Genomic DNA, 72,089 nt, shown 5'->3' with positions numbered 1-72,089 from the left:
AGACACTAAAGTCAAAATTAAACTGTCAAGATTCAGAGCATGTAGTTTTAGGAGGCTTTCCATTTTACTTTAGTTATCAAATTGTGCACAGTCTGTTTTTATGCACACTTTATGAGGCTCCAGCTAGTATCTACGAATTTGAGTCTGTGATTGGCTGGTGATATGATTCGGGGTAGCAAAATGAAATACATTTTGAAATAAGTCCGAAAAAAACATTTACTGTTTAAAATTAGTTTCCTTGAACTCACGGTAATTTACGCTACCCATATTTTCTATGGGCGGCATTAAGTGTCAAAATTAGCTCATATTACAAGTTGCAATCGATCGAATGCAATCTTTTTTTATGCTCAAACTTTTTGCATGAACTCAAAGCTTACATACAGCTAGATTACAAGTCTGTGTGGGGTTTTTTTAACGCTGAAAATATGGTATTTTCAGCATTAAAACAGTAACGCAGCCATTACAAGTCTTGTTAGTATAGGTGTACCGCAAGCCTTTTTAGCCTGTAACGCAATGTCAGTACCGCACTCAAAAAAATGACGTTTTTGCTTGGGATTTCCATAGCGCTGGTATTATGAGTTTTTCTGGGAGGCTAAAAAGCGAGCATTACACCCTATAACGACAAGATCCGTGACGCCATCTAAAGTCAGTAGTTATGAGTTTTACGCTACAAAGCTGTAACATAAAACTCATAACTAAAATGTTACAAAGTACACTAAACCCCATAAACTACCTATTAACCCCTAAACCGAGGCCCTCCCGCATCACAAACACTATAATAAATGTATTAAACCCTAATCTGCCGCTCCCCGACATCATCACCACTATAATAAACTTATTAACCCCTAAACCGCCGCCCTCCCGCATCGCAAACCTTATTTAAATACTATTAACCCCTAATCTGCCATCTGCCCACACCGCCTCCGCTATACTAAAATTATTAAGCCCTACACCGCCGCCACTATAATAAACCTATTAACCCTTAAACCGCAAGCACCCCACAACGAAATATACTAATTTAAACTATTAACCCCTAAACCGAAAGCCCCCCACATCGCAATAAACTAAATTAAACTAGTATCCCCTAAACCTAACGCCCCCCTAACTTTTATATTAAAATTACAATTTCCCAATTTTAAATTAAATTAAATCTTACCTGTCAAATTAAAAGAACTAAGTTTAAACTAATATAATTATTAAACTAATATTAAACTAACTACACATTAAAAAAAATCCTAATACTACTCTAAAAATTACGAAGTATCTAATTACAAAAAAAAAGAGACTAAGTTACAAAAAATAACTAACACTAAATTACGGAAAATAACAAACGAAATTATCAAAAAGAAAAAAGAATTACACCTAATCTAATAGCCCTATCAAAATAAAAAAGCTCACCCAAAATAAAAAAAAACCCTAGCCTACAATAAACTTCCAATGGCCCTTAAAAGGGCCTTTTGTGGGGCATTGCCCCAAAAATATTAGCTCTTTTACCTGTAAAAAAACAGTAAAACCCACCACCCAACCATCCCCCCAAAATAAAAAACCTAAATCTAAAAAAAAACTAAGCTATCCATTGCCCTGAAAAGGGCATTTGTATGGGCATTGCCCTTAAAAGGGCATTTAGCTCTTTTGTTGCCCAAACCCTAATCTAAAAAAAAAACACCCAAAAAACTCTGAAAAAACCTAACACTAACCCCCGATGATCCATTTACAGTTTTTGAAGTCCCGCTTGAACGATCTTCATACCAGCAGAGAAGTCCTCATCCAGTCGGCGAGAAGTCTTCATCCAGACGGCATCTTTAATCTTCATCCCGGTGGTGAAGTTCTCATCCAAGCGGCGAGAAGTCTTTAACCAGACAGCCTCTACAATCTTCATCCAGGCGGCATCTTCTATCTTAATCCCGGCGGCGCGGAGCATGTCCATCCTGAAAACATCCGGCACGGAGCATCCTCTTCATGTGGTCGCTGCCGTACACTGAATCTTCAATGCAAGGTACGCGATTCAAGATGGTGTCCCTTGCATTCCTATTGGCTGAAAAATTTAAATCAGCCAATAGGAATTAGAGCTACTAAAATCCTATTGGCTGTTCAAATCAGCCAATAGGATTTAGGCAGCTCTCATTCCATTGACTGATTCACTATTTTATAAAAATCATAGTAATAACCCCTAAACCACCACATAGCCCACCTCAAATTACCCCGCTACAATACTAACCCTTAAACCATCACATAACTCACCACAAATTACCCTGCTACACTATTAACCCCTAAACCACCAATACCCCATCACAAACTACCCTGCCATACTAATAACCTCCTAACTGCCAATACCCCAATTGCAAAATACCTCCTAACTATATATTAACCCCCTAGCTGCCACAATGTCCCATTGCAAAATACCTCCTATGTAACCACTAACCCCCCTACACCCCTAAACTAAAACCCCCTAAGTTAGAAAAAATATATCATTACATTAAAAGGGCATTTGTCGGGCATTTATGAAGTGATTAGCTCTTTTGCAGAAAAAAATTCCATATACCAAAGTAACCTCCCAACCCCACAAAAAAAATATCTTTAAAAAACATATCCTAAAAAAAAGATACAATTAACTAGTTGGGCCAAAAAACAAAACTATCCTAAAAAAAATATGCCCTGAAAAGGCCATGAGGGATATAGCTCTTTTTGGGGAAAAACAAAAAACAAAAAAAAAACCCTATCATAAAAAAGATGCCCTGAAAAGAGAATAAGCGATATACCTTTTTTGGTCAAAAACAAAATAAAACCCTAATAACCTATTAATGTTGTTCTGATGTTCTATTCCATCCTAACCGTGCCAAGCTTTAACACCATTAGAACGGAATAGAACGACCTAGCCCTGAAGTCAACGGTGCTTCCAGGATGCGACCGCAGTCTGGAGGGCTTGCCTAGCATCATAGGGATACCCCCCTGACCCGATCCCATCATTGAAATCCCATGATCACGTTTATTTGTTGACAAATTAAACCTGTCATGAAAGGGTTAAGCTCTTTTGCAATCCCTATTGTAAACCCCTCAAAAAATCCCTAAAACTAAGCCCCAAAAGTTAGTACTCACCAACTTGAATCCAGCTCCTTAAGTGGGCAGCTCCAGCGACGCTCCTCTTATTTCTTCATCCAAGGCGTCGTTCCTCTGGGGCTGTTCTCTTCTTTTATTTAATCCAATCCTCTACCATTTGATTCTTCGTCATGCAATTACCGGCACACACTGAAGCTTGAATGCAAGGTTCCTCTTTATATTGAGATGCCCTTGCATGTGGCTGACTTTTTAAATTATAAGTTCAATCAGAACTTATAATTTAATAGATTATTAAAAAAATAAGCCAATAGAAATGCAAGGGCACCCTATATAACCTTTAATTCAAGCTTCAGTGTGTGGCAGTGACTGCATGAAGAAGTATCAGATGGAATAAAAGAAGAGGAGCGCCACCAGAGCGGCAACTAAGGGAGGATTTAATGGTGGGGATTTTTTTGTAATTTAGGGGGTGTTAGGTTGGGGGGTTAGCTGTTAGGAGTTTAGAGGGTATTTTGCAATGGGGGGTTGTGGTTGATACGGGGTTAATAGGTTAGGGGTATTTTGCGATATGGAGTTGTAGCCATTAGGTGGATAATATGTTAAGGAGTACTTTGCAAAGGGGTTGTTGGTGGTTTAGGGGTTAATTGTGTAGTGGGGTGATTTGCGGTAGTGTAGCAACGTTATTTGCAGTGGGGTTGTGGCAGTTTAGGGGTTATTAGAGCAGGGGCTTATTGCGATGCGGGTTAGTGGTTGAGTATGGGTGTTTTTTTTTCAGTTTGCATGCTCCATTGAGGAATACGTTACCATGATCACTACTTTAGTATATCTTTTTGCTTTTCTGGTTTCACTTGTACGCAAACTTTTTACTTTCAACTAGTAATACGATTACAACCTGATGCATGCAAAAAAACTCCTCCTAGCAAGGTTAATGTGCAAAATAGAGCTCCACTCGTAATCTAGTCCTAAATAAGTTATATTGACCATTTGGTGTATGGAAAATCACAAGTGCATAATTATAATGTCTACATCTGTTATATTTGCCAATAGAATGTAACTTTTTTTCCCTTTTCACTTCTATAATCATTGTGACCCCTTGTGCTTTTTTATTTCTAGTAAGAGGGTTATTTTTATGTAAATGCCCTATGTATACACTACTTACTCTTAAATTCTGTAATGGGAATATTTACTTCCACATATGTAAATATGTACTTTACTGCAATGATATACAAAATAAAATAAAAAGAACTAGTTATGGATCATACATATTTTTTTCCTTTTCTTCTTTTTTTTTTCCCTTTCCTTTTTTTTTTTTTTCTTTCTTTTAAACAATATTTTTATTAGATTTTACAATATTGCGCATAACAAAGAAGGTACAGTGTAACATACAAAGGCGAAATTGTGATTGTACTTATATCAGTGCATTCAATTAGTCCACGTGTTTCACTGCCGAAAACAAATGACCTACTCATCACTTCAAGCATTTGTTATTGACATTGTACTGATACCATATGTATAGTTTACAATCACCATACACTTATAGCTTATTAAAACATATTAACTTGTTTACGTGTCCTTCCATTAACAAAAAATGAATAATATAAAAAAAAAAGGAAGAAAGAAAAATTCAAAAAAAAAAAAAAAAAAAAAATTAGGACATTTACATAAACTTATACATAAATTTAAGGAAAAATTTAAAACTCAAATATGTGATCTGTAGCAGGACCCTACAGTTAGAAAGAGAAGGGGAAAACAAAGTGGGACAGGATAGAAAGAAAAGGAAGAAGAAGGAAAGCAGAGACAAGAGGGGTTAAATAGGGTTTTAATAAGCAAGGGTGGGTCTCTCTGGACAAGAGAGAAAGCTGTGTTTCGAGTTTAGGAGTCCGGTTGTGTGCCCAGGTAGGTTTCCCAGTAAAACTTAATATCATAATATCTAGTAAGCAGTTTCTTTCGAAAGTACACATACTCCTCCTGTGATAAGAGCATGGTAGTGTTCTGGATCCATTCTGTTCTAGAGGGAGGTGTAGTGGATTTCCACCTCTTAGCTATCAAATTCCTTGCACTATTTAGTCCTATTTGCAAGAGTTTCCATCTAACTTTGCACATTCCCTCTGGTCTATGGTTCAGCAATGCCGTTGCAGGGGTCAACACAAAAGATATGTCAATGATAGACTGAAATACCGTCTCAATGATTAACCAGAAAGGTTGTATTTTCTTACATTGCCACCAAATATGCGACATAGTGCCTCTCCCCCCGCACCCCCTCCAGCATTTGTCATCTACGGTAGGATAAATATGTCTTAAGCGTTCAGGGGTTAAGTACCAGCGAGTCAGGATCTTGTGATTAAGTTCGAGAATTTTGGGCGCTGCAGAAGATTTGCGAGTGTTAAAAAATATGTTCTCCCAGTCCTGATTTGTTAGGGGTGTCCCCAATTCTACCTGCCAACGTGTGGTGTATGAAGGGAGAGAGTTAATCAGTGTGTCTTCCAATAATCCTCTCGCTATTGATAGGGTTCCTCTAGGTATTATCTCTAATAAGCACAATTTCTCAAATCTTGTGGTGGGTCTTAGTAGGTCCGTTTTATATTTAGAGTTGTGAATCAAATGTTTCAGTTGCGCATACTTTAGCCAGGAGGAGAAACTGCCCCCCTCTACTACCTCCAAATCTTGTCTTTGTTTTAATGTGCCATTAGTGGTCAATTTTATAAAAGGTATTGTGTATCCCAGTTCTCCTCTAGTGTGTCTGTGAAACTCAAGGCCTCCCAAAAATTCTGCGTTGTATGAGATAGGGGCTAACGGGGAGACCCTGGAGGATATGCCTAACTTGGAATCCCTTAACGAGTCCCATTTATCAAAGATATGTGTGTACAGCCCTGAGGCTTCAACTAAGGGTGGTCTAGCTCCTGGGGATATCCAGCACAGTGCCCCTGGGGTCGGGGCTCTCAGGAGATGAGAATCTATAGTCGTCCATGCCTTTTGTTCTATTTTACCGTGCCAATCCAATACTCGTTGGATTATTATCGCGTTATAGTACCTCTCTATGTTAGGGACCCCAATACCCCCACTACCCAAAGGTCTATACATAGTCGTCTTATTTATTCTGGGCTTGATCTTCCCCCATATGAATAAGTTAATGTCTTTTTGGATGTTAAACAAGAAAGCACTAGGAAGGGACACCGGAACTGTCTGAAAGATGTATAGGATTTGTGGCAGTATGGTCATTTTGATAGCCTGTATCCTACCCCACCAGGATAATGGTTTATCTCGCCAAGTTTGTAATTCCGATCTTAATCTATGTAACAGGGGTACGTAATTTTGCTGGTAGAGTTGGGATGTTAAGGGAGTTAGTGCAATACCTAAGTACTTAATTTGGAGAGTTTGTAATTTATATGGGCAAATGTGTTTTAAGAGTAAGAATTTTTCAATGTTCATATTTATGTTAAGGATTTCCGATTTTTGCGGGTTTATTAAAAAATTTGAGATCTCTCCATACTTTTTAAATTCAGATAGTAAGTGTGGGAGTGATGTGTTCGGTGATGTCATAGATATAAGTACGTCGTCCGCGTATAATGTAAGTTTATATTCATTCGGGCCTATTTTAATCCCGTGGATCTTATCATTGTCCCGAATATGTGCCGCTAACCCTTCCATGGACAAAGCGAACAGGAGCGGGGATAGTGGACACCCCTGTCTCGTTCCATTATATATCTGAAAACTATCTGAAAGAGTATCATTGGCTTTCACCCTAGCAGAGGGTTTGTTATAGACACTAAAAATTCTGGCTATCATTTTGGTTCCAAAGCCAAACCTAATCAAACATGCCTCAAGAAATCCCCAATCCAGGCGATCAAACGCCTTTTCGGCATCTGTGGAAATGAAAATTGTTGGTTCTTTAGTTCTATTTACATGTTCTATGAGGTGTACTGTACGTATAGTGTTGTCCCTGGCTTCCCTGCCGGGAACAAAACCCGATTGATCTACATGTATAAGTTGGGGTAAGATTTTGTTTAATCTTCTGGCCAGGATTTTTGTATAAATCTTTATGTCTGAATTTAATAAGGATATGGGCCTATAATTCTCTACTCTAGTGTTATCTTTCCCTGGTTTGGGTATAATCGCTATGTGTGCTTCTAATATCTGTTTAGACCATGTTGTGTCTTCATCTATTGCGGTGAATAGGCTAGTTAAGTGTGGGGCTAATATGTCCTTAAATTGCTTATAGTAAGCATTAGAAAAACCATCCGGGCCAGGACTTTTATGTCCTGGTAGACTATTGATTGCCACCACTACTTCTTGTTGTGTGATGGGGTTTTCCAGTTCCTCCCTGATTTCGGGCGGCAATGTTGGGAGGTCTATCTCATTCAGGTATGTAATTTGGTCTTCCCTCCTGTTTAAAGAGGTCGGTGTTCGTAGATTATACAGGTCTCTATAGTATGTTTTGAAACCTTCAACTATCCCCCTAGAATCTTGTATGTGTTCACCCTCCGGTGCTCTTATCTTGTGTATGTATGAGTTATTTCTCTTTGTGCGTAGCAGCCTAGCCAGGAGAGTTCCTGCCTTATTTGATTCCGCATAATATACTTTTTTGATGTAAAAAGCCTTATCCTGAGCCTCCCTGTATAATATGTGATTAAGATTTCTTCTAGCTAACCGAAGCTGCTGACTTAGGGAAGGGTCCATGGGGTTGGTCTTATGTAAGCTTTCAGTCGATTGCAAGGTGGTCACAGCTTCCATATATGCTGTGCGGTATTGTTTAGTGAGTATGGCCCTCTGTTTAATAAACTCTCCCCTCATTACCGCTTTGTGGGCTTCCCATGTTGTTAGGCAAGAAGTGTGTTGATGTGGGTTGAAGCTAAAGAATTCTTTCATAGAGGTTGTGATTTTGTCCACTATTATGGGCCTATGTAAGAGTGTTTCGTCTAACCTCCAGATATAAGGTGTAAGAGGCTTCTCCGACCATCTAAGGTCTATGCTAACCGCCGCATGATCAGACCAGCTGATAGTCTCTATATTGGAGTCTGAAACTAAGCTGTATGTTGTTTGGTCTGTAAACACGTAATCGATACGGGAGTAACTCTTATGAGGGTGGGAATAAAAGGTAAAGTTTCTTTGTCCTGGGTGGCTTGTTCGCCAGGAGTCTAACAGAGTCAGCTTCCTAAGATTCGTGCAGATTTTGCGGATTGATGCTGGGGCAATCGGGCTGCGACCAGTTGAGCAGTCTATGTCAGGTTCAATAGCTACATTGAGATCTCCTGCGAGAATCAATGCCCCTTTATATTCTGCCAATATTATATTAGTCAATTTTTGAAAAAACTTTCCCTGCTTATGATTTGGGGCGTATACGTTAACTAGGGTAATAGTCTTATGGTATAATTTGCCTACTAGAATGATCCATCTACCTTCTACGTCCTCCGCTTTATGTAGTAATTGGAAGGGTATTTTTTTTTAAAATAATATGCCCACTCCATTTTTTTTCTGTATGTTAGATGCAAAATAGCCTACGGGAAATTCTTTGTTGTGAAAGTGGGGTATTTTATCTCTGGCAAAGTGCGTCTCTTGGACGAATATTATTCCCCCTGCCATCTTTTTAAAACTCGATAAAGCTACCGATCTTTTAGTGGGCGAGTTTAACCCCTTAACATTCTGGGAAATTAGTTTAATTTTGTTATCTACCATTTGTGCTGTGGAAAGTGTAGCTAAATGTCAACAGTGTATCCATACAGTGAAGCTGAACAAAGTCATACTCACAGGTTATCATCCGGACAGATGGTCTGTGTACCCCAGTCTTTAGCATGTGTAGCAACCTAGAGGGGGAGAGAGAAGCAGGATAGAATAGAAGAGAGAAGGGAAGGGAAAGAGCAAAGCATCTGAAGGTCCTGTAGGGTCTGTGTTGAAACAACAAAAAAATTGCAATCAAAAAAATACTCTGATACATTGAACAATAAACAATAAGAGATCTCTTCCAACTAAAGGTCTCAAACTGAATGTTAACACGGGGGGGGGGGGGGTTCAAGTCACTTTGTGACGTGAAATAACAACCTGCATATTTAAAATCGCATTGTTTAAACAGTTTTGCAACTAACAAACTTTAACCTGGCCTATATTGCAGCAGTGTCTAGCTGAAAAAAAAAAACTACTATGGGCAATTCATAGGATAGACCTAAACATGTCCAGAATATACCTTTACAGTGATCTTACCAACTAGGGTTACTTCCTTTAAATATAATGTAACACCCAATAAGCATTATATTGTCAAGTGGGATCTGCATGTGTGGGAGAAAGGGAGTGTCCTCTCTCCTGGTTTTTACTCTTTGTCTTCTTGACCACTTTACTCCATCCGGTGAGTGGGGACTTCGGTAATGCCTCATTAGTGTTCATTTTGTTATCAGTCCCAGTCCTCAGACTTGGCAAAGTGGGTTTTGGTATGCTCAGCTGCGAGCAGAAGTGATCAATGTCCTCCTGTGTTCTGTATATTGCTGTAGTGTTTCCTTTGACTACTTTCAAGCAAAAGGGGAAGCCCCACCTGTATGGTATCCCTAGATCTCTTAGATGCAGCGTAAGGTATCTTGTTTCTCTTCGTCTAGAGAGTGTCATGGGGCTGAGATCCGCAAAGAAAAGGATGGTGTGGCCCTCAAATGAGATAGGGTGTCTTTGTCTGGCGGCAGAAAGGATATTTTCTTTATCCCTAAAGCTAGTAAACTTAATAATAACATCCCTGGGCGGTGCGTTTTCCTTGGGGACCGGTCTCAGTGCCCTATGGTATCTATCCAGGGGGTAGTCAACTTCTTCCTTATTGTTGGTGATAGAGTTAAACAGTCTCTGCAAGTAGGGGAGAAGTGCTTCTGATTTGACCATTTCTGGTATACCCCTTAACCTAACATTCTGGCGGCGCCCTCTATTATCCAGGTCCTCTACCTGGTCTTGAAGCTGTGCTATTAGAGATTGTTGGTGAGAGGACTGCCTAGCATGCAGGTCAAGGAGTGAGTTAGTCTGCTCTGCATCTTCTTCTAATACCATTATGCGGTTCCCAATCTCATTGACTTCTTTTTTGACCTCTGCTATACTTGACTTCATAATCTGGGTGACGTGGGAAATTAGAGCTGTAAAGTCATCTTTAGTCGGCAAAGATTGCAGGTCCGCTCTTGTTAGCGGAGCCTGCGTCTCCATGTCCACCTCAGATTCTGTGGTATCAGTGGTATTCTCCTCCCCTTCTTTAGGCTCTGTGGAAGCCGTGTCATTTGGCTTGAAAAAGTTATGTAATCTAGGGTTAGGAGTACTCCCACCTTTAGAAGATTTGTCTGTTCTTGGAAGGCGTTTTGATGACATGTTTATCATATAAGTAAAATGTCTTTTGTTGCTGAGTGTAAACACCGGACTTTGCTGCTAAAAGGCGTGATTTCTCTGAGTTATAGTGGCAGTTCCCTGAAGGAAATATGTGAAAGCTTAAGCTCTTTGAACTCAATGTGGAATATAAAGTCCCAGTGTTGTAACCCACAGTGTGTTTAAAAACATGTTATAAGATATTCACATACTGTAAGCACCTTGCGCGTTCACTCATGCAGGCATCCTGTGTAATATGCTCTGACTGTCGGTCACGGCTGTGTCAGTAAACAAGGCAATATGGCGTCTTTCGCGCCCTTTGTTTTGATGTCAAAGTCCCATATTGTTAATGTATACCTGCTTCTGCGGCTAGTCTTTTGATCTTCACTGGGTCCGACCGCAAACTTCCAGCTCTCTGATTGTAGTAGTAAGGCCACCGATCGTATCAGTGCCCGTTCGTGAAGGTTGCGGGAGTTTAGTAGCGTAGCGGAGGTGGGGAGGGCAGGCCGCATATGTCGCTCTATTATATTGCCCAAAATAGTGACGGCACCTTCCTCCTTTAAACCTCCGGTCTCCTTTCCAAACTCTGCCGTGTGCAGCTTACCGGTATGGGGTAGTTTCAGTGGGTTATAGGCATCGATATCGCTAACTGTAGATGTAATAGTTGTTATCTACACGGAGCTCCTCACTCACACGACCATCTTTGGCGCTGGTCGGCTCCGCCCCCTCGGATCATACATATTTTTAAATGACACTTTATAAAGAATGTATGTGCAATCTGTATACCATTAAATATTCTGACATACAGCCCTGCATTTAAATGAACATTGTAATGGTATGATATTTTGATCTGGATTGTAATACTGAGAGTGGCTGCTATTAAGATGGTATAATAGCTTCAATGGTTTTAAGAAATTATTCTTATTACATTGTTTTTAGCAATTTCCCATCATGTCTATGTAGAAAGCAGCAATTATATGCATCAGATTATTTTTGCATAGAAATAGAAAAAAAAAAACTAAAATTTGATTGGTGGCCTAGTTTGTTTGTACAGTGCTTTTATACTTTTGGTGTTGTTGGAGATGCTTCTGGGTAATACCATTATGCACTGGATCTAGTGTGCTCTCTCTGAGACCTGGCTGGGTGAAAGGAGGGTGTATGGAATGTTGCGAACTGTAGGTGAGAGACACACTTTGTGGCAGGGTGGTCTATTTTCTGATTGTCATCTAGACACATTGTGCTAATTATTAATGCTCTGTGGATAGGGGCATTTTGACTGCTTATGGCTGCATGTACCCTAAATACACCTCTGAATAAGGGTTTCCTACCCTTTGTTACTTTTAGGTTCTCGCCACAACTCACTCTTTGATGGTTTATTTTAAAGTGGGTTTTCATTTAAAAGTTAACGCCCTGGTATAATAATAAATGTGTGTTATGCAGCTATAAAATATGAAAAACTTATGACTTGATGTAATATGTCTTTCAAAATTAATCGAGAAAGATTTTCTTAAAATGTCATTATAATGAGCAGAAAAATATTACATAGTTAAGCATTTACAAAAACAGACCAGAGAACCCATTTTTTAATTTATCCAAATACATTTTGTGATACTATAAAAAAACTGCTCTAAGTGTATGACTAACACCTGTAATTGATCAGTAATTTGTAAATTATTTCTATATTTTTTTAAACAAATAACCTATAATCCTTTCTACCATTTACATTTCTGTAAAATTAAACTGTCATTATTCAGATAGAGCAGCCATTTTAAACAACTTTACAATTTACTTCCATTAACAAAATGTGCACAGTCTTTTTATATATAAACTTTTTGAGTCACCAGCTCCTACTGAGCAAGTTCAAGAATAAGAATGTATGCATTTGTGAATGGCTGATGGCTGTCACATGGTACGTGTATGCATTTGTGATTGGCTGATGGCTGTCACATGGTACAGGGGGAGTGGACAAAGACATAACTTTTAAAATTGTCAGAAAAAAAATCTACTACTCATTTGAAGTTCAGACTAAGTGCTATTGCATTGTCTTGTTATCTTGCATTTGTTGATTATGCAAATCTACTCTCTAGCTCTCATCTACCATGAGAGCAATCTGGGGGCTCCCATCAACTCCCACCCTCCCACCCCGGCGATCGGGCCTGTATAGTGACAGGCATCGCCGGGCTTCCCGTTACATGAGGTGACATTACGCGCAATGATGTGATGACATCACCGCAAAACTTTATTTAAACATTACAATGGACAAGCTAGGGAAAGGGGGCATGCTGCTTAGAAGCCTGTATCTCATGCATCTAAGCAACTACAGACCCCCAAGACCCACCGTTTGAAAGGTAATCGCCTAACCTTTCCAATGATATAGGTCATGGGGATCTGGGGTAAAAATAAAAAACATTTTTTAAAAATAGTAAAAAACAGCTAGTTAAACTCTAATATACTGAATATAAAACTTATATACTGTACTTTTCTATAACAGAAATGTAATCTAATAGTTTGTCTGCTACCCAATTGATAAACAAAAAGTAATCAAAGCAAATATATGTATCATTGTTTATGTAAATACAATTTAATTAATAATGTCTTAGCAAGAAAAAATGGCATAACATATGCTTGTGCGAATTTCAGAACCTACATCATACCTTCCTAGATTTAATGACATTGCATTTAAATCCTAGCAAAAAAGTATGTTACAGAGGAGCAAGCTCTTCCCATACTCAGGATAAATCATAGAGGTGGGCAGTATATATTAAATAAAGGAGTAGATTTAATAAGCAGCGGATTCTGCTATCTACTCTGTAGTTTCTGGCTCACTGGAAACGTAAGTTAAGAAGCAGCGGTCGTAAGACCGCTGCTCCTTAACTTCTCTGCCACCTTTTAGGTAGCGGACTGCAATCACCCTTATCAGATACAATGGGGATGATTGACACCCCCTGCTAGCGGCCTATTTGCCGCAAATGTGCAGGGGGCGGCATTGCACAAGCATTTCACAAGAAATGCTTGTGCAATGTTAAATGCTGACAACATATGCTGTTTGCATTTGATAATGTCGGGAGGACATGATTCACTACAGCGAATCGTGTCTGCCCGGCATTTAATAAATTGACCCCATAGAGTTTACTAGCCTACCTAGTTTTACTGTTCAATAAAAGATACCAAGAGAATGAAGCAACGCTACAAACAAATCTACAAATAATGTTGCAAAACACTGCTGCTATAGAGTATTAAGACACATACACATTCCTGATCTCTTATGAGCCTATCTAGTTTTACGCTTCAATAAAAGATACCAAGAGAATTAAGCAAATTTGCTAACAGAAGAAAATTGGAATTTTTTTAAAAATTGTATGCTCTTTCTGAATCATAAAAGTTTAATTTTGACTTAACTGTCCCTTTATGTATTTGTTTCCTTTCAACAATGTATCTAAAAATGAACGTTGCAATGTTGCATGTTCTATTCTGCTTTTGTTTTTGAACACTATACAGTGATGTGGTTTGCTTTTGCATATGTATCAAGTTTTCTCTGATTTGCCATCTCTTTATTTCCTAAATGCCAGCCTTTATCTTAAAATGTGCTAAATGGATTTTCCATACAGATTTAAGATCCTATCCAACAAAGTAGGAAAATATTAAATAAGAAGGGTTAAAAATTATATTTGTGGTACTTACAACTTGATTTAAATCAGAGATGGAGATGAATTAAAAAAACAAGCTTTATAACTTCCTATGGCCACTTTCAGTATTTGGTGATTCCATTTAGTCCTTTTAATTTTGCAACATATTAGTTTAATTTAGGTATCAAAAAGAGCTACATTTGACAGTTATTAAAATGTTCATGGATGTATTTTAATTTTAAATAGAAGCATTTTTGCAATTTACTTCTATTGGCAAAACTGCTGCTAGTAAAAGTTATTGCTGTTTTTCAGAGGCATATGCACATATGCTCTAAGGGCCTGTGCACCATTATTCACACCACACCTTCTCAGAGTCAGCAGTGGCTTGCATGACACAAATTATTCAGGCTCGCCGGAAACAGCGGTTATGAAGCAGCAGTCTAAAGACCGCTCCTTCATAACTTGTCCGCCTGCTCTGAGGCCGCGGATAGAAATCAACCCGATCGAAGACAATCGGGTTTATTGACACCCCCTGCTAGCGGCCGATTGGCTTTGAATCTGCAGGGGGCGGCATTGCGCAAGCAGTTCACAAGAACTGCTGGTGCAATGATAAATGCCTACAGCGTATGCTGTCAGCATTTATCGATGTGCAGAGGACATGAAACGCTACATCTTATCATATCCGCTCGCACTATGATAAATCTACCCCTAAGTATTCACAGGCACAATACATAATAAAACATTATCTCTGAGCTTGAATACTGGTGCACAGGGCCCTCAGCATATGTGAGTATACCACTGAAAAACAGTGATAACTTTTACTAGAAGCATTTTTACTAATGGAAATATCTGGCAAAAATTCTTCTTTTTAAAATTAAAGTAATTTCAGTTTTGACTGTTCTATTCCTTTAAAGTGATGGTTAACTCTCTCCTTTATAAAATTAGACCCAGAATTATAGTGATAATTTAATTAGATGGCGTTTCATTCATCGGGTGTAATGAACTTGTGCAATAACTTACTTTTCAATATAGATATGAAATTAAAATACCCCGTGCTCCGCAGCCCACTTTAAAAGTCATTTTTTCTGTGAGTTAATGGTTTGAATGATTAGGTGTGCTAGCTGGAGGCGCTGGTTCAGCTAAGTGCAAACTTGTATCAGTCGTTGGTGTCTTCCTTTCTTTCCTCGGTTGTATAACTCTAGGTGCAAAATAGTGGTGCTGAAATATCAGGCAATACACCATACAAAGGTGAATATCTACTCACAGTGTATATTGCAGGTTACCGACTCCTTCCCAATATGAAAAGACAATATCACAGATTCAATAAAAAAGTGTGTCTTTATTTGGCTCAACACGTTTCAACTGTCCCAGCCGTCTTTCTCAAGAGCAATAAAAGTGCTTTACAAACCAAAGCATACCTTTCCGCTGCACAGGCGGCCTTTAAATACATATCAGTAATGCTACCTGCTTCCCCATTGGAGGAGAGCAGGTTTACACCCGATTCAAAATATTCAATTGTAAGTTTAAAATCTAAAAAACATAAAAAACAATATTAATTATATTAGAAACTACAAGTTTGTTTTGCAATATAACATTTCTGTAGATATCATAATCTTCGCCGGTTTTGTAGTTCCCTTTCAGGTAGTTCTCTGTTTTAAGTTCTCTTTCAGGTCCGGTATCACATGTTATAGGTTATCCAATGGGATTCATTGTCTGCACTCTCCCCTTATGGTACTTTTATTGTAGCCAGAGCCCTGTTTGGAAAACAAAACAATTGACTTTTGAAGTGGGTGGTGGATTGCGGGGGATTTGAATTTCAGATCTATATTAAAAAGTAAGTTACATTGCATTATCATTGAAACTGATGAAACTCCATCTAAAATATCACCAACATTACGGATCAGATCTCTGGTTAATTTTATAAACGTGCCCCAAATGCCCCCCAATATACAGTGTAGTGTATTTTATTAAAAAATAAAGATGTCATCATCTGATAAGTGCCTTTACATTGCGGTCTATGGGAACTATGTGTTTCCTGTAAATCAATGTATATGCTTATATACATATATATATATTTATATGTTAATACATTTATATACTCATATTAACACAAAAATATATATGTATATATTCTTATACATTTTATTGGAGCCTATAGAGGTGCACTATCATGAGTGCAATGCTTCCCAGCAATAAGAGCTCACATTCACATTGCTGACAACTTATAATACCAGCACACATTAGCGTGCGCTAGTACTACAGAGCGGAGCTCAAATATCACTTTCATGAAAGCGATATTTAGTGCTCCACTTGTAATCTGGCCCAAATTGTTTTGTAGCAGAATTAAAGTTATATAGTATATGACAAGAGGTGGGACTGAGAAGGGATCAAAGGTGTATGTGTAGGTATAGTTAAATTCCTTAGAAAAGTATAGTACAGAATGGCATTAAAAACTCCACTAGTTGTGCACCATCAGCTTAGTGATATCCAACATGAATTTTACTATGCACCCCATTGAAATCTGTTATGTGAGAGATTTAGCACACTAGCACTATCCAACATGCAGATCTTAGCGCTCTCTAAACTATCGCTCAAGAGCTTAAAAATAGCTTTGGACTTGTAACATCAATGAAAAAATATAAACACTATTTATTGCACTCAAGCAATAGTAGAGTACAACAGTGTTAATATTGTTGAGCTCTTCTTTTAATCTAGGCAAAATAAACTTGATCAAGCACTCAAATACAACTAACACTAAACTCATCCTTGCATAGTATCTAATATATTTAGAATTACAAATTAGATTAAATGGACAGTCTACTCCAGATTTTTTATTGTCTAAAAAAAAGATAGATAATCCCTTTTATTACTTATTCCCCAGTTTTGCACAACTAACACAGTTTTCTTTCATATAATTAGCAAGAGTCCATGAGCTAGTGACGTATGGGATATACATTCCTACCAGGAGGGGCAAAGTTTCCCAAACCTCAAAATGCCTATAAATACACCCCTCACCACACCCACAATTCAGTTTTACAAACTTTGCCTCCTATGGAGGTGGTGAAGTAAGTTTGTGCTAGATTCTACATTGATATGCGCTCCGCAGCAGGTTGGAGCCCGGTTTTCCTCTCAGCGTGCAGTGAATGTCAGAGGGATGTGAGGAGAGTATTGCCTATTTGAATTCAATGATCTCCTTCTACGGGGTCTATTTCATAGGTTCTCTGTTATCGGTCGTAGAGATTCATCTCTTACCTCCCTTTTCAGATCGACGATATACTCTTATATATACCATTTCCTCTACTGATTCTCGTTTCAGTACTGGTTTGGCTTTCTACAACATGTAGATGAGTGTCCTAGGGTAAGTAAATCTTATTTTCTGTGACACTCTAAGCTATGGTTGGGCACTTTTATATAAAGTTCTAAATATATGTATTCAAACATTTATTTGCCTTGACTCCTTATTTCAGACAGTCAGTTTCATATTTGGGATAATGCATATGAATTAATCAATTTTTTTCTTACCTTAAAATTTGACTTTTTCCCTGTGGGCTATTAGGCTCGCAGGGGCTGAAAATGCTTCATTTTATTGCGTCATTCTTGGTGCTGACTTTTTTGGCGCAAAATTTTTTTTCTGTTTCCGGCGTCTTACGTGTCACCGGAAGTTGCGTCATTTTTTTGACGTTTTTTTGCGCCAAAAGTGTCGGCGTTTCGGATGTGGCGTCATTTTTGGCGTCACTATTGTCTCCACATTATTTAAGTCTCATTATTTATTGCTTCTGGTTGCTAGAAGCTTGTTCACTGACATTTTTTCCCATTCCTGAAACTGTCATTTAAGGAATTTGATCAATTTTTTTTTATATGTTGTTTTTTCTATTACATATTGCAAGATGTCTCCGTTTGTCCCTGAGTCAGAAGCCACTTCTGGAAAAATGCTTAACTGAGTTTCAGTTCTACCAAAGCTAAGTTCATTTATTAAATGTTATAAATGTTTATCTTTAGCTATGGTTTGTAATAAGTTATTATGATATACTTTTACATGCAGATTCCATTAGTATTTATGCTTTATACATTTCCATTCTTAAGTGCAAGAAATGTTTAGAAGATTTATAAGAAATATTTTTTCTGATTAAGGCTATGTCTGACTTAATGCCTTCTAATACGATTTTTAGGTCTTTTTCACTTCTTTTTTAATTATTGAAGTTTCAAATGACCAACAACATACTGATTTATCCTTCTCTGATGATGTTTTTTTCTCTTTCAGAAATTCTCTTCATCAGATATTGACACTAACAAATCTACTTTTTTATATAATTTTTTTATTATTAAAGTACATTTGTTCTTTGTTGAAGAGGTGTTGATTATTTTGGATATTAAGGTAACTAGTTCTTTAAGACTAGCTGACACTATTTCTGCCTTTTTATTTCTTCTGTGATTTCAGAGGTTTTCTTTCCAATTCCCCATACTAGGGAATGGAATAGGCTGAGAATTTTCTTTTATTTTTAAACTATATTCTTTGTCAGCAGTTAAATTCAATTTGGAGGGTTCTCCAATTTATTGGAGCTATCTCTACTCCTACTAATTATGCTATTGTTTTTATAGCAAAATAGTATTTATTTTCCTTTATATAGTTGTATCTTATTTTTGGAAAATTATTTAGTTTCAGGTACTTTTTCTTGGTCCTGTGATATTGCAATTGCTTCATTTTTTCTGTTTACTTTAAGATCAAGTATCAGATCATGATTTATTTTAGCATTGTTAAGGGACAACATTTACTAGACTAGGTGCTGTTGCATTTGTCTTGTTGTTTTGCATTTTGCAAGTCCTCTGTTTTGACTGGTCCTTTAAACTGGACTATCATGCTAATGATTTCATTTGTGTCTTCATTTTATTGAATATATTCGCAAATGAGGGTTAATCTATGTCTTTAGCTATTTTAGCTAGAAGAATTCTGTGATTTTTAAAAAAAAAAAAAAAAAAGAAAATCCATATTTCTTTTGTTCTAAGATAATCAATTATAATTGGATTCAATTTTTAACTGTCACTATGGGCTTCAAGATTGAGTTCTAAGACTTAAACTTTAAGCTTATACTAGTTTGGTTGTTCTTATTAAAGGGACAGTTCACCCAAAAACTTTCTCCACTTTAAATTATTCCCAATGATCCTTTTTACCTGCTAGAGTGTATTAAATTGGTTGCAAGTAGCTCCTTTACTCATATTTCAGCATTTGAAATAGCTGATTTAGCTTGTGGTTTCCCAACCTATACTGAAAGTTTTGATACTGGCGTATATGCTATTGACAAGCCTAAGTAAACACAGCCAGCAGAAGAGATTACACCCTCAGTGGGGGCATGACAGTTAAGTAATAAAATGATAATTTTCCATTGTTCTCTCTATGTATTGAGCTTTGGTGTTCCAGACAAATATAACATAAGGAAGCAAGTCTGTGTACATGAAAGTGATAACATAATGAGATCTGATATTACCTGAAGCTCAACCCATTGTAATAGGCTGTGGTTTCAAAGCACAAAACCAGCTACTTCAGATACACAAATAAACCCGAAAATGCAATTTCTCAAATATTTTATACTCTGCAGTTGGTATAACAAGTCATTTAAAATACATTTATGGAAAAACAATTTTACAGTGTACTGTCCCTTTAAGGAACGAATCCTGAGTTCTTTCCCAAGTAACATGTTTTTAATTGGGTTCGAAATTACCTCCCTAATGTTGCGATGCACGTGCCATATTCCAGCTTGGTTGGTAAGGGGCAGGTTAAAACTTCTTTGAAATTTATTTGGTTCTATTTTGTCCAAATTTCTTTGATTTTATTCCAGTAAGGCTAACACTTTCTTTCAGTGTGTTTCTGTCCTATATATTTTGGATACTGTTGAGGCATGGCTGGGTACCCATGGGGTTCAAGCGCTGCTCAGAGGAATCTTCTGGGGTTTTATTCCAGTTCCTTTTCTAGGAACTGGGTTTTGGAGTTTTATTCAAACTATTCTGCCTTTTTGTGGTCATTGATAGCATTATTTGTTTTCTTTAGATACAATAAATGCGTATTCTTCATTTTTCTGTTTTCATTCAGATTATTTCCTGAGGATGCGGATTCTCATATGTTTCACTTGCTCTTCAGGACATAGTTAGAGGATCTTTTTTCAAAAGCTCTTGATTCCTCACGCAAGGGTCACCGTTTTTTTTTAGGTTCCCAGATGGTTTATGTCACTATCTTTGTCTCTATCAGACAAGGGACAATTTGTATTGGGTTCCGTCTGTCGGTACCTTTAGTCTCTATTATTTCCTTCAGTTGCTATATATGCATAGAAGTTTTTACAGCATTGGATTCAATTCCCTTTGCTCATTTTCAATGGAAAGATCTTTTCCAGCTTTTTATGAGTGTTGTTTCTTCAAGAACATGGTTGGAGGATCAATTAACCAAAAAGTTTGTGGATTCCTCAGACAAGAGTAACCTTTTTTAGATTTCCGGATAGATTCAGTGTCCATGACTCTGTCTCTGTTGGACAGGAGACGTCTGAAATTGGTTTCAGCTTATCGAAACCTTCAGTCTCAATCATTCCCTTCGGTAGCCTTATGCATGGAAATTCTAGGTTCTTATGACTGCTGCATTGGACGTGTTCCCCTTTGCTCATTTTCACATGCGACCTCTTCAGCTCTGTATGCTGAACCAGTGGTGCCGGGATTATACAAAGATATCTCATTTAATATCTTTAAAACTGATTGTTCGTCACCCTCTGACGTGGTACAGACCACCATCGTTTAGTTCAGGGGGCTTCTTTTTTTCTTCCAACCTGGACTGTGATCTCAACAGATGCAAGTCTGACAGGTTGGGGAGCTGTATGGGGGTTTCTGACAGCACAAGGGGTTTGGGAAATCTCAGGAGGTGAGATTACCAATCAATATTTTGGAACTCCGTGCAATTTTCAGAAGCTCTTCAGTCATGGCCTTTTCTAAAGAGCGAATCGTTCATTTGTTTTCAGACAGACAATGTCACAACTGTGGCATATATCAATCATCAAGGAGAGACTCACAGTCCTCTGGCTATGAAAGAAGTATCTCGAATACTGATATGGGCGGAATCCAGCTCCTGTCTAATCTCTGCGGTTCATATCCCAGGTATTGACAATTGGAAAGCGGATTATCTCAGCCGCCAAACGTTACATCCGGGCGAGTGGTCTCTTCACCCAGAGGTGTTTCTTCAGATTGTTCAAATGTGGGGACTTCCAGAAATAGATCTGATGGCTTCTCATCTAAACAAGAAACTTCCCAGGTATCTGTCCAGATCCAGGGATCCTCAGGCGGAAGCAGTGGATGCATTGTCACTTCCTTGGAAGTATCATCCTGCCTATATCTTTCCGCCTCTAGTTCTTCTTCCAAGAGTAATCTCCAAGTTTCTGAAGGAATGCTCGTTTTTTCTGCTGGTGGCTTCAGCATGGTCTCACAGGTTTTGGTATACGTATCTTGTCCGCATGGCTTCTTGCCAACCGTGGACTCTTCCGTTAAGACCAGACCTTCTGTCACAAGGTCCTTTTTTACCATCAGGATCTCAAATCCTTAAATTTAAAGGTAGGGAGATTGAACGCTTGATTCTTAGTCAAAGAGGTTTCTCTGACTCTGTGATTAATACTATGTTACAGGCTCGTAGATCTGTATCTAGGAAGATATATTTTCGAGTCTGGAAGACTTACATTTCTTGGTGTCTTTCTCATCATTTTTCCTGGCATTCTTTTAGAATTCCGAGAATTTTTCAGTTTCTTCAGGATGGTTTGGATAAAGGTTTGTCTGCAAGTTCCTTGAAAGGACAAATCTCTGCTCTTTTTGTTCTTTTTCACGGAAGGATTGCTATTCTTCCTGATATTCATTTCTTTTGTACAAGCTTTGGTTCGTATAAAACCTGTTATTAAGTCAATTTCTCCTCCTTGGAGTTTGAATTCGGTTCTGGGGGCTCTTCAAGCTCTTCCGTTTGAACCTATGCATTCACTGGACATTAAATTACTTTCTTGGAAAGTTTTGTTTTCTTTTGGCCATCTCTTCTGCTAGAAGAGTTTCTGAATTATCTGCTCTTTCTTGTGAATCTCCTTTTCTGATTTTCCATCAGGATAAGGCGGTGTTGCGAACTTCTTTTAAATTTTTACCTAAGGTTGTGAATTCTAACAACATTAGTAGAGAACTTGTGGTTCCTTCATTATGTCCTAATCCTAAGAATTCTAAGGAGAGATCATTGCATTCTTTGGATGTAGTTAGAGCTTTGAAATATTATGTTGAAGCTACTAAGAATTTCCGAAAGACTTCTAGTCTATTTGTTATTTTTTCCGGTTCTAGGAAAGGTCAGAAGGCCTCTGCCATTTCTTTGGCATCTTGGTTGAAATCTTTAATTCATCATGCTTATGTTGAGTCGGGTAAATCTCCGCCTCAAAGGATTACAGCTCATTCTACTAGGTCAGTTTCTACTTCCTGGGCGTTTAGGAATGAAGCTTCGATTGATCAGATTTGCAAAGCAGCAACTTGGTCTTCATTGCATACTTTTTACTAAATTCTACCATTTTGATGTGTATTCTTCTTCTGAAGCAGTTTTTGGTAGAAAAATACTTCAGGCAGCTGTTTCAGTTTGATTCTTCTGCTTATAATTTCAGTTTTCTTCATTATAAGATTTAAACTTTATTTTGGGTGTGGATTATTTTTCAGCGGAATTGGCTGTCTTTATTTTATCCCTCCCTCTCTAGTGACTCTTGCGTGGAAGATCCACATCTTGTCTTATCCCATACGTCACTAGCTCATGGACTCTTGCTAATTACATGAAAGAAAACATAATTTAAGAACTTACCTGATAAATTCATTTCTTTCATATTAGCAAGACTCCATGAGGCCCACCCTTTTTTGTGGTGGTTATGATTTTTTTGTATAAAGCACAATTATTCAAATTCCTTATTTTTTATGCTTTCGCACTTTTTCTTATCACCCCACTTCTTGGCTATTCATTAAACTGATTTGTGGGTGTGGTGAGGGGTGTATTTATAGGCATTTTGAGGTTTGGGAAACTTTGCCCCTCCTGGTAGGAATGTATATCCCATACGTCACTAGCTCATGGACTCTTGCTAATATGAAAGAAATGGATTTATCAGGTAAGTTCTTACATAAATTATGTTATATTAATATACTTTTTGCCTCTGTGATTACCTGATATCTAATCCTCTGCAGAGTGCCCCCTTATTTCAGTTCTTTTGACAGACATGCATTTTAGCCAATCAGTGCTGATTCCTAGGTAACTCCGCAGGAGTGAACACAATGTTATCTATATGACACACATGAACTAGCACCGTCTTACTGTAAAAAAAAACTGTAAAAATCCATTGAGATAAGAGGCAGCCTTTAAGGGCTTAGAAATTAGCATATGAGCCTACCTAGGTTTTAAAATATTAAGAGAACAAAGCAAATTTGATAATTAAAGTAAATTGAAAAGTTGTTTAAAATTGTATGCCCTATCTGAATCATGAAAGTTTATTTTTTACTTGACTGTCCCTTAAGTAACTGGGTATTTATTGATTATTCACAGATAATGTTATGTTCAAAGGTATTCTACAAAAAGCTTTTAAACAACGTTATTTAGCTTATTTTAGATCAGATTGAATCTCACTATTGTGACATAGGCAATATCATAAACATTTGATGGGGTGGGTTACTTATTAAAACATTTAAGAAAATCATAACCAGCTGAGCATGTTTGTATTAGAATTTCTCACTGTTGCTGACAACTAAATTACCCATGAATAAACTTTTAGACATATAATAACTGTTATTTTCACCTAAATCAATGATTCTACATAAATGTTTCACTTGAGTGTGTGGGCCTAATCTTACTGTGTATTTTTATTTTTGACATGGCTATAAGTTAGCCAGCTAATGAATCAACAAATGTCAAAACATGTTGAGGTAATGCTACTATTTAAAATGTTAGTGGAAAAGAAAATTATTATTTTATCTTGTAGGGAATCTTGAAGTACTCAGAGTCAAGATGTTGTTTTCACAGAATATGCAATAATTGGTTTGGGCTCCAGGCAGTATTAGTGTGGAAAAGGAAGGCCAAACGTGATCAAATAACCATATCCTTTGGGTCCATTTATCCCACATAAAGCTACTTATTTAATTGTAGCTTGGCTCCTACTAAGTTTGGTGGCTTAATCTTTTTGTTATAATTGAGTTTAAGCTTCAGCAACAAATAGAAGAAAGAAAACATGCATTCCCTGCCTGCTCTCATTATGGGCACTGCTTTAGATAATGGTACCAAAAAAGAACATTTGATGATAGCTCTGACCTGTGATGGATTATATTTTCTACAGAAAATATGTATCAAATGTAATTAATAGAGCCATTAGTTTTAAAGATACCATATGCTAAATCACATGAAAATGATGCAGAATATCTATAAACAGCTGATGAGAAAATATCACATAAATATATCTATGTAAGAAAGCAAAATATTTTACCTCAAAATGTCTTCAGGTCACGAAACACAGGCCCTGTTATCCTTTAGCAACTCTTTTTACTGTTATCTCTATGGTAAAATAAAATCAGCATGATCAGTGCTGAGTTCACTATTTGGTGAAATCCCACCAGATCACAATTAAGCAAAGTCATGTTATATTTCATAGTAAATGTCATTAAAATCAATATAAACAAATGTAACACAAGATTTATCAACCACAAACCATTCAAATAATACAATGAATGTGATTATAAGTGCAAATAATAAATACAACTAAATATGTAATATATGTAGGATACACTGTCCGAGTATGTTGTTTTCTCCTTTACAATTCCAGGTCTCTGGGTTTTAGTCACCTCAGAAAAGGAAAGAGAAGAAAAAAGTGCAATTTCACCAAACACTATATAGTATCCACTCCTGGAATTACTCACGTATTTCTGAGCTTTTAACAAGCTCTATCGTACATCAGCGGTGTTATGCTAGGCCCATAGCCAGCCACACCTCCTGTAGAATGTTTAAAATGATGTATTTAAAATACATAGAAACACTCCATTATAGTACATCTGGGTACAAGCGATAAACGGTACAATATATTACAACAGTCCCCAATTTATGGCAATATCAGTACCTATCATTACCTATAATGAACACCCAATTGTCCCGTTCCCCACTTGTACCTAGATGTACCATAATGGAGTGTTTTATGTATTTTAAATAAATAATTGTATTCATTCTACCAGAGGTGTGGTTGGTTATGGACCTAGCATAACAACGCTGATGTACGATAGATAAAACCCAGATGACCTGGAATTATAAAGGAGAAAACAACATCCTGGGACAGTGTATTCTATATTTATATAAATATACACATATTAAATATTATTAACATTTTATTCCTGGAATGCGTTTATCTATATTGAACATTCCAATATATATATATATATATATATATATATATATATATATATATATACAAAACATGGGGTGGGGTCAGCACTCAGGCCGGACCGGGTACACATCCTATGACCCTGCAACATGCACAGCCCTGGGTGCAAACCAGCACTCTCAGGAAGCTGTACTGTCACCAGAGCCACAGACAGTTAACCCCAGTCAGGCCTGGGTGCAAGGACCAAACAAGGAAAATTACAAAAAATTATATTTATTTTTTTTAATATAAACACACAGAAAAAGTCCAGCACTCACTCACAAGCTTGTGCTGGACTTTTTCTATATATATATATATATATATATATATATATATATATATATATATATATATATATATATATATATATATATATATATATATATATATATATATATATATATATACTGTATGTATATAATTTTACATCTGTAATTGCTATTGTCTTAATAAATGAACCCAACTTCTTGATAGCATTTTGAAGTTGGAAAACCTGTGTAAGCAGCATATAATATAGACTGAACTGTTGCTTTATCAACTGAATTCTAAATATGCTCTCCCTGGAGGAAATAGAAAAGGCAGAATTTTCAGTGGTATTTTACAGTAAAAGCAGAGAAAAGAATAAAGAATGTATACTGCAACATTGTTTTATTTTCCTTATTTAAAAGGTTTACAGGAAGATTTAAATGTTGTGCTTAATGTCCCTTTAAAGCGTGAAATAACACATATGTTCAGTTTTGGGATGTCATGTAAATGGAACTATCCTAAACATGAACTAGATATAGTATAAATAGGAGAAATCTGCAAGTGGCGAATACAATTTAAGATCAATAATTGTAAAATACATTTGTCGCACAATATTCCCAGGGCATATTATAGGATCAATGACTCTGTATAATAAAATAGAAGAGTGTAAGTAATTACTTCTAGTTACTGAAAATAAAGCCAGCAATGTAGCCATCGAGTAAGCTGGATTTTAGGTTGTTTTGGGACGTATTAGTAGGGGCAAGAGTTGGATGTGATATTTATGTCTATGCAGGCCACAGTTTAATATTTTAGAAGTCTCAAGGAAAGCATATACATTTTTAGCTACTAATAAACACACAAATAATAAAATACTTCCTATAAATGTACAGGGGCACATGGCTATATTAGGTAAGGTTGCTGTTCTCTCATCCAGGGGAATTTTTTAATTGTTGCTACCTTGTTTGCCCTCCCACCATAAGTTCTCAATCACATATTTTTAGTTCTGCATTCCCCTCAGGCCACAAAAACACATTCTTAGTTCTGTTTTTTCCTCAAGGGTCGCAAAATCCAGTCACACATGGCCCAAGGGCTACCAGTTGGTCATATCTGCATTATGTGATATTGCTTACAGTCAAAGAATGTTCTAGTGTAAATATTATGGGCTGGTATTACAAGTTAGGTACAATGCAAATGCAACCTCTCGTTTGCATTTCACAGAAACATTGCGCTCATGAAAGCTCACTTCCATAGGCTCCAATAGGAGCCTCGTTCTGTCACAGAACTTAAGTGCAGCAAAGGAGGTAAGTTGCACAGTAATGGACAGCAAATATAAATACAGTACATATGTATATGAAAATACATATATATGTATACGTGTTAACTTGCGCCTTTGAAACAGTTCTGGTGAAACGGCCGTCAGGCATGTATCTGCTGAGGTATATCTGAATAATTTGTGTGCACTTTAATTTTGTTATATTTTGATCACACTAGTATCCATCCGGAGTAAGACTGTAGCCCTTGAACCTTTTTGGGACAACAATTGTGGCAATTCATTCTGTGAGAGTATATACTGTATGTGTTAAGCCCAACTATTACTCACATTTTTGAGGCTCACCTAATCATAGTGGTAATTACTACAGGGATCTTTTCTACTCGCAGTGTGCTACAATGGGCTTCTCAGTTGTAGCCAGTTACCCCATTGAAGTGGACTAGTGTGTTAGTAAATTTTGAAATTTGATCCACTTGTATGGAATATTAATTGATATTCTCAGACACCCCAGCAGTCCTGATTTGTTTTTTGTACTATATACTTATTAAAATGTTTTGTGTATACTCAATTTTTAAAATTTGGGTGAATTAAAGGTTACATTTTATTTTTCTTTCCTCTTTTTTTAATTGAATGCGAGCTCAATCTGATTGGCTGATAGAATCCTATCAGCCAATCGGAATTCGAGGGACGCCATCTTGGATGACGTCCCTTAAAGGAACCGTCATTCGTCGGGAAGTCGTCGGTGAAGATGGATGTTCCGCGTCGGCGGGATGAACATGGATCCGGAAGAAAGAAGATTGAAGATGCCGTTGATAGAAGACTTCAGCCGGATCATGGACCTCTTCAGCTCCCGCTTGGATGAAGACTTCAGCCGGATCATGGACATCTTTAGCCCCCCGCTTGGGCTTGGATCAAGACATCGGAGGAGCTCTTCTGGATCGATCGGTGAACCTGGTATGGTGAAGATAAGGTAGGAAGATCTTCAGGGGCTTAGTGTTAGGTTTATTTAAGGGGGGTTTGGGTTAGATTAGGGGTATGTGGGTGGTGGGTTGTAATGTTGGGGGGGGGTGTATTGTATGTGTTTTTTTTACAGGCAAAAGAGCTGAATTCTTTGGGGCATGCCCCGCAAAGGGCCCTGTTCAGGGCTGGTAAGGTAAAAGAGCTTTGAACTTTAGTAATTTAGAATAGGGTAGGGCATTTTTTTATTTTGGGGATCTTTGTTATTTTATTAGGGGGCTTAGAGTAGGTGTAATTAGTTTAAAAATGTTGTAATATTTTTCTGATGTTTGTAAATATTTTTTTATTTTTTGTAACTTAGTTCTTTTTTATTTTTTGTACTTTAGTTAGTTTATTTCATTGTATTTATTTGTAGATATTGTATTTAATTAATGTATTGATAGTGTAGTGTTAGGTTTAATTGTAGGTAATTGTAGGTATTTTATTTAATTAATTTATTGATAGTGTAGTGTTAGGTTTAATTGTAACTTAGGTTAGGATTTATTTTACAGGTAATTTTGTAATTATTTTAACTATTTTAGCTATTAAATAGTTCTTAACTATTTAATAGCTATTGTACCTGGTTAAAATAAATACAAAGTTACCTGTAAAATAAATATAAATCCTAAAATAGCTATAATATAATTATAATTTATATTGTAGCTATACTAGGATTTATTTTACAGGTAAGTATTTAGCTTTAAATAGGAATAATTTATTTAATAAGAGTTAATTTATTTTGTTAGATTTAAATTATATTTAATTTAGGGGGGTGTTAGTGTTAGGGTTAGACATAGCTTTAGGGGTTTATACATTTATTAGAATAGCGGTGAGCTCCAGTCGGCAGATTAGGGGTTAATGTTTGAAGTTTGGTGTCGGCGATGTTAGGGAGGGCAGATTAGGGGTTAATACTATTTATTATAGGGTTAGTGAGGCGGATTAGGGGTTAATAACTTTATTATAATAGCGGTGCGGTCCGCTCGGCAGATTAGGGGTTAATAAGTGTAGGCAGGTGGAGGCGACGTTGTGGGGGGTTAATAAATATAATATAGGGGTCGGCGGTGTTAGGGGCAGCAGATTAAGGGTACATAGGGATAATGTAAGTAGCGGCGGTTTACGGAGCGGCAGATTAGGGGTTAATAATAATATGCAGGGGTCAGCGATAGCGGGGGCGGCAGAATAGGGGTTAATAAGTGTAAGGTTAGGGGTGTTTAGACTCGGGGTACATGTTAGAGTGTTAGATGCAGACGTAGGAAGTGTTTCCCCATAGAAAACAATGGGGCTGCGTTAGGAGCTGAACGCGGCTTTTTTGCAGGTGTTAGGTTTTTTTCCAGCTCAAATGGCCCCATTGTTTTCTATGGGGGAATCGTGCACGAGCACGTTTTTGAAGCTGGCCGCGTCCGTAAGCACCGCTGGTATCGAGAGTTGAAGTTGCGTTAAATATGCTCTACGCTCCCTTTTTTGGAGCCTAACGCAGCCATTCTGTGAACTCTCAATACCAGCGGTATTTAAAAGGTGCGCGAGAAAAAAGCACACGTAGCTAACGCACCCCTTTGGCCGCAGAACTCTAAATCTAGGCGTAAATAAATAAATATTTAGTTTCTGCAATTTCATTTTGCTTCAGTTATATAATGCTTGGTATGTAAATATGTTTTCAATACATCTTTTTTAAGCTACCTTACTTTAAGATTTTATCTAAAAATGTATGTTAACAAGAAAAAAATATCAGCAAAGTAGGAAAAAATGAATCTGTGTGTTTCACTGGACTAGGAGTGTACATTTGCAATGCATGGGCTGTGAGTTCTTCTTGTTGATTCTGCGTTTTGTTTTACCATATAATTAAATGCCATCATGATTATTGTTTTTCTTAGTTATCTAAGGAAATGAAAACATTTTGAAATAAATGCTTATAACAACATGAAAAAATACTAGAAAGTTGTAAAGAAAAAAATAAATCCTTGCTAAGCAGCTATGTATATATAAGTAAAATAATGCTAAACACAAATAGAATCTAATATTGCAGACACCTTCTAAATTACCTGTATACCCAACATTACATGAGTATACAGTATGTGCCAATACGCCAGGGCCACACATAGCAGTGCAAAAACACTTGTTATCTCTTAGATTTCAAGCCCTCAAGGAAACACTATTTTTTTTCTGTTTTTTTTTTTTTTTTATCTTTGCCTTGTTTTTATTTATTTTAGCCCCAAGTATATGAAGGATTGTAACAAAAAAAATGATGTATCTTAATCATTGTTTGACCACCATTATTTTCTGGTTTTCTTCCAGTAATGTATGAGCTCATTTCATTTTATAATGACCTCGCAGCAGACCAACCAATAGGGACTCAACTATCAGTCATGCTACCTCATGAATGATAAAATACGCTCTGTAAGCATATAGTATTTTCATTTGCCACTGGTTCTACTATTAGGTAATATTACAATAATATTTCCATATACCAGTAGGATGATCTGTTACATTTGTATACACACAGGGCCTGAAGAGCTAAACCTCGCAATTTCACATGTAGTTTTTCTTACCCTTGCACGGGCTGCCCTGGTGGAATTATTGTAAAAAGAGGCTGTCCCTGCGAGTGGCGAGATGTCTGCTATTGAAAGTAATGGAGCTCACTGGAAAAGGACACTAAAGTTACCAGTGAGAAAACTTAAAACATGAAATCCTGTAGCCAATATAAATCACATGCTTTCTGGGTATAGCATCTTACTATTGCCTATATTTTCATATTCAAGTGTTTGTCTATTAGGGCATTTTCAGAAAAGCTCGCAACTTTTTAGTTGGCGAGAAATTTTTTTTGTGAGATCTGCAGTGTTAAAATCCTTACAGAATTAGGCTTGCATTGGAGAGACAATTTCATATATGACCTTGGAACATCTATGTTGAGCCCGTTTTACGAAAAAAAAAATCAGTTACGCTTTGTATTTTGTACAGTAAGAATGTCTTGCTTTTTTTTCTAGTGAACTTAAATCATGATGTATGCTGTGCATAGTTAATAGGATTTATTCCTGTGTAATTTACATACATTTTTTATAAAATACGATTTTCGTTACGATTTTTCCTGCTTATTTTTTGTGTGAATGGTTCAATCATTAATTTTGTATGATGTTTAATATCCGAATTTTATTGTGCACTTTTCATACAAAAATGCAACATATGCCCCTTAGCCAGTGACCCTTGGTTTAAATCAAACCAATGGGGTAATAAAAGTACGGGGGAGCATTCTTTAATAATCTCGCCAGCCCAGAGACCTTTATTTCAACAGATCCGCAGACCTATCCTTAAAGACACACAGACAGATTTAATGCACACACAAGAAAAATCTTAAAATCATATAGATTTTGAGAATTTGAAAAGCAAAAAAAAAAAAAAAAAAAACATTTTCTGGATGTTCAAGTTACTTATGTCAGCTGTCACATTTTATGATTCAAATAAAATCAATTGGTTGTTTCAAAAGCATTTCTCACTATTCTAGATTCAGTTAAGGAGAGTGGATTTGAGTAAAGCAATAGGAAGGTAAAATCAATTTTAATGTGCAAACTGATTTACTGTAAATAAAAATATTTTGCTAAAGCTACAAACATTTTTGTTTGATTAGTAAATGACTAAGAAAATATTTTTGTGGCGTTTTAGAATTCAAGGCCATTGTAATTCATTTGAAAAGTCTGTTATGATGAGGTATTGTGTGCTTTTTTTTTTACTTTTAAAAAATCAACTTTGAACTTTTTTATAACTCAGTTTGACATTTTCATCATAGATTTTTTGCTTGTTGTCAGATCACATGGTAATAAATATGATTATTTTCTACCTATGCTTCAGGTTTAACAAACTACTTGATACGTGGCAGTTACTCCGCCATTCTAATATACCAGTGAATCACTCTCTGTGCTTACATTATACAGTGTAACATGAAATATTTTTTACTGTTTCCACCACACATTGTGATACTAGTGGGTTAACAAAGTAACACTGAATCAACCAATCAGAAACACATTCTTCTTTAGTTTTCTATTAACCCATTTTTATTTTGGTTTTAGTGAAAGCTACTTTTTACCTGCACTATCTCTCCACATTGTATATTTACAGCAGTGTTTTTGTGGTTTTAGTTGATAATGAGTGCTATTCAGTCAGTATACCCATTTCTTAGTGTCTTTTACAATTTCTTTCTATAATGATTATTTTCTTGTTTGATAAAAAATAAAATTTAGCTGAAATTACACTTTTAAACTATGATACTTTTATATGTTTATATATTATATATATATAGTATATATAAATATCTCTATGTGTGTATATATGTATTTATCTGTTTATATGTATATATATGTCTGTAAATACATATGTACACATATAAATACACCCTTACACACATATTAATAAATAAACATATACATACATACATACACATATTTAGATATGTATTATGTATCTCTATGTTAAATCTCTTTGCATGCCTTTTTTCCCAACACCTGAGACCTCACAATATTGGGCACTTATAACTTTTTTTATGCAATATGTTTTTAATATCATTTTTATTAGACAGTGTTATTATGAGTGTACTTTAAAATGTATTTTTGATGTGTTTTGTGCAACTTTTTTGACTCGCTTAACAGTTAACCAGAGTTCTGACAGTGTGCTATCCTGACGGACGTTAAATTCAATTGCGCCCAAACAGACGCATTTAGTTTCAACTTGTAATATATGCACTACTTCTGGCATGAGCTGTGATAAACCCCTTATCGCTTGTGTGCAACAGTTAATGCACCACTTATACTCTAGCCCATAAGGTGCAATTTCTTTAAAAGCATGACCTGTGCTAAATACATTGTCCTGTAAAATACTGTGTGGCATGAACGATGCACAGCCCTACCCAGTCGAATACCTTGAGATATATCATATCCTTTTTTAAATACTTTTTATACATTTACTTCAATAATAAAATTATATTTTATATTAAATATGTATAGATATGAGTGTAATACGTTTTTAATGTGTTTTGCATGAATTTTATTATACTTTACTTCAAGTCTCAAGTTGCACTTTTTTAGCTCAGTTATGTTTTGCAACTTGTAATATGAGTGATGTTTTGAGCGGTTGCGATATCCATAGAAAGTGTAGAGCGGCCTAAAAGGATATCCACCATGCTAAACATTCTCTGGTAATTCTGTTTTACATACTGTATACTTTAAATACCAGATTGCACACTAATCGTAGAGAGACCCAGCTGTATTCATACAGCACCACTCTCAGTCTAGACCAAAATGTGTGTTAATGTTTCTCATATATTTATTTCATGTGTTAACAATAACAGATGCACACAAATACAAAAAAGGTACAGCGAAGTTAAAACTTTCATAATTCAGATAGAGTGTCGAATACGATTTTTAATTTTTTATTTTCTTCAATTATGAAACTGGTTTTGTTCTTTTTGTATCCTTTGTTCAAGAGTAGGCTCTGGAGTAGCAAATGCACTACTGGGAACTAGCTGAACAGATCTGATAAAACAATGACAACAAGGGGCATATATGTGCAGCCACCAATTAAAGATTATATACAAAATAGAAGTTACAAACTGCAATCTCAACTGATGATGAAATGACTGAATTGAATTATGCACATAAACATTTCAATAATTCAAGTTCCAGATAAATTATTTTGATTAACATAATCCTGCTTTGGAAATATATTTTATTTATTATAATTGTTCTGCATCTTTATTTCTCCCGTTATTGTAAATCCTTTAACAACAGAATAATATGTTTAAGCTTTAAAACATAAAAAGATATATAAATAGAATATAGTTCAAACAGACTGTGAATGTTTGTGCACTGATATGTGTTTAACTTGCAAAATAACAATTGAAGTGGACCCTTACGGATTCTCTAAAGATCTTAAATTCATCCAGATGTATATCACTGTAATAGAAAATAAGCAACACATATTCGAGTAATAATGTTTAATAAACCACTGTGAATTATACAAAATCACAGCTTTTACCAAACCATTTTCACAAGCATAAAGTATTATCCAGTAAACTGGCTTTCATTCTACATTCTATTAAACTTTTTTTAAAAATTGTTATTGAAAAAAAAAAAATGGTGTTATTAAAATAATTTTGCACTCTAAAAAAATATCTCTCCTGTATAATTGTGCAGCATTTAAATGTAAAAAATAAATACATTTCTGCCTGTAAAAAAAATGTGAAGTAGAAATTGATTAAATTTACAGAGACATTAAACACCCTTTGCATCTGTGTAAAAATTGTCCATGACACACCCCTCATAATGTGACTCCACCCCCAAAAAAGCAGGTTTTACAATGCTCACAAGTTATTTAACCTCCAATATTCCAGAGAGCTCATGAGAATTGTTGGGGATATAATGGCCTTTTAAGTTAAAATTAACACAGTAGTATCTTTTTTGAATACCCTACTGTTTGTTAGTTGATATATAAATCCTGCCAAGTACAGTTGACAAATTCCTACAGATAATTATGTTCTTCCTACATTGGTAGTGCACAGCCTTATGCAACTGCATTCATTTGTATTTAAAAGCTTTCGCTTAACACTTTTTCAGGCAAAAATAAATGTCAATAAGTTTTAATGTTGCACTTTCATATGGACGATAGAGCATTTTTGAATAAAGTGGCCCTTTAACCCTTTCAACATGAACAGAATGTACTACAGGTACAAATCACAAATTCGTAATTCCAAAATCCACAACTATTCTGAAATGCACATTTTTCAATAATATTTTTGAAAGATATTAAAAAAAAAAGAAAAATGACTAGTTTCCCCATCCAGTAAGTCACAATCTTCTATACCTGTATCTTAAGTTTTGTTTTTGTATTCTAAAATGTGTTACTTAAAGGGATACTAAACCCAAATCTTTCTTTCATGATTCAGATAGAGCATGCAATTTTAAGCAACTTTTAATTTGCTCCTATTATCAATTTTTATTTGTTCTCTTGGTATCTTTATTTGAAAAAGCAGAAATGTAAGGTTAGGAGCCGAACCATTTTTGGTTCAGGGTAGTGCTTGCTGATTGGTGGCTACATTTATCCACCAATCAGCAAGTGCTACCCAGGTGCTGAACCAAAGATGGGCCGGCTCTTAAGCTTACATTCCTGCTTTTTCAAATAAAGATAGCAAGAGAACGAAGAATATTTTATGATAGGAGTAAATTATAAAGTTGCTTAAAATTGCATGCTCTGGGGCCAATTTATCAAGCTATCAATCGGCCCCAATGCATCTGTTTCCGTGTGAGCTTTTAGGTATATGCTGCCGGCATTTATCGATGTGCGGCAGACATGATCCGCTCGCACTTTGATAATTAGGCACCTCTATCTGAATCATGAAAGAAAAAAATTGGGTTTAGTGTCCCTTTAAAACAGCACCTATTACCTTTGTGATTATAGTCCTGTATTAATTTTCTGATGGTACTATGTATGCAAAAGTGTTATGACATGTACATTACATAATATATTGTTGTTTTCACTTGGTCCCATCCCCTCTATAAGCTGTTCCATTTTAAAGATGGAAATTTACAAATATTATGAAATTCAAACTACTCTGAAATCCAAGCATTTTCTGGTCCCAAGCAGTTTGGATAGAGTGTTGTACCAGTACTGAATTTTCTACTTACAGATCAAGCTTTAACCACTTACAAATACATATATTTCACACCCTTCCCACATCCCCAATAAAGTTTAGACATTTAATTAAAGTTATGATGAGGCTCTGTGTAGTGAGAGAAATCAGCCACAGTGTTTTGTAATACAGACTACAAGGTTCAATTTTTTGTTATTAGTTTATGCCAAGACAGATCTTCCTCAGACAGAAAAGATGACAGCCAGAGGATAAAAATATAGTATACATACATTTTAGATTTAGGAGTCAATAAAGAAATATTAGGAGCCAGATGTGAACACTTTTTTTTTTTTTATTTATAAACTACAGTATATATAATATGTATATAGATGTACATAAATCAAAATAAATTAAATAAATTAAAAAAGCAAAAATTTTAATTCTAGGAGCTGTAACTAACTTTCTCCTGGGACATGCCAAGGTCTGGCTTCCATGGGCACTGTACTTAAAAATGTTCTGTTAATCATATGAAAACAGAATTTATCAACATGACCATTTGCTGTCTGCATTGTTTTGACTGCAAAGTATAAATATATATATATATATATATATATATATATATATATATATATATATATATATATATATATATATATATATATATAAATTCATTAAAATAATGGTGGAGATAAAAATATTAAATTAAAATCTTCCATGTCACTAAAGTAAATCAATATAAATTGTTGCACAGGAAATTAGCACAGCTAGGCAAGTGTCCCCACTTGCTTTCACCCAGAAACACTATTGCCAATGCACAAGGGGATCCTGGGTGAGAAATGCAAATTAGATATACAACATCTCAGATTTTTTGCTTCTATACTGTGTTAACACACAGCAATTAAATGCAGCAATACAGAAATCACTGCTAGACAAGCCTGTTTCGTTCTTTTTGGAACTCTTCAGTAGCAGATAGATTTCTGATTGCTGCTGAGGTAGAGCTAATTTCAGGATTAAATCAAAATTCATTTAAATAATGGTGGAGATAAAAATCTGAAATTAAAATCAGTGTATATGGAGTGTTTCTGGGTGAAAGCAAGTGGGGACACTTGCCTAGATGTGCTAATTTCCTGTGCAACAATTTATATTGATTTTATATATTGGTGCAGACCCTTAAAATAGTTATTTAGTTAATTTTAAAAGTGAGATATGGATTAAATGAAAAATCCTCCTTTTGTCCAAAAGTAAGGGAATTCAGCACTCTTTAAATTTTGATAAAAATTGCATTTTATTGCCATAATATTGCTCACAGTCATCCACCTGATATGAAGAATCCTCTTAGCAGAGGTTGCTATAAACTCATCACAGCATAGAAAGCAGTGAGTTATTACATAACAAACATTATCCTAATTTTCTAAACGTAACAAATTACAATGTATCTTACTTGATACTAACAAACCTAGTGCCCTTTAAGGTATATTGATAAAAAACGATCTTGCAATATTGCAAGCAAAACGCATAACTGTCACTTTAACATCAAGAGGAGTGGTATCTTAAGCTTTATAAATATGATGATTTACATTTGTTTGAATTTATAAGCGTTCTTTTCATTAAAGATAGTCCCACAGAATATGGAGAGAGGTGCACCTCATATTATTGATGCTCACATGGTGTCACATATTGTGCATGTTCTTTTAAGGGGCGTCTCACTCAACCTGCGGTTTCTGCCTATATAGGAGCATGTAACATTCAATACCTTGCTTGGTATTGAAGTTACATGCTTCCTCTACTAGCCGTCCTTGTAACCTGAGCTGTGCCTCTCTCCTATCTGCCTGATCTGCAGCTACGGATCATCTCACGCTGATCCGTGACGTCACCCGACTTCCGGTTTCGGACCTGAAAGCTGTGTCTCTGCTCCATGCTGCAGCTCTGAATGCTGCTCTCCCTAAACTTTGCTTTACTGCATAGCTTGCTCTGAATCACCACTGATACTGTTTAATAGACCCTCCAGAGGTGAGTCATTTCAGGACATTTGATCTCTCATTTATATTACGTTTTTTTTACAACCTGCCATATTTTGTTAACCCTTTTTTCTATATAAAATGCATGTCAGTTTAAACTACTATTGGCTTCCTAAACACATTCATTCAGTTACTATATTTTAAAAAATACATCTTATCTAGGTAAACTATTGTGAATTTAAGGGAAATCTTATATCAAAATCCACTCACACAGATTATATGTAAGTTTTCATAGATGATTATTTACTAAAATCTACGTGAGACACAATTTAACATATAGACTTGTGATTTGTTATAACAACTATAGCAGCTCTCTAAAACTAGCCAGTATGTGTTACAGAATACCAAGCTGTTAAGAAATCATGCTGAACCCAGCTGATCTACAGGCCCATGTCATGGAGCTCACTCATAAAGTAGATCAATTAACACAGGGGCTCAGAAAACTCCAGGTAGAAAATTTAACACCAAAAGGTATTATTAAGGAAGGACTTAGCACAGCACCTGACATCCCTGAACTACCTATCAGTCCCCCTGAAAATTTTTCAGGTGATAGGAAGATGTTCAGACAATTCTACAACGCATGTAAAATGTTTATCACACTTAAACCTAAAACCTTTCCTACCGAATATTAACTATTATATCCTATCTGAGAGGAGAACCCCGTGCATGGGCGGACTCGCTCTATGAAACAGATGACCCTATATTAACTTCTGTAGAAGATTTTTTCAAAGCTATGTCAGACTTATATGAAGACACCCATAAAAAATTAACTGCAGAAAACACTCTACGAAGTCTGAAAGAAAATAAAAGACATGTAGAAGACTATATCTCAGAATTCAAAATTTGGCAAAAAGATACACTATGGAACCAGATTTCACTAAAAAAACAATTTAGACTAGGTCTCTCAGACCCAATAAAAGATGAATTGGTCAGAATTGATCTCCCTGACTCCCTAGAGGAATGGCCCATACCCCAAAATAAAAAACATGTTCAGAAATTTTTGGGATTTTCGAATTTTTACCGAAAATTCATCAAAGGGTTTTCCCACATTACTAAGCCCCTTACCAATCTTACTAAGAGTAATACACCCTTTGTTTGGAACAGCTCAGCTAATGAAGCCTTTAACTTCCTTAAAAAGGCATTTGTCACTGCTCCCATTCTTTCTTATCCAGATCCTCAGCTTCAGTATACCCTTGAGGTAGATGCATCTGAGTATGCAGTAGGGGCTGTATTATCACAAAAATCCAAATCCACTAACCATTTACATCCAGTAGCATTTTATTCATGTATACTCTCACCATCAGAACTTAACTACCATGTAGGTGAGAAAGAATTGCTTGCCATGAAAAGTGCCCTGGTCAATTGGAGACACCTATTAGAAGGGACCATTGAACCAATCATCATATATACCGACCACAGGAATTTGCAGTACCTTAAAACCAACCGAACACTCACATCCAGACAGGTTAGGTGGAGTTTGTTCTTTTCTAGGTTTAATTACATCATAACCTATAGGTCAGCTTGCATGAATACAAAAGCAGACATTCTATCTAGACTACCCCTAAAGCCTAATCTATTACCACACACAGGATCTCTTGTTCCCCCAGAACGTACTATAGGTAGTATCATAGATTTCACACAAGAATTAAAAAAACGAACAAGCTATTGACATATCTAAAGATGCGTATAACCTGTCTTGCCATCAAGATGGAATACTTTATTATCATGATAAGGTTTATGTTCCTCCAAATTTGAGGCTACAAATCCTTGAGTTAGTACATGATTCTAAACTATCTGGACACCCAGGCATCAACAAGACCTATAGATTGCTCAAACGATCGTATTGGTTCCCTAGAATGATACAAGATTTTAAGGGAATTTAAGGGAAATCTTATATCAAAATCCACTCACACAGATTATATGTAAGTTTTCATAGATGAATACTTACTATAATCTACGTGAGACACAATTTAACATATAGACTTGTGATTTGTTATAACAACAGAATAGGGGGCGATAGTAAGCGCTGAATAGCTTAAAAGACTGGAAACTAAATTCTGGCGAATAATTTATTCCATATACATTCAAATTAAAATCACAGATAAAATGTTAAAACACAATGTTCATATATAAATAAAGTAAAATTCTGTTCATGGATCCATGAAATATTCCAGGAGTTTTGTACCTGGCTACTTTAGTTATACAAAACCTTGAATGTAGCTATCTCCAAAGTTCTTATGTGTGTTTAGGATAGATTAATAAGTCGGTTACCTGACTTTGGCGTTCTAGATATGGTTCTATTGTCAGTGGATGAAAAAAATGTGTGGGCTGTGGTTCAGATCAAACCAATGTGATGTGTAACAATAAACAATATATCAACTTTCAAATAAACATTAAAATCTCAGCACATGATGGTGTAAAAACATTCGTTCAAACTTCAATACAAAATTCAAAAAATAATGCAATAATCAAAGGCGTGTGAGATCCGTTACCGGACCAAGTGGAGGAGGGGCTGTGAAAGAACGTGACGTTGATGCAAAAAGTAGGTGTTTAACCCCAGAGAAATGTGAATCCACACTAGCGCTAGTAAAAAAAAAAGAAAAAAGAAAAAAATATATAAAAAATATATATAAAAATAAAGAAATATAGAAGAATATATATATATAGTTCAATGTAGATCAATCTTGAACAGATGAAAAAATGTGAGACAGATGAAAAGAATGTGTATCTTCAAAAATAAATGAATAATCCCCTTGAAAAATAAAACAAAATTATCCGCAATCCAAAAGTGTAAAATTACGTAAAACAAATATAAATTTTGATGGGCAAAAGTCTTAATTGGCAGAGATTCTATATAGGTGCTCCTAAACACAGAGCCGCTTCAGCACCCTAGGTGCCAGATCCGGAGGTGGTAGTTACCAACTGGTAAGTGATATTGTTAGTGTCTATGATGGAAGTCCATATAGTATATATAGAAATGTTGTTTATAAAGTCAATATCACAAAAATGTAAAAATATAAAAAGATGAAAAGCCTGAAAGAGAAAAAAAAAAGAAACAATAGTGCAACACTGTATATAAGGGACAATAGTGGTATAAGAATCAAGCTCACCAGTATGTCTGTCAACGCGTTTCGGCCACGATTTGGCCTTTCTCAAGACTATACTGAATTTGTGTGGACTGTATGAATATTGTTACACATCACATTGGTTTGATCTGAACCACAGCCCACACATTTTTTTCATCCACTGACAATAGAACCATATCTAGAACGCCAAAATCAGGTAACCGACTTATTAATCTATCCTAAACACACATAAGAACTTTGGAGATAGCTACATTCAAGGTTTTGTATAACTAAAGTAGCCAGGTACAATGTATATGGAATAAATTATTCGCCAGAATTTAGTTTCCAGCCTTTTAAGCTATTCAGCGCTTACTATCGCCCCCTATTCTGTTACCTACTATTTAGCCTGCTAGGAGGCTAATCTGTTAGTAAGCTTAAGGCCTTTTTATAAACTTTAGCGCTCGGTACACATACCTAAGTATTTGTTATAACAACTATAGCAGCTCTCTAAAACTAACCAGTATGTGTTACACATGGGGAATTTGAAAGATAAAGTCACTGTGATTACTGTGCCTGCTGACTGCGGTTTCCACCGCATTTAAGGTCTATAAGCTTCTTCTTTTGAGTTAATCACTTATACAACTAATTTTCCATAATTCTGAACTATTCATTCACAACAGATCATGGTTATTAAAGCAAGTCACTATAAGTAACACATACTACCTCCACCGGAAATATCTTTTACTTCCTATGTTCCTCCTAGACTCATCCGTGGTGCTTTTGGTAGTGAAATCCACACTGATTGAACACACAGCTCTGCAACATATGCACACCTGAGCCGGTTACTGATCTTTTGGAACACTTTTATCTGTACTTGGTAAACTTGCGATCTATCATAGAACACCCGGTGTGTGATGTCATCTCTTTCACTTCACGTGGCTGCTTGTTAACACCAACAGATCCTGTTGTGTTAAGAAAAAATGTTTTTTCTTGCCCGTTGTTTAATGGTCGCTCCACATTGGTTCCCTTGTTAGTCAAGTTGTTTGTTTTTCCTCAAAGAGATTTTGCTTGCACAAGCATTTGTATCCTTTCAAAAAACAAGTCTTCTCATATAGACTCTTTTGCCAATGACATGTTAGTTTCACCCCTGCATACAATCTGAACTGGGGCTTCGTCAGGGCTTACTTCCTCATCACCTGTGCTTGATTATTTAAATCTTTAGGCCCTGCCTATTTTTTTTCACTACACCTTTGCATTAAAGGGACATTACCTTAACTCTCATGTTACATCCTTAACTGTTTAATGAGCAGTATATTTCAAGAGGGCATATGCATTATTGTAATCCATCCAAATAAAATATTTTGGTATAAAACATTTCCAATTATATCTCATTGTACCACATCAAAATGTTTGCCTATGTACATATGTTATTATGTTTTTTCTCATTCACTGAGTTTGTTATACAACTCTGTGAATGTACCATGTCTTTCAAAATTCAGAATTTGAACATTTGTGTATAAAGCAGGAAGAAAGTGTACATCTATTATGTGGGCAAATTTTTCATATACACATTTTTACATCAGTATATCCACATATGTCGCATGTATGAGTGATATTATATGCACAAATAGTTCATTTTTAACTTTCCAGTCTTAGCTCCATGACATACTTCTATATGATGAACAGTGTCAAAAACTTTCTCCTATTATGCCTATGGCCTAATCATATATGCATATATAATGCTAAAATTAATTTAAACATATTGCAATTTGTTACGTTTAGCAAATTAGGATAATGTTATGTAATAACTTGCTGCTTTGTATACTGTGATGAGTTTGTAGCAACCTCTGCTAAGAGGATTCTTCGTATCAGGTGGATGACTGTGAGCAATATTATGGAAATAAAATGCCCATTTTTTCAAAATTTAAAGAGTGCTGAATTCCCTTACTTTTGGACAAAAGGAGGATTATTCCTTTAATCCATATCTCTCTTTTAAAATTAACTATATAAATATACACACTCACATTCCAGCACTAAACTACCATCAATCACTATAAAAGACCACTTACGTCGCCCTGTAAAAAAGTATATTATAGGGCAGAGGTGCTGGGGGGTATAAATGTTTACAAAAGTAAAAAAACTAAAAAGACCCTAAGGACTAAAGTTTACGCTATGCATCACCTGGGTCATATCAAGTAAATTAAAACATCCTCATCAAATGTTTTCAAAAATTAGAAAAGCATTTAATTGCACCTTATATACACAAGCAACACAAAGGATTTTAGATACCGCTAAAATGATGTGGGCTAAATTTATCCTATAACATTGTGTTAAACCATAGAAGAGAAAACCAAAAAACAATCTCTCCCAACTGCAGTTGAAAAAGTCTATATGCAGAATTACCCCTCCCCAAAAGAGCAGCTGAACAATATTAAAGCAAAGTTGAACAGCTTGAACAGTAATCAGATGAAAAATGTCCTCAAAGCAGCTCCCCGTCAGAAGGTAAATATAATAAGTCTTAAATAATCCTTAAAAGGACATACCGGTCAAACTTGAAATGCACATAAATGAATTACATCTTTGAATAGAAACATATTTGCAACATACAGGTATTGGCAAAAATGCTTCTAGTAAAAATGATCACTGTTTTAGTGTTAACATTTTTCTCTGCACGTGCATGTGAAACATAGCTAGATATTCTCAGTGCACCAGCATTTTAAATACTTCAGCTGCTCAGAGCACCAGTGGGGCTTGTATCATGTCAGTAACAAATTAAGTCATTACCAGATGGCACAAGCACCTTAGACTCTTTGAGCAGGTGCTATATTTAAAATGTTGGTACACGGTGCATATTTTTTAAACAGCTATAACTTTTATTAGAATCATTTTTACTAATACATGTATATTACAAAAATGATTCCATTCATAACCGAAATGCAACTGTGTATATTCCAATTTTGGCTGGAATGTCCCTTTTAAGATAGCGCCCCACAAAATAACTTCCTATGGTTGGAATTACTCTTCCTGTGACATCCCTTCTTCAACAGTATGTATGAATGTATGTGCATATATATATATATATATATATATATATATATATATATACAGTGTATATGTAAATAAAGATGGAATGCCAGCGCTAAAACTTAAATCTTTGGTAGTTATTGTATAGTTAGACTTATAGGTTTATATATGGTATTATTCTATACCCGCCTAGAGCATTTATACCAGTTGAGGGGACAAGTGTCCTAATAGGTGGTTTATGTTTGTAATCGTGCTGCGTGAAAATGATACAGTGTACCCTTAACACTGTTAGAAATTGTAATAGACAAGAGGAAATCAGTATAGTTCAGCACACAGATAAAAGTCTTTTTACATACGTATATTTTATGAACAAAAAAGTCCAGTAAGGCAAAAACAATGTAGATGGTAAATGGTTTTCTTCTTACCAGAATTTACCCCAATCATATGAGGTAATGTTTGCACTCAAAAAAACAGTAATGTGGTGGTCCTCCGGTCTATAGTTTTTCTCCTCAGTTGTTTCCTATGATAGATGAATCTTGTGGAACACTCTCAGCCGATGGATAGAAAGAAACTTCCTGGTAGAAACTTTCTACCAACTCTCTCTGTGGTGATATATCTTTGTATCCCCCAGGAGTATGGTTTTATCGCAGATGTTCTCAGCAAAGTGTTATGAAAAGACAAAAGAAAATCACATAGTGTAACTCTGTCATAAAAAGTGATTTATTGTTGTTTAAAAAGACTTACATTTATTGCCCTCAATCCTTAATGAGGTAAGCATTCAAGCATATACATAAAAGTGAATAAACCCTATGTAGGTATGTCAGCTGTTGTCCCCTCCTCCATTCTGGGAGGTCTAGGAGTTGTTGAGTCCCAACAGTGTTGTCTCTTTATAAGAGCTGTTATATAAAAATTGCACCGTATCTTATACTGTGTTAATATCCTGTGTTGTTTTCTTTTAAAAGGTACCAATGTTAAAATTAGGGTTGCACCGATACCATTTTTTTTAAGACCGAGTACAAGTACTGATACTTGTTTTCAAATACTCGCCGATACCAATTACCGATACTTTTTTTTTTAATGTCATTTGACAGTTAACCAAGCACAATACAGACTAATTATTTAAGATTCCTTTTTTATAATTATGAAGGACTGTAACTTAAAAGACATTATGAAATAATAAAACAGTTTTATTTGTCATAAAGTTCACAGAACATGTTTATAAATAAAAATATTACAATAAAATATATTAATAATAACAACAAATAACAAATATAAAATCACAACCAACCAAAAGTGCAATACAGTAAAAAATAGAAAAATAGTAAAAATAGAACAGTGCACTGTTTAATCATGGGGAACAACACTATAGGCTAAATTATATTTGACTGGTAAGTTTTACCAATGATATGCTAAAGTCTATGGAGTTGGAAATGTGAACAAAGCATTGATAAAGCTTACCAATCAAATGTAATCTAAATCTAGTCCTATAATTGCAGGATTAGTGTTCATTGGAATTAACTTAATTTTTGCCATGAGTACTCTTCCTGCAATTATATAAGCTAACCTATGGATGTTCCTCAGAGTACAGTATGTTTTGAACATCATTGTGCAAGATGAGAACTAGCAGTAAAAAAGGCAATTTAGCAATTAGAATAATTTTTCAAAAGTTAGTGGCAAGTTCTTTTTAAGGAACAGAACAGAAGCCTCTCTGCATGATCAGCTATAAATCTGTTTTTGCTATCAGTAAGGAGGTTTGACTCTAAGTTGAACAGTCTTTCACTTTCCACACTACTGCATGGGGCAGAAAGATATTTTTGGACCATTTTAGCCAGAGCTGGAAATCTCAGTTTATTAACTGCCCAGTACTTCAGGGGTTTGTCTGAATGAGGTAAAGTGATATCTCCTACAATAATACAAATAACCGCAATTTGTATTGGCAGAACAGTAGTAAACAATTTTTAGTTTAGTCTCCACTTCAGCTCAAAAGGAAATAGGAACATGCAGTTTGAAAAAACGCCACAAGATAGCATATGGGTAGGAAGTGGAGGTATCAGTATAAGTATCGGTGCATTTGCACGAGTACAAGTACTCATACAAATACTTGGTATTGGTACCGATACCGATACTAGTATCGGTATCGGTGCAACCCTAGTTAAAATCTATAAATGCGTTAAAAAGCGCACAGAATAATAATTTTCTAAGGACCTGTTTTTTGTATATGGTAATGCTGAAAACATGCAATGAAATATAATATTGCCCAAAGGAAAAAACTGCTTAAGAATATATGCTCAATTTAAGTGTAAGTCAGATGCCGCTACAGGATGCTGGTATCGTAGTGAAAAGATCTGTACACCCACTCCAAATTCCTTACGTGTTTCAAAGTGTTTGTCTACTTCTTCATCAGAGGCAAAGTTAGTGTACAGAATAACCGGCTTCAGATTTAAAGGTTGGCTTAGTGGACGTATTTTTTCTTACGTCTTGACGTCACTGCGTCACATGACACCGGCAGCCAGTAGTGGATCATGTGTATGAGGTTCCCGTGGTAACCCTTGCTGTGTACTTCCCCTAAGGGCCAATTGACTAATCTAAGGCTTTGTTTCAGTGTTCCCATGGAAACCTCAATCTGTGATAGATTAGTGATCGGTAAATGAACTGTGATATATTGGTTAGATTTCGATGTAAATATTACTTTGGGTTGACAAGTGATTATACCAGAGTGTATAATATATATATATATATATATATATATATATATATATATATATATATATATATATTTATATATATATATATATATATATATATATATATATATATATATATATATATATATATATATATATATATGTATGTATATGGAAGGAGTACTTGGAAATATTTCTAACCATGATTAGTTATCAAAACACTCTTCCTGACTATTTATCATTATTTTGCTTTCCTTTATAGAAAAACTTATTTACTTTGTTTTAAAGTATCACCCCTTACATTGGTGACCATTAGGATCCTACCACAATAATTTAGACTTGGTCACAGATCTATAAATTGTTAGCCTCTGCAGTTATATCTAAACTACATGAGAGGTTTATATATTTGATGTTTAGTCACTTGTAGGATACCTCCGTAATTCACTCTTTTCTCCCATTTTTTCTATATTTTCTTTGTGAAATCTACAAAGAGTCCCTGATGTTTAAAATAATTCCTTATTCCGATGTTCTATACTCTTTGTATGTTTTACGTGTTTTCAAGTATATCTATATTCTAAACAGTCATAAGTTTCTTTATAGGTCCATATTATATAATGTAGGTCTAGTTGTTTGTCTATTTGTTAGATGTTATTCTTCATGCAGACCTAACCTGTAATATTGTGTGGACTAGAGAATACTGATTCTATTTTTATTTTTCATTTATAGTTCATTAGAAGGCTGCTATATTCATATCCTCATTTAAACCTGTAGGATTCATAGTGCCCATATAATGAATCCAAAATGTTTCTCTTTGTCTTAGTCTCTGGAACCTATCTCCTCCCCTTTGTGATACAGAGACATGTTTTAGAATTGTTCCTCTTAAAGATTTGGGGGTCATGTTGATGGATGTTTTTTAAAGTGTCAAGAAAGACTATGACCTTTGAACCCTGTCTCTATGTTTTTTATATGTTCAAGGAGACATGTCTTATAGGTTCGTTTAGTACGCCCTATATACTGCAAATTGCATGAGCATTCCAACAAATAGACCACAAAGTGGTCTTACAATTGGTCAGACTATTGATTGTACAAGTTTTGTTTGGAAAGGTGTTAGATACAATTGTTTTTGTAGGTTTTTTGAATCATAGGAGTGTTTGCTGCCTTTGCAATTGAGTCTAATGCACTTAAAAAACCCTTTACTTGTATTGGTTAACCAGTTTTTAGCCCCTGTTTTTTGTTTAAGTTGGCTTGGTGCCAACATCTGCTTAAAATTTCTGTTCTTTCTGAAAATTACTTTGGGTGCATTTCTAATACTATTTTCTAGGAATTTGTCCAGTTGTAAAATAGGCCAGTATTTTTTAAGATTTAAAAACAAAACAAAAAAATCATAGGAAACAACTGAGGAGAAGAACTATAGACCGGAGGACCACCACATTACTGTTTTTTTGAGTGCAAACACCTCATATGATTGGGGTAAATTCTGGTAAGAAGAAAACCATTTACTATCTACATTGTTTTTGCCTTACTGGACTTTTTAGTTCATAAAATATATGTAAAAAGACTTTTATCTGTGCACTGAACTATACTGATTTCCTCTTGTCTATTACAATATATATATATATATATATATATATATATATATATATATATATATATATATATATATATATATATATATATATATATATATACAGGGAGTGCAGAATTATTAGGCAAGTTGTATTTTCGAGGATTAATTTTATTATTGAACAACAACCATGTTCTCAATGAACCCAAAAAACTCATTAATATCAAAGCTGAATAGTTTTGGAAGTAGTTTTTAGTTTGTTTTTAGTTATAGTTATTTTAGGGGCATATCTGTGTGTGCAGGTGACTATTACTGTGCATAATTATTAGGCAACTTAACAAAAAACAAATATATACCCATTTAAATTATTTATTTTTACCAGTGAAACCAATATAACATCTCAACATTCACAAATATACATTTCTGACATTCAAAAACAAAACAAAAACAAATCAGTGACCAATATAGCTACCTTTCTTTGCAAGGACACTCAAAAGCCTGCCATCCATGGATTCTGTCAGTGTTTTGATCTGTTCACCATCAACATTGCGTGCAGCAGCTACCACAGCCTCCCAGACACTGTTCAGAGAGGTGTACTGTTTTCCCTCCTTGTAAATCTCACATTTGATGATGGACCGCAGGTTCTCAATGGGGTTCAGATCAGGTGAACAAGGAGGCCATGTCATTAGATTTTCTTCTTTTATACCCTTTCTTGCCAGCCACGCTGTGGAGTACTTGGACGTGTGTGATGGAGCATTGTCCTGCATGAAAATCATGTTTTTCTTGAAGGATGCAGACTTCTTCCTGTACCACTGCTTGAAGAAGGTGTCTTCCAGAAACTGGCAGTAGGACTGGGAGTTGAGCTTGACTCCATCCTCAACCCGAAAAGGCCCCACAAGCTCATCTTTGATGATACCAGCCCAAACCAGTACTCCACCCCCACCTTGCTGGCGTCTGAGTCAGACTGGAGCTCTCTGCCCTTTACCAATCCAGCCACGGGCCCATCCATCTGGCCCATCAAGACTCACTCTCATTTCATCAGTCCATAAAACCTTAGAAAAATCAGTCAGATATTTCTTGGCCCAGTCTTGACGTTTCAGCTTGTGTGTCTTGTTCAGTGGTGGTCATCTTTCAGCCTTTCTTACCTTGGCCATGTCTCTGAGTATTGCACACCTTGTGCTTTTGGGCACTCCAGTGATGTTGCAGCTCTGAAATATGGCCAAACTGGTGGCAAGTGGCATCTTGGAAGCTGCACGCTTGACTTTTCTCAGTTCATGGGCAGTTATTTTGCGCCTTGGTTTTTCCACACGCTTCTTGCGACCCTGTTGACTATTTTGAATGAAACGCTTGATTGTTCGATGATCACGCTTCAGAAGCTTTGCAAATTTAAGAGTGCTGCATCCCTCTGCAAGATATCTCACTATTTTTTACTTTTCTGAGCCTGTCAAGTCCTTCTTTTGACCCATTTTGCCAAAGGAAAGGAAGTTGCCTAATAATTATGCACACCTGATATAGGGTGTTGATGTCATTAGACCACACCCCTTCTCATTACAGAGATGCACATCACCTAATATGCTTAATTGGTAGTAGGCTTTCGAGCCTATACAGCTTGGAGTAAGACAACATGCATAAAGAGGATGATGTGGTCAAAATACTCATTTGCCTAATAATTCTGCACTCCCTGTATGTATATATATATATATATATATATATATATATATATATATATATATATATATATATAATATATATATATAATATATTAAAAACTGGCTAATTTTCACTTCCTACTAATGCTCTTTGCCTTATAGGTACATCTTTAGGAGAAAGTACCTACTAACCAATGATGGACATGAAACTTTTTTCTTTCATGAATCAAATAAAGCATGTAATTTTAAACGACTCTCCAATTTGGGGATTCATGTCTCTCTAATAGAAAATACATCAGTCAATGAGCATTAGTATGAAGTAGACAGCTGAAACAAGTTAAACGGATTTTACTTTACATTAATCTGGCAAGAAAAAGAAAATGAACATGTTTATGCTCTTACTTATGCATGATAGATAATGTTTTGGTAAAGTGTACTTATAAAGTGATGGTAAACTTTACATGTTTTAAAATCAGGTCCGGAACCTAAAATACTTTTTAATCTAGCTTTGCCATTCTAGTACCCCACAAACTGTTCTCCAATTGGTGCTCTAGCTACTATAAAAGTGTTGTGGAGCAATGATTAGAGAACAGTTCAAACAGCTCACAAAAAAAGAGTTTTTGAAGTGAGTGGCTAGAGTGCGTGTATTAGAATGTCACGGCTAGATTAAAAAGTAAGTTACAGCTCAACATTATTAGAAGTGATCAAATGACGTCCCTGTAAAATATTGCTTTTTATTCTAGACCTGATTTTAAACATGTAAGGTTTCCATTACTGACTATTGCTTGCCTCTCTCCACCAATAGTCGATCGGTAATAAAATGACTTTTGTTAGTTCCTTTAACACCTTGAGTAAGGATATAAATAGGATTCTTATTAAAAACAACACTGAGGTGTCCAACCCTAGGGGGCGCTATAACAATGGAATAATATAATAATATTGGATATGTGGATCTATCTAGTGTGGATATAACTATAAATGTGGTATGACTATAATGAGCTAGTATTCATAATTCAACCTATAATAGTATAATAGATGTAGATAGATCACATATAATACAACCATACAATCATAACAAACAGTTATACAAAAATATCTTAACTGAGTCTTTGTAAGAGCTTGTGACACAAGTTCAGGTGTTCAGGGTTGTCCAGATGTATTCATCAATGGTTGTAATTCATCAGTGATTATAATTCTAAATGAAACCAATTCAGAAGATGTGGGCAGCTCCTCTCATGGATAATCAACAACAATCAGGAATCTGTGAAAAACCATCACAAAAAAGAGGGCGCCTCCTAGTGCAACACTGAGATGGTGGTGGAATAAAGCAGATCTTGTACTGAAATAATACTCACAAGGACAGCTAAATGACGCAAGCTGAGAAATCACAGTGGCCCAGCAACACTGATCCTGCAATAGGATGTTGGGATCCAGGGATTCAAGGTGGTTGAACAGGTAAAACAGGCTCAGGCTTTCATATGATACAACATATATTAATTTAAAAAAGTATTAAAAACAAAGGGTGTTTGCCTTCACCCAAGTTGATATAAAAACAAATGTTGTAACAGATTGCGACGCGTTTCTCAGCTCAGCTAGCTGTTTCCTCAGGCATCTGTTCAACTAATGGAAGCACTGGCTTTTAAATCTAAAGGTGAGCCTGACAGCTCCTCCCAACACATGTTTCAGCAATTATGATGAAAAACAATTAACCATCTGCCCATGTCCTACATACATTTTGTAATGCACTATACAATAAAAAACAATATTTTATGAAAACCCAAGCAGTTAAAAAATGATCAACCATAATATTGTTGCCTCATGGTAAATACCCATAGACATTTCATGGTTTAGATATAAATATTAAAACCCCCAAATAGAGATATAAACATATGAATGACCCCATAAGGATTGGTGATATAATGAACTCACACATATATATATAGCCCCATATAGACAAGTTTTTTTCCTATTCCACTCTCTTTGCTAGATCAATGCTTTAATAGTTATGTTAATATATTGCTATGATAACATGTTATGGTATAAATATATATATATATATATATATATATATATATATATATATATATATATATATATATATATATATATATATATATATATATATATATATAAATAAATAAATAAAAATATAAAAGATCCTTCAACTTTTCCCTATTAGTTATAATGAAATGATCATAATATATTTCAAACTGCAGCCTTTGCATACATTTTCCATGTGTTCTATTTTGGAAGATCTTAATACGATTTTATACTGTCGTTTAGGAAATCGCCACGTTAAGAGTAGTAAGTGATTCAGATGATAGCAAAAACTTTTACCTGATTAATATAAATGTACCTTATTTGCAAACTTGTGCAGGTTTGATGCTGTATTGCATCTCTGTTTGTTTATGCAGTGAAAACCTACACTAATCTACAACCTCATCAAGGGGTGTGTACCAGTATGTGGTTAGTGGTGCGTGATTGGGTATACCATTGAAAGTGACTGCATCCTGTGAGGGTGTGTGAAAACGTCCACATGACGTTGGTGGGTGTGTTGAGAAATATAAGTGTGAATCCCTATTAAAACAATGATCATGGAATGATCCATTAGTTGAGAAATACAGGGTGTGACTTGCTTATATCTAAATGTATAAAGATATACCTAATATAGCGATATAGTAAAAAACTGATATGTTATCAAGACGTTGTTATAGGGGATTTATAATCTATCTAGTCGCCTTGTGTAGTGTACCTAGAGGGAAACCCTAATATAGGGACGAATTCAAAAAATGTGTGCTACCTTGATATGTGAAAGTGAGCCACTCGTGGTGACTACGTCAGGAGGGGTTTGTGGCCAATAAGATATTGTGGCCAATAGTATTGGAACTAATGATAATGTCTATCTATTAATGAATGTGAGTAGTGTAAGTGAAACTATCGTTATAATACAACCCTATACTAACTATCAAGCTATTCTGTGATGAAGTGTTACTTTATTATACATATATTAATATATAAATGATCAGGCCAATGTTAACCCTTGTGCAATTTAATGATGATAAAAAGCATCTATAAAAGATGTTATAATAACCTATAAGTGAGATCTTTTCTAAAATGGTAAGTGCTAGTGTTTACACCTAGTAAGTAAGAAAATGAGTAGATATAATAATGATTATATGGACAATCCTCTAATTTATTCTTAAAATGTGGGCTGTTCTTCATCCACTATGACTGTGCTGATGGCCGCTACTATATATCAACTACTCCTTAGGGAGACAGTGTTTTATATATATATATATATATATATATATATATATATATATATATATATATATATAAAAAATATAATATCCTACAAGGTGGTGACCTATCTATACTAATAATTATATGATCTAACAAAATAGACTAGTGATCATCCATAACCTAAGAGAGGATTGGATTTCAATTGGCATATTTTACAAAATACTTGCCCAGACATTAAGGAATTTAATACAGAGGGCAGCATATGGAAAGGGCAAAATTTATGGGAAGAGATTAGTGAGGGCAGTTCCCACGCAGCATGGTGATAATGCTCCATTTTTTGGTAAGCCAAAGAATGGAACATATCCCTTTCTTGGATGTGCGCACTGTAATAGTGTTATTAAAGGAGAAGATATATCTCACCCATACACTAGCAAAAAATTCAGAAGAAAATGTTTTTATACATGTAATTCGTCATATGTTGTATATGCCCTTAAATGCCTATGTGAGCTTTTATATATTGGCAAGACCACACAGCGTTTTTAGAGATCACATAGCCCAACAAAAATCTAACATTAGGAATCCTGACCTTAAACACCTCCCTGTACCCAATAATGTCCATGCTATGGGTCATCAATTAACGCAATTAAGATTTATGGTGTTAGATAGGGTTAACAAAAAAGTTAGACGGACAGATAGAACTTCTTTATAAAGAAGCAAAATGGATATGGAAGTTAGATACAATGTATCCAAGAGGAATGAATAAAGATTTTGATCTGACCCCATTTATTTAGCAACAGTCATTTAATATCCTTTATGTCTATTTGGTACTTATAGTTTTTCCTGCTACTCTTCTATCAGGTTGTTTTTAAACTTTGGGCCATTATGTTGAGACTCCTATGTGGGACTCTCCAGGGAGGTGTAGGGTTAATTTAAGATGTTAGTTAAACATGATGTTTTGTTCCCTCCCCCTTTTTGTGATTGGCTCACTGTTTTAATTTGTTTTAATTGATTGGGGTATATATATATATATATATATATATATATATATATATATATATATATATATATATATGGTGTTTTCACTGTTGTATTAGCTTGAGAAAGGGGCAGGAGCCCCGAAACGTTGCTCTTCAATCAACTTCTTATCACCTTTTGAGAGTGCAGCCTTTGCCTTGGTTCTTTTACTTATTGTATTTAGAGCTTGAGGATTGCTCTAAAGGCTGGCACCCATTCAACTTACAATGGATTTACGTTCTGATACTCAGATATGGAGTGCATACTTATTATATAACTATCTCTCCACCAATATAGCAGCGGGAACAAGTCCCATTCAGCCAATCAACATTTCTATTTTTGTACAAGGTTTGCACAGACAGGATTGTAGATACCTTCCCTGCATCATGAAAAGTAGTCAGAATGCTGAATTGCTATAATCCTGGATTGTTTAATTGCTTATACCTAATTCTTCTTGTCAGCTGTATAATTGTGCATATAAATGTAACCAAGAGTACATTTCCGCTCTGCTCTCTCTGCTTCATTAAAGCAGCTAACTCTGGCATTGAGGCATCCACCTGCAGAAATGATTTGTCTTTAGTGTCATCAGTAATAGATATCATGGCATTGCAATAGAAATAGTATCATGTTTTGTTCATATGATATATTGCATTGTTCACATCTGTACCAAGTAAAAAATATTTTAGCAGAAAACAATAGAATGATTATATTTTTCACACAATACATTTGGTGTTATTTTTAAATCACCCAGTAAACAATTGCTGTACTATTTATGTTCTGTATTATTATAGATTTTGTGAAGGGTTGTCTGCTTGGAGTTCAGTCGGAATGATGGGATATCAATACTTTCTATGAATACTTTATGTTGGGTGTCTTATACCACCAAGAGATCCAGATGTGTGTTAAAAGGGACACAAAACCCAATATTTTTATTTCATGGTTTAGACAGAACATGTAATTTTAAACAACTTTCCAATTTACTTCTGTAATCTAATTTGCTTCATTCTCTTGTTATCCTTAGTTGAAAAGCTTACCTAGGTAGGCTCAAGAGCAGCAATTCATTACTTGGAGCTAGATGCTGATTGGTGGCAGCACATAAATGCCTTTTTTTAAATTAATTCATCAGATGTATTCAGCTAGCTCCCAGTAATGCATAGCTAATCCTTCAACAAAGAATACCAAGAGAATGAAACAAATTTGAAAACTAAAGTAAATTGAAAAGTTGTTTAAAATCACATTTTCTATTTGAATCATGAAAGAAAAATTTGAGATTTCATTTACCTTTAATTGAGAGTATAAATATTACATTAACGTATTTCCTTTTAATGTTATAATGTACAAAAAAAACAAACATTAAGTATGTTCTGTAAGTGGAAATAGACATGAATCCTCAAAGCTTTGAAAATATTAGCTGTTAGTTTTGTGGACATTCTTAGATTTGCATATTCTTGTGTTATAATACAGTATTTCTTTTAAAGGGACATTAAACACTTTGAGATGGTAATATAAAATGATAAATTGTATATATATAAAACAACTCTGCAATATACTTTCATTATTTATTTTGTCTTCTTTGCCTGTAATTCCATTCTGAAATTGTGAGCTTTTCAGTTCCTGTTAGAAATGGAAGTGCAGAACACTGTTATATTCTACACAGCCATTGGCTGCACACACTAGTGACCTATTTATAACTGACCCTAGTTGGCCACAGCAGAGAAGGTAACACAGGTTACAACATGGCAGCTCCCAGTGTTTTATAGACACTAAAACTTTACACTTATTTTGTCACTTTTTAAATAACTAATGAAACTTTAAAAAATACATCTACATGTTAGTCATGGACTAATCTTTTCTTTGAATGCATCATTCTATCTAGCATGTATTTAGTGTTTAATGTCCCTTTAAGAAACAGTTTTCTTTTCTTATCAGTAAAATGTACTCCATCTCATTTCAAACAGATGTATGATTGATGAAAACCTTTTTTTTTTTTGTAGAAGTATGATTCTTTCCAATCAATAAAGCTATGTGTTGTCTTTTCAACCATTAGGAAACTCATACTTGAGAATTTGCTGTGCACTAATATTTCACAATCAATATAAAAACAGCTTTTATTTCCACTTTTACGTGTAAAAATATTTGTTTAATTTGTGGTCTTCTGTAATTAAATACATAAAAACTTAAAGGGACAGTATACTGTAAAATAGTTTTTCCCTTAATGTGTTTACAATTGCTTTTTTTACCAACTGCAGAGTAAAAAATGTATGAAAATTAGCTTTTTAAGGTTTAGTTCTGTATATTAAAGCTCTGATTTTGTGTTTTGAAGCCACAGCCTAATAAAATAGGTTGAGCTTGTAGGTATAATCTGAACTCATTACTGTATTACATTGTGCACATATACCTGCTCCTTTATCTTATATCTGTCCTTAGAACAATCACCAATACTTTGAGAGAACAATGGAAAATCAACATTTTATTACCTTATCTCTGCTTTATCACACAGGGAGTGTAATTTCTTCTGCTGGCTGTGTTTACAAAGCTTATCTATAGCTGGTACGCGCGGCCACAAACTTTCAGAATAGGTGGGGATACCACATGCTAAATTAACAATTTCAAATGCCAATATAAGGGTAAAGGAGCTACTTGTAAACAATTTAATACACTCCACCAGGTAAAGTGGATCATTGGGAACAAATTAAAGGGGAGAACATTTTTGAGTAAACTGTCCCTTTAACATGCTTTTAAAATATTGTGTTTTGCTTTTTGTTGTTGTTTGGTGAGATTTAGCCATTTTATAAACAATGTTGTGAGTAATAACATTTATTTTCATTATCCAAAGATGGGCCCAGCAGTGGGTATTCAATCTTACAATATACATGTAAATGTTTTGTACTACTTGATTTGACTAATAAAAGAAGATTTTATTCAAGAGGTGCTGTGGATTTTCTGCATTTATCATTTATTTTCATAATTCTCACTCAGGGGTGTATTTTAACCTAGGGTTAATAGATATGTTCCTGAAGTAGTATTACAATGACATAATGATTTTCCACTCCTATGCTTCTAATTTGTATTATTATTATTTTTTTAAAAACTCAGTGGTCTAGTGGGAATGTGTGACTCTTTCATACCTCCCTAGTCGTATTGTTGCAAGAAATATATAAGTTAAATAAGAGCTGAAATTGTTGCTGCTGGGCATTGGGTTTAAGGTTAGCAGAATTCTTTGTGCATACACTGACTAAAAAAATAAATATACCACAAGGCGAGACATCCATTTGATCAATACAATAAATATGTGTAAAAATGTGTAAGAATCATGCTGTGACTAGACTAGAGTAAATGTGTGCTTCATCATGAAAAACAGGGCCGGATTGGCCTACCAGGACACCAGGAGATTTCCCGGTGGGCTGCAGCAGCTGGGGCTGGAAAGCTACAATTTAAAAAGGTTATTAATGGATTCAATTTGGTTGTAGGGGTGCTATATAACATCAATCTGACATCTGTATTTTAATACAAAGTAATATAATTTAATTTTGAAAAAAATATTGGGGAAGTAGTGTCCCAACAATCCCCTTTGAGAAAAATGGGGCATGTGTATTCTACCGACTCAATTGAAAATAGGAAGTGTTTCAATGTGACATTATATTTATTTGGGTACAGATAACATTTATAAACATTAGAATTCACATTTAATGTTTCATATATTCAAAACTAATAAAGAACATAACAACCATTATGCAAATTTATAAAAAACACGAATAAATACATAAAGGTGTATTTTTCAATAAAAGATAAAAAAAAGAATGATTTATCCTTCAATAATTTTTTACCAAAAAGGAAAAGAGTCCAAATATATATAATTATATATATATATATATATAATTATTTGAGAACACCCTTTTTAAGGTCCCCATTATTAATGTGATCATACCCATATCTCTAACGTTTTGAGCTTACTGAGCGCCACCGAAAACCATTCTCTGTTTTATTTACATTTTCTCTGTCTAGGAGGAGGACAGTATTTCGGGAGGCAAAAAAGCGTTTTAAGTCCAGCGCTTTATACACTATCAACCCTTTAATTTCAATTGAAAATAGGGCTGGTCTTCATATTTTTCCAGGGCTGCTTTTTATTCCCAGTCCGGCCCTGATGAAAAATGAATGAGTTACACCCCTGTTCTTTGTCCTTTGTGCAAAATGTAGATTAAGAGGCCCATTTATCAAGCTCCGCATGGATCTTGTGGGCCCGTGTTTCTGGTGAGTCTTTAGACTCGCCAGAAACAGCAGTTATGAAGCAGCGGTCTAAAGACAGCTGCTCCATAACCCTATCTGCCTGCTCAGAGCAGGCGGACAGGAATCACCACAATTCAACCCGATCGAGTACGATCGAGTTGATTGGCACCTCCCTGCAGGGGGCGGCGTTACACCAGCAGCTTTTGTAAGCTGCTGGTGTAATGCTGAATACAGAGAGCGTATTGCTGTCCGCATTTAGCGAGGTCTTGCGGACCTGATCCGCACTGTCGGATCAGGTCCGCAAGACCATTGATACATAGGCCTCTAAGCCGGAGAGTTGGCCCAGACGTGGGAGTGCGAGTGGTGGTTGGCAGCGGCAGGGCAAGTGCATTGAGTGGCTACGGAGCTGTGCGTAGAGATACGTAGCGCAACAGAAGTTGGAAGACGCCGAAGAGTGACGTCACCAAGAGGAGCCGGGCACACGAGCTGCGTGAGTAGCAGGGGCATAGGTGGCTCCTGGAGTGAGCCCGGCAACTTGAGAGTCGATGGAAAGGACCGGAGTGGCTACGGAAGCCCTAGCAAGGTTAATCCTTTAGGTAAATCGAACGAAGTTACAGTCCTCTGAGGGGTGAGTCACACTACGGCAATATCTGTTTTTGTTACATGAAGTACGCTGCATATACGCTTATACTACAGACATAGCCACGTAATAGCACAAGCTTGCCTTTATATACCACGAAGAAATCTTTAATACATTGATGGAAAATACATAAAATAAAATAAAAGCATACTCGACGGACAAGTCTTATATATATATATACAAAGGAGTGACTTCTCAATTGATCGTCTTATTTATAATATTCTTCCCAAACCGGGAGTCACACTTATTTCTAAGATCTGCTTTACTCTATATTTTTGCTTATCCTATATGAACCAATACTAAAAAGTGCATAAGAACTGTGAGACTGAGCAGCACAAATATGGAGGCACCCGTGGAACACAAAGACTTTTACTCATTATCAGTGGTGGATGACAGAGATTTGATGGGACTTGAACTTGATGAATTTTTTTCAATGGACAGTTCAAATACTAAATTAAGTGACTTATTTTATAATTTGGAAATTTTACGTTTGAAAGAACAGAGGTTGAAACTCGATACATGGATAATTAATAAGTATATTTCTCTAAGTATGATTCCTAGGGGATTGAGAGTAAAGAAATTCCCCACATTTGAAGTTAATAATGATGATTTTGTTAAGGAGTGGAATCAAATTTTGTCTGAATGTTCCTTTAGGCTGATGGCTATGTTAGTTAAGTATAAAATGGAAATGCTTAATACGGTTAGACAAGATATATTATCCATACAACAGGAGTTGAATAACTTTCAGACTAATAAGGAATATGCTGAATTCGATAAACTCTTAGAGAATGTAGTTGAGACACATAAAATGGAAATTATACAGACTAAGCATATCAAATTTTTGAGGGATCAGAAGGATTACAGCACAGGCCAAGTGTTTATTTGGTATAAGTCATATCAGCGTAGACAGTATAGGCTAAGACAGGCTGATGATAGAGAAGAACAAAATGATATGTCTACTCAAGGGTTTAATCGCAGAAGGAGGAGAAGGAGGAATAATAGGAACAATAAGAGTAAGAAAGTTAGCTTTAATGTTACAGATAATGAGACTACGGATGAAGAATCCTTGTCCAACTTCTCTACCTCCTGTGATGATAGCTCTAATTCAGAAGGGGAGGGATATTTAAATAGTGGGAATCAGTTGGTAGTAAATCCAATTGAACAACGACCACCCCACATAGAGGTTACTAACATAAATACAACAGCAGTAGTACCAAAGACACAACATACAAACAAAGGGACTATTCCTAAAAACCCTAAGTCTATTGGTAGAGGTAGAGGTATGGTGAATACTAATCAGGATATACCTGTGACTGCATCTGCAGAAAATAATGGGGACACTTCAAGTGTCAACACTCAAGTAGCACCGGTTTTTCGGTCAGCCATGAAGGTCAAGGGAGGAGGAGGGACAGACAGTGTAATGGGTACCAGGGCAAGGAACAGATATATGATCAAGGGGTCAACAATGACACAATGAGACAGGAAAACATTGTTATTAACATCTCTTCCTATACCCTAAATCAATTTGAATTGAAAGTACTTAATCTAGGATTGGGGTTCTGTCCTACAAGAAAATTTGACCTTTTTCAAACAATTTTAGACGTTAATAGGTTTGTCAGAACCCTGACCCTCCGCAGACACTTTTCTGAACAGGATACTGTACGAGAAGAATTGGAGGTTAGGAGAGATAGGAACAACACTGGTGTAGGGAACATTTTTAATACAATGGTTGAATTTACAGACATGCAGGATCTAGTCACCTTGCAGTCCCTCAATGCTGAGAGTGAACAAATACCTCAGGGTGATACAACACCAAGTCAAGGTATGAAAATGAAATCCAAATTTTATCCAGTACAATCTAGGGGTAAATCCCTTGAGAATTTTCACAAGAGAGTCTTGGAAGATCTTGCTCTGTTGGACAGCACAACCAATATAGGCCACTCTAATCTGTCTAGAAAAGAGAGAGAGGCTGTTTCATCTCTGCAGAATAATTTGTCGATTGTCATTAAACAGTCGGATAAGGGTGGCTGCTTGGTTGTGATGGACAGAGAAATGTACATTAAGGAAGCCCTTAGACAGTTGGGCGACGGTGATTCATACCGGCCACTATGTGGGGACCCTACTGTGAAATTTGGTAAAAAACTGAGGTCTCTTTTGGACGATGGGATATATATGGGTGTGATTGATAGGAACACTATGGACTACATTTTGGTAGAGAATCCTGTCCTACCCATATTTCACCATCTGCCAAAAGTTCATAAGGGCCTAGAGGATATAAAGGGGAGACCGATAGTGGCTGGTATAGGATCGCTGTCTGAACATTTGTCTGAATGGGTAGACAATATCCTACAGCCATTAGTTAGCTCTCTACCCAGTTTTCTTAGGGATACATCTCACATGTTGACTATGATTGAAAAGATACATGTAGAAGATGATATGAGTTGGTTGACAGTTGATGTCGCCGCTCTCTATACTTCCATCCCTCACTCTCTTGGCATTAGAGCTGTTCATTTCTTTTTGGATATGTTAACTGATTATAATGATGAAACTAAAGATTTTGTGCTGAGGTCCATAGAGTTCCTGTTGGAACATAACTATTTTTCTTTTGAGGGGGTTTTTTACCTCCAGAGGAGAGGTACAGCGATGGGGGCGAAATTCGCCCCCTCGTATGCCAACCTATTTATGGGTTGGCTTGAATATACCTTTCTTCTGGGGGAGAATAACCCCTTCAGGGATGGAATTAAATTCTATAAAAGGTTTATTGATGACCTCATATTCATCAGTACCTTTGATCAAAGAGAGACAGAGAGGTTTGTAGAATACCTCAATTCTTGCGTACCAGAGATTAACTTTACGTATGAGTGGCATAAAACAGAGATTAACTTTCTTGATATTAGACTGATATTTGATTTTCAGTCCAAGGAAGTGCATACATCTTTGTATCGTAAAGCCATTACAGCCAATTCACTATTGCATGCTTCAAGTGCACACCCGAAGCATGTATTTAGGGGAATTGTAAAAAGTCAGTTTCTGAGAAATAGACGCATAAATTCTAAAGAAGATACCTTTGAGGCTGAAGCTAGTGCTTTAACAACTAGATTCAGACAAAGAGGGTATTCAGACAATTTGATAAAAGATACACTTAAAGAGGTTCAAAAATGTAAGAGGGGAGACCTCTTGGGAGGAAGGAGGAAGAGACAGGAGAGTAAAGATGAAATATGTAAGAAACCCACTTTTGTAACCAAATATTCATCACAGTACTATGATGTGTGTAGGATAGTGAGGAAGTATCTGCCCATTCTATATGGGGATGATCTGTTGAAGGATACCATTAAACAGGGATGTAAATTTGTACATTCTAGGAATCTATCATTAGGCAATATGCTTTCTCCCAGTCAATTGCGAACCCCAAGAAGTAACAGTTCCTGGCTTACACACAATGGTACATATAGATGTGGAAAAAATTGTAAAGCATGTGAACATATAAAAGTGGGCCCTAATTTTATGTCACATTCAACTGGCCTGAATTTTGACACAAAAGGATGTATTAAATGTTTTTCTACGTTTGTGATATATCTGATTGAATGCTCGGTTCATTCCAAACAGTATATAGGAATGACATCTCGAGAAGTCCGTACAAGGATAAGGGAGCATTTGGGATATATCACAAATGAGGTGAGGTGCTCAGAATTAGCACGACACTTTATAGATGAACACCATCAGAATGTGTCAACATTCAAGTGGAATGCTATTGAATTAGTTAAAAGCCCCCCTAGGGGAGGTGACAGGAGATCCATTTTAGCCAGACAGGAAGTCTATTGGATTAATAAGATGGGCACGTTGACCCCAATGGGTTTCAACTCAGCCAATGATATCATAAATTTTTGGGAGTAAAGGTGGTAATAACCTCTTTACCATACGTGCACAATCTTTTATGTTTAGTCACAATTTTAGTTTTAGACCCTTTTGTTTATGTGATGTTTTATGAGATACTTGGTGATATGAATTTGTAAATTTTTTGTTTATAAATTATGCATCAACATATAAACTGATATTATTGATATTATTGTTTATCAACTGATGAAGTAGGTCTAACTAATAATTTTATAACGATGAAAATGATCCACATGAACTAGTCCTTTCAATACTATTGTCAATATGTCTTTTGATGTCTTTAGGACATTTTAAATAACACTCTAGTATTGTTCCCTTTAATAAACTTATCCACATCCTCCCTCCAGCAACTCACCTAGAGCTATATAGACGAATAATAAAAGATCTTTAGAGATCTTTTTTACATGTTCAGTATGGCTATTAAAGTAGAGGTATATTATTAGGTTAGAGTATATGCAAGGGATATAATGTAGAAGTTTGATTTTCTAAATAAAGGGAACAATATTTACAGGAGACTAATATAAACATTATCACACATAACATGAGTAAGAGATAGGGAGGTCTTTAGGACCTAGATGTTGCCTCTAATCAAAGTGGTAGTTGTATGTTTTTAGAGTACCAATCAGGTGAGAGTTGGTTCTTTAAATGTATGTAGTAAATTAACTTCACAATGAGTCTATGATTACGGCAAATCCATGCTGAAACGCGTAAGACTGTGATCTTACCTACACTTTGTACATTTTTTGATGCTGCTCTATAGATTTTAATTGTTTGTACTATGTGTACACAATAAATGGACGTTTTATTACTATTGACTTGAGGGTCGTGGCCTTTTTTGGAAATTATTTTTTTTTGCAAGCCTCTTAATATCTGCACTGTGTGAGCAGCTGGAACTATGGAGCTTAAATCGACACACTGGGCCATATACTAACTTAAGGACAGACATGGCTCCCAACAAGGGTATACTTATATTGGTATTGAATCTATGCACATACTTTTAGGTATTTTTCTTATTAGTATTTAATAAAAGGGTGTTAAGGCACGAGTGCCAATATAAAGTTCCTGTTTTTTATTTTTTATTTCTTCTATAGTTATAATATTGGACTTTAGCACCAGTATTAAAGTGATTGTAAAGTTTAAGTAATTAGTGCTTGGTATGTAAAAATAATCTTAAAAACAGGGGCACTTTAATTAATTAAAGTTTACAATGACGCTTCTTTTTTAAAATACTTACCTTCGCGTTTTGGAAAACAAACCGATGATCCTCTGCTCGCATCTCCTGCTATAGTTAGCATATCAATGACGAATCTGGCTTCCTCCAATCGTTGCTTGCCCCATGAGCTTGACGCCAAAGACGGCATGCAACGATTGGAGGAAGCTGGATTTGCACATGGATTTCCTAGTTAACTACCACCCCCTGCTATCATGGGACCTGCCAAACACCCTGAACAATTTATCTCTGCCACCTCAGAGTTGGTGGAGAGGTTAAGGAGCAGTAGTTGTATATACAGTGAATACCACAAACTATATACAATACAATGTATACAATGTAAGAAAAAGTTTGATCTTTGCAAAAAAATAAGGCTTAATTTAATTACAAGGACAGAGACTCCTATTTTGCATAAGCCTTTCCTTTACTGCTCAACAGCCATTCAAAGTAACAATACACACTTTACATATTTAACATAGAAACCATAGAAATGAATATGGTAACCAATGAGAAACAACCCTGAATGGTGTGATCAAAAGCAGACCAATCAGAAAAGTTAATTCTGTTATAAACTGTCCAAATAGTATCCCAACTGTCTCTTTTCACTTTGCTGCTCTCAAAGAGCTAAGTATTATATCTATTGCTATATTATCTTTTGTTTTATTCTGTTTTTTTTTCTGAATAAAGAATGTTGTTTTTCTAAGTTTTATTAGTATTTTGTAGTTGCTTTATATTAAGTGTTTATTATTTATTTTTCTTTCTTTCGTTTTGTCAAAGTTTATATTTACTTTGTCTTTGTGGGTTTCTTGGCTTATTTTATTTGCTTTGCTTTGCTCTTTTCGTCTGCGTTTTGTTTTACAAAAAAAAAGCTTTGTCTTGTGTAAAGGATTTTTGTGTCTCTGTTTCTTTTTCTGTGTTTAATGTACCCCTCATCATTACCGTAATCTTTTAGCATCTCTTGCCTCTCTCCTACTATCGTGTGGCTACGTATTTGGTTTTTCCTCCGGAATCCATTTTCTTTGTTCCGTTTAAGCCATGCCCCCGGTGGTGATGCTTCTATCTTCCTCTCTGCTATGATGTAACTCTCTTTTCCAACCCTCTTCTTTCAGTCAGTCCGTTTGCCTCAGAGAAAAGATTGCTACATTTCTTGCCATCTCTGTCTGACTGTATACTTTTGTTGCCGTTGTTTCTCTACTCTACCCTGACTGTTATTTTCTTGACACCTGTGCACATAATATAGTGATTTACAGTTTTCTTAGCTTAAGTTAGTTTTAAAAAATATTTTTTGTGGGATAATCTTTACAATTATTGTTTCAGTTTAATTTACTTAACATTATATTTGTATAAATATGTTTGCTGATTAATCTGGCTCTTTTTCTGAAGAGTCTTTTTCAGACAAGTCTGATAATTCTATTAAGGATTATAGAAATAAGATTAAGACAGCTTCTGAACCTGTCATTGAGAAGGCATATTCTCTTAAAAAAGTTAAAGCAAAGAAAAAACATTTAACCAAAAGATATAAGAATTTATTATTGAAAAAGAAATTTAATAAAGGAGCTTTTAGTCTGGAAAACCCAGACATCAGAGTAAATTTTTGTTTTACAAACAATAAAATTGTCTCATCTGATTAAGATTCGGATGACACAGCTCCTACTAAAAAAGCAGCCAAGAGGAAAGTAGACTTAGTATCTACATCTGAGTTTTCGGACTCCAGTATTAATAATGATAATAATTCTTTGCAATCTGTATATATGCAAGAACCTTCTGACATTTCTTCTTCAGATTATATTCCCAAAAAAAAAAATATAAAAAAAATCTATTAAGAAAACTAAAAAGAGATTAATTGACAATGAAGGCAAGAATACTTGGATCCTGAGGATTTATAGCATCCTCGCTCCTCTAATTGGAGACCCTCTAAGAGAGTTGCTAGATTTATGGATCACTATTTAAGAAAATCTCTCTCTGTGAAAGCCAGGTCTACTCTTAGGGCAGAATGCCCTAGGCCAGAATTGCCTCATAAATCTTCTGTTACGCCAGAAGTGGATGCAAATATTATTACATTTGTAAGTACTAAGAATTTTAATATTAAAAAAAGGGCCTGATAAATTTTTAAAAGCATGTCAAGATAAATTCTTAGACACCTTAGGTCCTATTTGTTTGAACTGACAGAGGAGTCTATAGTTAATAAATCTATGCTAGATCCGTATATTATGAGACAATGGATTCAGAGGTCCATTTATTTAATGGGAGATGCCAATACAGCCTTATCTACTCAGCATAGAAGAATTATTTTACGCAAAATTGACCCTAAAATTTCTGACTTTGCCCCTTCTAAGGTGGGTCCCCATGCTGAGGGCTTATTGTTTGGGGATTTAGGCATAAAGGAGTTGAATACTTACATCAATAGGTTCAATTAATTGAATAAAGTCAAAACTACCTCTAAAAAGATCTTTTATCCTAACCGTGTTTTTGACTGGGCAGGAAAAGAAAGAGGCAGTTTTTGCGGTCTTCCATACTTCTCTAATAGGCCTCAATTTCAAGCCTTGCCTCCTCCAAACCCCTCCCTCACAAACTTTTTTCCCTCAAGAATCTGTCCATGGAATCCAAGATTTTCCAGGGCAAGATCCCGTCCAAGAACTTTCTCAGGTAAGTCCCCTCTCTTTACTCAACACAAATTTTTTCCCCACACAGGGTTGGGGGAAGATTATCCCTTTTTATAAAAAATTGGGAATTCATAACATCAGACATTCAGGTTATTTAGACTGTTTCAGGTCTTCTCCTGGACTTTATATATCCTCCTTTTCAAAATCATCCTCCAAATCCAATAGTTTTCTCAAAAACAGACTCAAATCTTTAAGACCAAGAGATAACACATCTTCTTTCCAAACAAGCTATAGAACTAGCACCAAAAAACGAAAACTCTTTTCTCAGCAACATGTTTTTTGTGAGAAAGAAAGAAGGATCACTTCGTCCGGTGATAAATGTGAGGAATCTGAATGCCTTCCTATATTACAATCATTTCAAGATTGAAGGAATTCATCTTCTGAGAGATTGCCTTATGGACAAAGACTGGTTAGTAAGATTAGATTTAACAGACACTTACTTGACAGTTTCTATGCATCCTTCCCATCGCAATTTTCCTAGATTTATTTGGAAAAATCAGATTTGGTAGTTTACTTGCCTTCCTTTTGGTCTATCATCAGCTCCTGTAGTAGCTTGGTTGAGATTGAGAGGTATTCGTCTAATCATTTATTTGGACAATATAATCTGATGAATCAGGAACCTTCTCTTCTTCTTTCACATTTGAATCTAACTCTGGATATTTTGAAGAACCTAGGTTTCCTTATCAATTACAAGAAATAGGTTCTCCTTCCTTCTCAGAAGCTGACGTTTCTAGGTTTTCTAATAGATACATCTCTATCTACTTTGAGTCTTCCCTTTGAGAAAGTAAACAAAATCAAATTAGAAATCTCTCATTTATTAAAGAAAAAGTATGTTTTTTCCAATCAGAACTCTTGCAAGAATTGTGGGTCTTCTTTCCGCCTTAATTCAAGCAATTTTTCCAGCTCCATTACACTACAGAGCATTACAGAGATTATTTTTTATTTTATTTAAGGAAGGGTTTCTCCTATTCTCACTGGATTTTTTAGTCAGAAGAAGCTCGGACCGAATTGATCTGGTGGCTTTCCAATATAGAAGCTTGGAATGGCAAAGCTATATTCGGAAAAGCTCCAGGCGTTATAATAGAATCGGATGCAAGCAATTCAGGCTGGGATGCCAGATGTGGTTCTCAAATAACTGGAGGCAAATGGTCAATTTTGGAATGCAAATTGCATATAAATTGTCTGGAACTGATTGCAGCTTTATCAAACTTCTATTCTTTTATGAATGGACAATATTTCTGCAGTTCGTTATCTGAATCGTTTGGATGGAACTCAATCCAAACAATTATCAGATATAACAAAGAATTTTGTCCATCAATGCCTTCAGAGCATTATTCCTATTCGAGCAGAGTATATTCCAGGTCTCTCCAATACAGCTGCATATTGGAGTTCTCGGTATATATCAGACTCAAGCGATTGGAAATTACATCCAGATATTTTTCACAGTTTACAACTTATCAGAGGTCCTTTCTCGATAGAATTATTTGCATCTAGTCTGAATGATCAGGTTCTTCCTTTTTCAGTTGGTGTCCAGATCCAGAAGCTCTAGCAGTAGATGCGTTTCTTCAGGCATGGCCCCTTCAGGGAGCGTATGCTTTTCCTCCTTTTTCGATGATTCCTCAAGTTTTGAATGTCGTCAGGAGGAACAAAATTTCATTGGTACTGATATCCCCATTTTGGCCGACCTAATCCAGTTCTTCTTCCTCTCGTTCTCCATCTTCTGCTAGATCCAAACAGAGATTTTCACCACCTTGTACTTCAAGGCCTCAGGTACCAAAAAATGTTATTTATCCTCTTTGTCCAAATGGTCTAGCTGGCGCAATCAAAGACATTTGGATCCCTTTTCAGTCCCTCTAAATGAAATTCTGAATTTTCTAGCTTCATTTGATGCAGGTTTAGCATATAGATCTATTAATGTTTATAGATCAGCTATATCAGCAGGTCATGAATTAATTAACAACATACTTATAGGTCAACATATTACTGTCAGATTCTGTTCCTTTAAGACATGCCAATTCCACTCACCTGCATATGACATCACAGCATTCCTATAAAACCTAATTCCCTCACTCTATGCTTGGATATTGTGCAAGCTACAGCTCATTTCTATTGTGCTGTCATTTCATTCAGGATTGCTGTTTTATCTTTGTGATTAATTAATATTTCATTAAGCTACAATAAGGACTTTGTTCTTTCATTCTTTCCCTATAGTGGAAACGCTTTTGTGTTTCACTTTCAGTGTGCAAGATTACAACAAACAAGCAGTTTATTTGCAGCAGCCTTCTCATTCTCACAAATTACACCTATATATTTGCAAGCAGTCTCTTACCACAGCTGCATCTGTTCTTGGATGATAATCTGCAGTGCTCTCTCTCTCTCTCCCAACTACAACAAGTAAGTTAACAGTCGCTGTTAATTTGATTCAGTTTCTTTCCAGTAACAGTCTATGATTATTCTTAACATTTAGCCTGTTTTGCTTGAACTACTGACTGTTTCTGACTGTTAACTCTGTGTGTCATATTTTGTAAAAAGATGGATTTATATTAACATGCACAAGAAAAAAGGAAGGATTATTGATAATTATTCAAAAGTCAAAGAATGGCAAGGTCGCACCAATGCAAATTAATAACCAATCTTGTATTTATTGTGAGAACAAAAGTAACATATGACACCATTTATTCCAAATGATTACTAAGTATCACATCATAAAAAGATAGAAACACAAGCAGATTCAGTTTGCTTAATAATCATGAATGAGGAAGCACTTAGTGCAAGCAGCACTTTGCACAGCATTGCTACGGAACTTTGGTTTGCAAGTTTCAAGAGAAGCTAAATAAGTGCTATTTGGTGGCGATAACAGCTACCTGATACCAGTGGATGGATCATAAAAGCTATAAGGTACTTTTGCAAGTGGTGTTATATATATTCATGAGCCTCTGCATACAAGTTTAATTCCTTGGGATTTGAGATATTTACACCAGTGTGTTCAAGCATTTGGATATGGACTCCTTCCGTTCAAAATAAATTACCCTTGTTACCTTTTGGAGCGTGCATTCGCACTAAGTGCTCCTAACTTTACTACAACAGGAACTTTCAGTTTAACAGCTTTGGGAGCATGCTACTTGCACTAAGTGCTTCCTCATTCATCATGAGTATTAAGCAAACGGAATCTGCTTGTGTTTCTATCTTTTTATGATGTGATACTTAGTAATCATTTGGAATAAATGGTGTCATATGTTAGTTTTGTTCTCACAATAAATACAAGATTGTTATTAATTTACATTGGTGTGGCCTTGCCATTCTTTGACTTTTGAATAATTATCATTAATCCTTCTTTTTTTCTTGTGCATATATAATTGTTAGTGGCTGCATGCACATTGCATTTCAAATTATTAAAAAACAGGTTTTTAGTGCCACATCTTTCATAAAATGACTATATTAACAGTAATGTTAAAGCCATATCTATCACCAGTTGGATTTGGTTCTTTCATTAATTGCTAACAAATTCTGCAATATAATAATTATCTTGAAACTATACACTTAAATTCTGTGCTTAGCAAGACTGCAATTGTGGTTCACAGATTCATTCTTAAAGGGGAACTAACTGACTTATTACAATTACAATTTCTAGATTAATGAAATCTATTAAACCTTCAGCCAAATATTCTTCCTTTTGGGATGTTATTTTAATTTTTTCCCTTTTTAATTTTGGCCTGGTAATGAATTTCTTTCTCTTAAACAACTTTCTGCAAACTTACAACTCTTCTATCTTGCAGAAGAGTTTCTGATGTTAAAGCTATTGATTTCTCTTCTAAAATATTTTCTCTTCAAGGCGTCATCTTTAACATTTCTAGAAGAACTAAATCTATGTCTTCTATTTTGTATCCTTATTTTTCGGATTGCCCTTCTTTGTGCGTTGTCCTTTGCCTCAAAGAATATGAGGAACGTACTTTACCTTTTGGAACTTCTTCTTCTTCTAATCAGCTTTTAATCTCTTTTTCTCCTCCCCACTCTCCTGTTTCTTCTACTTCCATTAGTAGATGGATTAAATGGGTAATGAGTGAAGCAGGTATTGATAAATTCCGATTATCCTAGTTTTCTGAAGGAATAATCTAGATTTGATTAAAGAGACAGAGACAAGTATTTTCCCTTACCCTATTGGTATTTATATATTTTTCATGATTGATAAATAATTTATATGTATTTATTTCAGGTCCTGGTCCCTCTCCTGCAGGATTCCAAACTTCTATGTAAAGCAAAAGATGATCTTCGAGTTCAAGATACAAGCAGATAATTTTCTTCAAGTTCTACAAGATTTCAACCCGAGTTTCAAGTTCTTCCTGATGGATTGTATTTCAAATTTTTTCTTTATTTTTTCTGGTTTTTATTTTTGTTTTTTGTCTTAATTTATGGACTTATTTCTGAAGATTCCTACAACTTCTTCTCAAGCACCAAAGTTCAAAGAGGCAGTTGGGATACTATTTGGACAGTTTATAACAGAATTTACTTTTCTGATTGGTCTACTTTAGATCACGTGATTCAGGGTTGTTTCTCATTGGTTACCATATATTTATTTCTATGTTTTCTATGTTAAATATTTAAAGTGTGTATTTTTACTTTGAATGGCTATTGAGCAGTAAAGGAAAAGGCTTATGCAAAATACTCGTCTCTGTCTCTTTAATAAAATCTAGATTATTCCTTCACAAAGCTAGGATAATTGGAATTTTGCCTTGGTTGCAATACAACTGTGCTTGAAGCAAACTTCATGTTAGGTGACGACATACTAGTTTAACAACTCTGGCTTACCACTAAGCACTAGAACACAACAGATTGCATACCAAAACAATTGCCAAAAATGAAGGAAATATATATGTATACACATACATCTTATCTCATCTCTCAAGTATATAGTGGGACACAAATGAAGTCAAAGGGACAGGAAACACAACGTTTTTCTTTCATGATTTAGAAAGAGAATTACATTTAAAAAAAAGTTTCCAATTTCTATTATCAAATTTGATTTGTTCTCTTGTTATTCTGTGTTGGAGGGATATCTAGATATGTAGCATGCATGTCTGGAGCACTACATGACAGGAAATGTATAACCTTGTTATCTTACTGAAATGTCTACATTCTTATACATAATGAATAAACTGTTTAGAATTATATGATTATATTTATAATGTTTTGTTTTTTTTTAATATGTAAATAAATAGATCTCAATGAGTTTAAAATAAATCCCGAGATAAACTTAAAGGGACATAATACTCATATGCTAAATCACTTGAAAGTGATGCAGTATAACTGTAAATAGCTCACAGGAAAATATCACCTGAGCATCTCTATGTAAAAAAAGGAAGATATTTTACCTCACAACTTCCTCAGCTCATTAGAGTAAGTGCTTTGTAAAAAGTTATACTTCAGCTGCTGTCCAGCTGCAGGTTAAAAAAAAAAAAAAAAAAAGAAAGAAAGAAAGAAAGAAATGAACAGCAGCCAATCAGCATCAACAATTCTGAGGTCATGAACTCTTTTACTGTGATCTCATGAGATTTTCCTAATGAATATGTTTGTTGTTTGTTTTTAAGTGCATGGTATGCCTACTCTGAATGGTGTGACAATATTGGTGTGAGGTTAAATAAAGTAATTAGTATTA

Source organism: Bombina bombina, chromosome 4 (assembly GCF_027579735.1).
Source record: "Bombina bombina isolate aBomBom1 chromosome 4, aBomBom1.pri, whole genome shotgun sequence".
NCBI lineage: Eukaryota > Metazoa > Chordata > Amphibia > Anura > Bombinatoridae > Bombina > Bombina bombina.
Note: the sequence above shows the minus strand (reverse complement) of the source record.